At 41.8% G+C, this 64,767-nt stretch overlaps 2 protein-coding genes across 3 annotated transcripts; both read right to left on the bottom strand.

Moving 5' to 3' along the window:
• Positions 1-14,531: 14,531 nt before the first annotated feature.
• Positions 14,532-18,886, bottom strand: Timm8a (translocase of inner mitochondrial membrane 8A). Its single transcript, XM_027432990.2, has 2 exons — positions 18,672-18,886; positions 14,532-15,549 (listed from the first exon to the last, which is right to left on the bottom strand). Exons 1-2 carry the CDS (start codon positions 18,801-18,803, stop codon positions 15,388-15,390), a joined length of 294 nt encoding a protein of 97 aa, XP_027288791.1. The 5' UTR covers positions 18,804-18,886; the 3' UTR covers positions 14,532-15,387.
• Positions 18,887-19,781: 895 nt separating this feature from the next.
• On the bottom strand, positions 19,782-55,927 carry Btk (Bruton tyrosine kinase). Of its 2 annotated transcripts, XM_035450072.1 has the most exons (18): positions 55,766-55,906; positions 54,775-54,873; positions 50,414-50,482; positions 47,373-47,454; positions 38,564-38,692; positions 38,052-38,119; positions 35,953-36,140; positions 35,497-35,559; positions 34,487-34,541; positions 34,160-34,239; positions 33,862-33,989; positions 32,281-32,355; positions 31,362-31,533; positions 30,319-30,535; positions 28,069-28,133; positions 24,540-24,658; positions 23,479-23,636; positions 19,782-20,099 (listed from the first exon to the last, which is right to left on the bottom strand). In XM_035450072.1, the coding sequence occupies exons 1-18, from the start codon at positions 55,904-55,906 to the stop codon at positions 20,028-20,030; spliced, it is 1,980 nt and encodes a 659-aa protein (XP_035305963.1). In that variant the 3' UTR covers positions 19,782-20,027. The 2 variants fall into 2 exon arrangements, with proteins under 2 accessions (XP_035305963.1, XP_035305964.1); XM_035450073.1 differs by lacking the exons at positions 30,319-30,535; positions 31,362-31,533; positions 32,281-32,355 and having other exon boundaries at positions 33,926-33,989; positions 55,766-55,927.
• Between the last annotated feature and the right edge of the window lie 8,840 nt (positions 55,928-64,767).

The following is a 64,767-nucleotide window of genomic DNA, read 5'->3' as shown; positions in this document are numbered from 1 at the left end:
ACTTCATGATGGAAGTACTGTTCAAATCATAAAACTCAGCATGTAAGGTGGGTGGTGGTGGCGCATGCCTTTAATCCCAGAACTTGGGAGGCAGAGGTAGGTGGACTTTCGTGAGTTCAGGGCCAGTATGGTCTACAAAGCTACATAGAGAAAGCCTGTCTCGGGGAAAAAGACAACATGTAGACAGCACCACCTGCCAAAACTAAAACAAAGACCTAAACCATTAAAGTCCATAGTTCTTCGAAAGTCTCTAAATGTACTAACCTTCTTTATTGGCTTCTGTAGTTCTGCTTCTGGCTAAATGTTCTTGTTAACTGAAGTGTTTGTGCTTAAAAGCTCACCAAGAGAAAGGGTGAGGGCTACACTGGGATACTGAACACCCAGTATAATCACCTGCTGGCTAATAAAGAGTTTCTATTGGCTTAAATCCATGTCCAAGCAGTCTTCTCTGGTTCAACAGGCCTTGGTTGATAGCTAGTTCCAGGACAACCGGGCTATTTAGATGTATGAGCCTAGTGGGGTCATTCTCATTCAAACCACCATAACCACGTTTGTGCCCACTGCCTGAGGAAACTAGAAGATGGCATCAGGTACCCTGGAACTGAACAGAATTACAGACAGTTTTGAACCACCATGTGGGTGCTAGGAACTGAATTTGGGCCTTCAGTAAGAGCAGTGAGTGCTCTTAACTACTAAGCTATCTCTCTGGCCCCTCTTAAACTGTCACACTTCTTGACTTATTTTAGTCCAGTTAAAAGTCACTGCCCTAAAGAATTTATTTGACACCCCCATGTTTGTAATCCCAATACTTGAGAGGCTGCAGCAGGGAAAATTTGAGTTCCAGGATAGCATAGATACATAGTGGAATTCTGTCTTAATTAATTAATTTGAGGTTCACATAATATTTTGTGATCAAAGATATTCTTCACTGGGTCATTTGGGTTTTTGTTTGGTTGGTTTGGTTTGTTTTTTTGTTTTATTTCTTTGGTGTGTGTGTGTGTGTGTGTGTGTGTGTGTGTGTGTGTGGTTTTGAGACAGGGTTTCTTCGTGTTGCCCTTGTTGTCCTGGAACTCCCTCTGTAGACCAGGCTTGCCTCGAACTCACAGAGATCTGCCTGCCTCTGCCTCTCAAGTGCTGGGAGTAAAGGCATGCGCCATCACCACCTGGCTGGGTCATTTATAACATGAATAAACATAAAAGATCTGAATTTTCAACAACTGAGAAATATATTGCTTTATGAATTGTGATTATTACTAAAACATTACACTTATATAGACTGATAGCTGGGCATGGTGGCTAGCCTGGTCTACATAGTGAGTTCCAGGACAGCCAGAGCTATATAGAGAGACCCTGTCTGATACATGTGTGTATATTTGTGTGTGTGTGTGTGTGTGTGTGTGTGTGTGTGTGTGTGTGTGTGTGTGTGTGTGTATGAAAGATAGAAAGATGGCTCAGTGCTTAAGAGCTATCCTGGGGTTCAATTACTAGTGCCCACATGGCAGCTCACAGTCATCTGTAACTCCAATCTCAGGAGAACCAATGCCATCTTCTGGCCTTCCGTGGACATCAAGCATGCAATTGATATAGACATACATGCAGACAAAACACTCACACACATAAATAACTTTGATTATATATTATTGTAACATAACAATAATGGCATTAAATTTCAATTAACTAATTTATTTGTTTATGCATTTATTTATTTTTAAACAAGCCCTTACTTTGTAGCGTAGGCCAGTCTATAGAACTTGCTATAAAGCCCAGGCTGGCCTGAAACTTTCTATAAACCCCAGACTGGCCTAGACCTTGAAATCCTCACACTTCTGCCTCCTAAGTGCAGGAGTAACAGGTATGTTCTATTATGCTCAGAAATAACATGGATTTTAGATACAGATCTGAAATCAAGAGCATTGCTGAGGCCTAACAATCTTTCAAAGATCATATTTCTCATCTGTAGAATAAGGGAAAGAACAGTTGGTTTTTAGGGTTCTATGACAATTAAATGAGGTTATATGTGTATTTAGCACAGGGCAAATGAGATAGTTTTGTTAATAGTGACTCACAATCACTCCAGGATGGAACTGTTTACTACCAAGGAAATGGAAGCAGAGCAAGGGTAAGTCACTTGTCCAATTCTAGGAAATGGTGGGCTGGAATTCAAACCAAGCTTAATATGAAATTCCAAACTCCCCGGGTGGTGGTGGGCATGCCTTTAATCCCAGCACTTGGGAGGCAGAGGCAGGCGGAATCTCTGTGAGTTTGAGGTCAGCCTGGGCTACAGAACGTGTTCCAGGACATCCAGTGCTGTTACACAGAGAAACCTTGTCTTGAAAAAAAAAATGTTTGTTTGATTTCCCCCATGGAAGGCCTCACCCTCGCTAGGGATGGGATGGGGAGGTCAGTGGGGGGCATAGGAGAATGGGAGGGAGAGGGAATTGGGATTGGTATGTAAAATACGTTTGCTTAATTTAAATAAACAATTTAAATTTATTTAATTTAAATAAAAATTTATAAAGAAGAAAAAGAAATTCCAAGCCTCATGATCACTAAGCTGTCTGCTGTTATTTACACTTTTACTGCTGCACCTGCACAATATCATGAGGGAAAGGCCTCTAGTTAAATGAGGAGTTAGGATAAAAGGAAGGCACAGGACTGTGTATAATGTTATTCTGCTTTTGCATTGAAATTTTGGTGCTGTACTTAAAATTAATAGATAAATATATTTTTAAAAAAATCATTGTCTTTTTGGCTTGTGACTTGGCTCAGTAGGCGAAAGCACTTGGCACACAAGTCTGCCAACTTGAGTTTGAACCCTGGAACCCAGAGTAGAAGGGAAGATCTGATTCCCAAAAGTTCTTCTCTGACCTCCATATACACCATGGCACATACACTGCGGCACACACACACACAATTTTTGAGTAATGGCACATATAAAATATTAATTATTATCATAACAATAACTTATTTTGATGTTTTGAATACTCATCAAATTGCCCAAATGTGAATTTAGTTATATTTTCCATGCTCAGGATTCATACTTGAATTTGAATATTTGCATTGTGAATTCAATACTTCTGGGACACTCTCAGCTGTCACTTCTTTATATATCACTATTTTCTCTCATGTGTCCTCATTTGTCTCTTTCTTTACCTTTCCTTCATTTTTTTTATTTCCCTGTCTATGCCGAATTCTGCATCTGATTAACCATGCTTGTTATATGATTTAATATATTCATTGAGTTTGTAAAAGATTTTTCTTTGTTGCTATTTTACTTTTTTTGTTAAGTTCTCACAATGTAAACCCAGTTAGTCTGGTACTTATTATATACAACTCAGGGTGGCCCTGGATTTGTAATCCTCCTGCCTCAGCCTCCAGTTCCGTAGGGTTAAGGCACTGGTGCAGAAAAATCAGATTCTGGAGAGGAGATGAGGAGTCGGCAAATGCTAAACACACACACAGGAGGCTTACCTGAGGAGGCAAAGCTTAATCCTTCATTTTATTTTTCTCCTCCTCCTTCTTATTCTTATTTTTCTCTTGTCCCTTTTATACCACCTAAGACAAAAATCTAAAGTAAGATGTAAAATGGAAATCACCTCACAACCGCAAGTTACATATTTTCCAAGAACAAATTAAAATCTTTGCACAGGAAGAAATCACATTATCATCACAAGTAACATGTTTTGCTTAGAAGCCCACAAGCAATTCAATATTTTCCTTTGTATTAATTTTCCCACAACAACATCTTCACTCCAAAGCAATGATTCTCTTATTGTTGATTAATGAAGTTTTAAGCAAGCCAAGTATATTTCAGACAGTTACTTTTGTGCTGGCAGGCAGCTGTTTGCAATCTCACTGTAACAGATTCTTAGCCTATTTCTACCCTACAAAACCTTAAACAAGTGGTCTAGCTAAGCATCTATTTTTCTTTACACACAATAGGGTCATTTAATTTCCTGTCACAGCTTTGTTTCCTCAAGGTGCCTACAGAAACCTTTGATTAATTCTGTAAGCTACATGACCAAGAAACTCAGACTTAACTTTGGGTGTAGGGCCATAATTGCTTTTTTTGATCAGCCTGTTTTTCCACAGAATTCATGGGTGTATAATGCAGGAAACTTCCTTGTTCTTATTTTCCATCCTCACAAGTCTCACATCTAGCAAAATGGGGTGACTTCGAATCTTATTTCTGTATTTGCATCTCTCATTGGAGCAACTGGCAGAGCAACCTAAATCTTTTCCCTAACTATCTTTAACAGCCCTAACCACCTGTATCTTTAAGTCACTGGTCCAACTAAGCGTCATTGCTCTATAAAAATCATCTTGATTATGATCTGCAAGCGAGCTAGCTAGTGAGGAATGGGATTTTTCCCATGAAACAGTCACACCGTACTAGATACTATGGGGGGTTCCTTTCACATAGTAATCACTCCATGCCAAATACAGCAGGAACACAGCAGTAAGCAGGAGAAAGCACAGCAGAAGCAACGGGCATTCTGCAGACAATCTCCCCGGGGGCTTTCTCTCCAGGATGTCCCCATCATAGCTGTTATCTGGTTGGTTGTACTCCATAAGCCCCATTGCTGACTGCAGCTCCTCCGGCATGGCCACTGGCACATTGGCCACTGTACCTCATGAGTTTCTAATTTTAAAACTTTGCTTTCATTTATAGAATTAGGGTTTCTTTTGAGACAGAATTTCATCTAACCCAGGCTGGCCCCAAACTCATTATGTACCCACAGACAGCTTTGATTGTCTGATCCTCCTGCCTCTACATTCTGATAATAAAGTATGACAACTATATGTGTATCATGGATATTAGTATGTACAGAGGATAAGAATCAATCTTCCATGAACACAAAGGGACAACTGTACACCAAATTTTGAGATTGTCTTATTAATTACATAAAAAAACATGTTATATTTTCTTAGTAATAATTTTAATAATAAATGTTCTTTTGTTCTTTTTAGTCCTTTATGAAATTTTACTGTCTTAAATTGATAAGGGAAACTGAACAACGACTGTGATTTATTTCACTTATAAGAAATGAATACATAATGTCATATGGAAAAGAGCAGGCTGTTTTTTTGGCTTGTTTTTTGTTTTGTTTTGTTTTGTTTTGTTTTTTGTTTTTTCGAGACTGGGTTTCTCTGTGCTTTGGAGGCTGTCCTGGAATTAACTCTTGTAGACCAGGCTGGTCTCAAACTCACAGAGATCCACCTGCCTCTGCCTCCCGGAGTGCTGGGATTAAAGGCGTGCGCCACCACCAGGCAAGAGCAGGTTGTGCATGATGAATTTTTAGTGTTGGTCATCCTCATTGCTTCTTCTTACTACTTACATTTAGCCTGGAGAACCTACCCTCTGTATTGAAAATTTTACCTTTACCTTAAAAATCTACCAGGAGACCAGTGAGATGGTTCAGTGGGTAAAATACTTGTCACTGAAGCAGATGGTGACCTGTTTGATCCCTGCAACTCATGTAGACGTGGAAAGAGAGAAGAGAATTCAGCAAGTTGTCCTCTGATCTCCACATGTGTATAGTCGCATGCCCCACACACATACAAAATAAATAAACATTAAAACAAATTTTAATCTACCATATCTTCAAGTTTTGACCTTTCTAAGTACTTGGTAATCAAATAAATATAATCTTCCTAAAATGCACATTTAAAATACTTTGAAGGCTTGCTTTCCTATCATCTTAACAATAAAATCCAGGAAAGAGGGTATAGCTCAATGGTAGAGTACCTACCCAAAAATTTAAAAAACCCAAAATATAAAAAGTGATGTATCTCTATGGCAATTTTTATTTTTTTTTAGATATAAATGACTTTTCTCTTCGTTGTGGGAAAATGAGAATGGGAAACACCACACTCAGAACAGGCACCAGGGACTGAATGAAGAACTGAAGGAGTGTATTCCCTCTGGCAGGGACTCAGGACAGTAACCTCCAAAAACCCGAGCACATGGTCCGGTGTCTTAGACTAGGCTAATCAGCATCATTTCTGACTTCTGTCATTAGTGGGTTCAAATCAGAGCCTGCTTGACTGAGTGAGAACTTAGCCTATGGGACTGAAATGAGGAGTGGGAAATTCCAGAAGCAAGCACATTTCCAACAACGGAAAGAGGACCAGATCTTTTACAAGCAGCTGCAAATTTGAGATAAAGCCCTGTGTTTTTGCTTCCTGACTCCAGTCTTTTTTCAGTGGTCAAGAGCCATTTACATATCTTTGAACTGTTTCATCTGTTATGGATGATTGTATGTTGACTTGAATAGGTTAAGGGGTACCCTGGGAGTTTGCAAACACTATTTCTGGATGTGCCTGTTGAGATTGTTTCCAAAAGAGATAACATTAGAATCAGCAGATGGAGCCAAGAAGACTTAAGTTTATCAGAGTGAGCAGAAATTCTCAGTTTCTGAATTCTGTATTTAGTGGGAAAGTCTAATTAAAACCCACTCAAAGAAAAAGATTTCAGTTCCTATTCTGTTTTGTTTTGATTATTAAATTATTATTATTATTATTATTATTATTATTATTATTATTATTATTGTAAGGTGTGTCATTCCAGAATGTACACTTGGTAGTCAGAGGATACATTTGTGGTGTCGGTTCTCTCTTTTCACCAATGAGTAGGATCCAGGGATTGAATTTCGGTTGTCATGCCTAGAATAGCAAGTGCCATTGTCCACTAAACCTTCCCTGCTTTTCTTTTAGAGATGGGGTCTCGCTCTGTAGCCCAGGTTGACATCAAAGCCAGGCTGGCCTTGAATTCAAGATGCTCTTGCTTCAGCCTCCTGAGTGCTTAGATTTCAGGGATGTATCACCAAGCTTGGCTCCTGAGAAGGATCCATATCAGCAAGGACTTGAACAGGAGTAGGAGTTGTCTATTAGAAATGTGTGTTCAATTTCGGAGATTTCCCATATGAAGGGAAATGGACCTGCAACTAAAATACTGAGAATCACTGACTGGGGATGATAGTCAATGGGAAGAAGAACCCTAAAGTGTTGGCACCTTTGAAGAAAGGCAAATGTCCTTAAGACCTGCCTGAGGGAAGGAAAAATCAGAAAGCGCATGGAAATAGAAATTAGCCCTTAAAGGCATGGTGTGTCCTTCTACACAAAGATGGCAAGGAATAGCTGCTCGGGGAGCTGGAGAGATGGCTCATCAGTTAAGAGCACTGGCTGCTTTTCCAGAGATCCTGAGTTCAATTCCCAGCAACCACATGATGGCTCACAGCCATCTGTAATGAGATCTGGTGCCCTCTTCTGGTATGCAGGGACACATGCAGACAGAACACTGTATACATAATAAATAAATCTTTAAAAAAAAGAATAGCTGCTCAGAAGATAATTAGGCAGTGTTGATAATCTTTGCTTTGTAGCAACAATGTGTGTCTAGAAATGTTAGATTAAACTGGAACAATACTGCACTGGTAAATCAGGCCAGTCACATTATGTAGCAAGTTGTCTAAACCTTATAAAAAACAAGAACTACAAGGCTGAATCATAGCCTAACAGTTAATTGCTGAGGAGGCAAGATGCCTCAAATACAGCCTTCTAAAGACAGCATGATGCAGGTTAAACACACCTAATTCAAAATTTGAGAACCTGAAATACTCTAAAACTTTGTGTGTTGCACTGAGACCCAAACCCAGGATCCCATGCATGCTAAGAACTATTTCTTTATGTTTCTTTTTATTCTTTCTTCCTTTCTTTATCAAAATAAAATGGTAAAAGGCTAATTTTCTGGGTGTGGCAATGCTGACCTGTACTTTGAACACTTGAGCAGCTGAGGCAGGAGGATTGGGAATTCAAGATTTTCCTTGGCCAGCTTGGGTCCTATGAAATCCTGTCTCAAAAGAAAATAAAAATCAAATGACTGGTAGTTCACCTTTTTTGTTCTTGGCGTGCTTATTAATTTTATATTCAAATTTTATAAATCGTTGGAAGTTAAGTTTTAAGTATTTCTGAATTTAGGTGTTTGCATATGTTCCTTAATTTGGAGGAGGCACTAAGTAACTAGAGGGGTTACCCAGTCTGTGGAACTGAGAATAGCCAACTGTGAAACTCCATATAGCGCATTCAACTTGATTAGTTGTGCTATCTTCCTTTCTGGTTATGTTTCTTTCCATCCTCATTGGAGTATTATTCTCCAACTTATCTCTTGCTCCGTGGGTTTATTTTTTTCAGCAGTAGGGATTGAACCCAGGGCTGTCTTCAGGCAAGGCAGATGTTTTTACCTCTGAGCTATGTCCACAGCCCCTTTTAAATTCTTTTTTCTGAAACAGGGTCTTGTTACATTGCTCAGGCTGACCTTGAACATTCAACCTTCCTGCTTCAGCCTCCACTCCTTTTCTATGCTGCCCACCATTCTCCCTCACTCCAAATTTATCTCTCATAGCTTCTTTCTATTCCTGGTATTCCCCAACTTCTACCGTAAGCCTTCCCCGCAGTCTTCCTCCCAACTAGTGAAATAGCCTTATTATTTTCTTTTTCTCCAACCCAATCTATGTACAGCCGCTAAAGTGACCTTTCTAAATGGATATGTAAGGGTAGTTGGGGGCTTTCATGTACTTCAAGTAATTCTATATACTTCTTGAAATTTTTAAAGCATGCATGGATCCAGGCGTGGTGGCACACATCCATGATCCCAGCACTTGAGAGATGGAGGCAAGAGGATCCAGAATTCAAGATCAGTGTAGGGCTTCTGATCAGAGCAAGTTTCTGATCAGTCTGGAACTACATGACACCTTGTGGAAAAAATCTATACATCCAAAACAGCCAAAACAAACAAACAAAAGGAATGAATTACCTCTGTTATTAATGGTTTCTCATGTCCTAGTGGATGGTCTCATATGATCAGCACAAATTGGAATAAAGGGATTAATGATAATAATGAAAAGAGAGGTCATGAAATTGGAAGGGGGGTTGGAGAGATGACTCAGAGGTTAAGAGCTCTTTCAGAGGTCCCGAGTTCAATTCCCAGCAACCATTTATATGGTGGCTCACAACCATCTGAAATGAAATCTGGTGCCCTCTTCTGGCCTGCAGGCAGAACACTATACTAAATAAATGAAATTGGATTTTTTGGTTTTGAGGGTTTTTTTGTAGTTTTGTTTTTCGTTTTGGTTTTTCAAGACAGGGTTTCTCTGTATTGTTTTGGAGGCTGTCCTGGAACTAACTCTGTAGACCAGGCTGGCCTTGAATTCACAGAGATCCACCTGCCCCTGCCTCCCGAGTGCTGAGATTAAAGCATGTGCCATCAACGCCTGGCTATAAATGAAATGGGAAGGGGACTTGAGGGCAGTGGGGAATTGATAAAATAAAAATACATTGTATACATGTATGATATTTTTAATATTAAAATGATTCAAAAAGCAAATATTGTTATTTCACTGTCTAAACTTTTCCAATATATTTCCATTGGTTGTAGGAAAAACTTCTAAATGTATTCATTTATGTGTATGGATACTTTGCCTGCATGTATGTTTGTGCACCACATGTATACCTGGTGACCACCAAGGGTGTCAGATCTTGAACTGGAATTATGGCTGGTTGTGAGCCATCATGTGGGTGCTGGCGATTGAACTCAGGTTCTCTGTAAGATTAACAAGTGGTCTTAAACACTGAGAAAACTCTCCAGCATCTCAAGATAGATTCACTTTTTAAAGGTTTATCTTGGCTCACAGTTCCAGGAGATATACTCCATCACTGCAGAAAACGCAGGAAAGAGCTGGTCACATTGCATCCACAATCAGGAAGCAGAGATCAGTGACTCCAAACTCAAAATTCTTAACATAATACATTTCATTGGCTCTGGTACTTCGTCAATTAATTAGTTATTGAAGTGACTGTTAAAGGGGTAGGGCCTGGAAAGATGTTTCTGTGGATAAAAGGCTTCCTGCTCTTCCAGAGGACCTGAGTTCAGTTCTCAGCATCCACATCAAGGGGACTGTGACTTCAGCTCCAGAGACTTAGATACCCTCCTCTGACCTCTATAGGCACACAGCCACATGTGGCATGCAGATACACAAACACATACACACAAATAAAAATAGAAAATAAAATTGTTCTAAAAAAATAAGACGTGCCCTCGTATAGCCTCACCCTCACTATGTAACAAAGGATGAATTTGTACTTCTCATTCTTCTTCCACTACTGAATGTTGAGACTGGAGACACATGCTGCCACACCAGGCTTTAAAGTGACTTCTTGTTCTTCTCTTTTTCTCTCAGGCAATTACTTTGCCAACATTATCAAGATGCTCAGTTCTGGGAAAATGCTACAATGGACTTTCAATCAAATATGTTCTTGAGCCAGTGAGATAGCTGAGCTTATTGCCAAATTTGATGACCTGAGTTCAATCCCTGGGACCTACATGGTGGAAGAAGAGAAATGAATTTTGTGTCCTCTGATCACACACACACACACACACACACACACACACACACACACACACACACACACACACACACACACACACACCTTGGACTAATGATGTAGCCCAGCTGTTAGAATGCTTGTCTAGCAAACAGAAAGTGCTGGGTTTCATCTCCAGCATCATATGAGTCAGCTTTCAATTGTGAGTTTTAAAAATTATTAATAGTAGTGGGGGTGATAGAAGTAGTAGGTGTGCGTGCGTGCGTGCGTAAAATTCTGAGGACAACTTTTGGGAATCTGTTCTCTCCTTCCACCATGTAGGTCCTGGGGATCAAATTCAGGTTGTTAGGATTGGTGGCAAGCAATTTTACCTGCTGAGACATCTCACCAGACCTTACTTGGGGTTCAGAACCTTGGTTTGCCATATCCTATTGTCCCTTCTATAAATTTCTGTACAGCAAAGACTGCCACGATTATGCTGCATAGGCTTTACATTTGTCATGCAATCTTTGTAACCATTTAAATGAACTGTCCAAACCATGGCTTCGATATGTTCAGTATGTCTTAGTCCTTCCTAACTCAAGCAATAGCAACCTGTGGTCTTAGAAATTTTATTATCCAAGGATTCCTTTACATATTTTTAGCTTCATATCTTCTATGCCTTTGGAGATGTTCCTTTTAGTCCATACCTGTTACATTTTGTTAAAGTTTTAGTCCATACCTGTTGCATTGTGATAATATAGTAATATGGGGTTTGTTTTGGTTTGGTTTTTGAGAGAGGGTTTCTCTGCATAGCCTTGGCTGTCCTGGAACTGGCTTTGTAGACCAGGTTGGTCTCAAACTCACAAAGCTCAGTTTGCATCTGCCTCCCGAGTGCTGGGATTAAAGGGTGATAACATAGCAATTTTTTTTACTCTAATAAAATGACCCTAGCAGGCTAACTCTGTAAAAAATGTGATGAATTTAACGACTTTGAAATCTGAGTGTTCAAACAGAACATTGGCTGTGGCCAGGGCTCCCCTTGAAACTCTTGTCACTTCATGGCAGGTAGCAAAAGTAGCAGCATGGGTGTGAAGAGAATGCAATGCCAAATCAGAACAGCAATCCTAGTAATTCCCTCTCTGAAGAACTCAGTGGCCTGTGAAAGGAGCCTTACCCTACCCAAGGTCGCTTCACTTATGATTCAATGACCTCCCCTCGGGTCCTACCTCTATTTTTTGTGAGTGTTTTGTCTATTATGTATTATGTTTATGCACCACATGAATGCCTGGTGACACAAAGGCCAGAGGAGGAGTTGGATACCCTGGAACTTGAGTTACAACCAGTTGTAAGCCACCATATGGATGCTGAAAACTGAACCCAGGACTCTTCAACAGTAGCAAAAGCTCTTAACCACTAAGCCATCCCTCCAGCTTTAAGTTCCCATCTCTAAATTGCTCTTCCATTGTCACCACACTGGGCTAGGCCAAGTTTTCAGTACAGAAACCCACAGGGAATACATGCATAAATATTTAAACCATATACTTGAGATAAGTGAATCTGAGCAATACCCACATGCTTACATAGATGAAAGATGTAGAATACATCTATTAAGTGCCTGAAGGAAGTTTTAAGAGAGCTGTACCAGTGGACAATCTTTGGAATAGTTGCTCCCTAGTTCAAGATTTTCTCAGTATTCTATCAGCGAAAAGTTTGGTATTGTGAGGTTTTACTGTTTTGTCTAAAGAAAGGGCCATCAATTGTTTGCTTTATTTCTGGTAAACAGTTTACATGGGTTGGTTTGTTACATTTTAGACTTCAAACTCCTTATAAAGATGCTTGTCCTTATTTTGAAGTCCTTGTTCCCCTATGATTGCTAATATTGGTTCATTGACTCAGCAGTGGGGATTTGAGAGGCAGGGTGCTTGGTAAGTCTTTAGGGCCTCTAAGACAATGTCTTAGACTGCAGTCAATACATGGGCAGACAGGGCACCAACAGAGCTTCCAGGGAAGTAGTACCTTCCACATCAGAGCAGCTTGGCCTTTCTTATTACATATTAGGCTTCTAAGACTTCCTTTCAGATTTTCCTGTTACGTTTACTAAGTCAGTCATTTCATTTCACAGTTGAGTCTGGAGTTTTCTAATGTAAACATATTTGAAATCAAGGTTTGGGACTTCAGGACTGACAGTACTCTTTTAATCAAGGGGTGAAAACACATTCCGGAGATTGCCAAAACCCCAGTGGTTGCTCATACTTAATGGAAGTAGGGGCATGTTATACTTTTTCTTCTCAATTGCCTGGTATCTAGTGGTGACAACAATGGAGCCAAAGCATAACATATGAACCTGACACAACCCTCCTCATTATATTAGCTAATTATATGATAACATTGTAAAATAAAAACATTTACCTTCATGCATGCATACAATGAGAATATGTTACTGAATGAGAAATCAGAAGGAATAATTGTAGAGTAATAAATATTTTGAGAATGAAGAGTAATTCCAGACTTAGTGGTACACAGCTTTAATTCCAGCACTTGAGAGGCAGAGGCAGGATGATCTCTTTGAGTTTAAGGTCAGTCTAGTCTATCTAGTGAGCTCCAGGACAGCCAAGACAAACTCTCTCAAAAAACAAATTGGGAAAAAAGGAACACTCTGTGCCACTTGTTTTACATTGATACATATAAAAAATGTGTCAGATACCTACCCTAAGTGCCTTAACTCTGCTTAATGTGAAAAGGGCATTACTGTTATTAGTCCTACTTATTACACTACTATATGACATCACATATCTGCTAAAAAAATTACTCAAATGCCTTTCCATTGTGTCAAGTAAAAGTTGAAAGGTCTTACACTGTCCTACCTTTGTCATCTGTCTCATCCTACAGGACTTTTAATTTTACGTCATGGCATTTAGCTTCTGCCCTAAGACACTTTGGGCTGTTATCTCTCTCTCTGCCAAACAATTCTCCTTGATACTCACTCATTTGGTCACTTGGTTCTTTCAGGTCTCAACTACTTGTTAGGAAATAGCAAAGCAGCCAGACGGTGGTGGCACCTGTCTTTAATCCTAGCACTTGAGAGGCAGAGGCAGGTGGATCTCTGTGAGTTCGAGGCCAGCCTGGTCTACAGAGCTAGTTCCAGGACAGGCTCCAAAGCCACAGAGAAACCAAAAAGAAAAAAAAAAGAAAATAGCAAAACTCCACAAACATTTCCTAATACCATTATTGTGCTGTTTCTTTTTTTCAAATTTTTATGTGCATGAAAACCTACTTGCAGGTATGTTTGTGTACCATGCATGCCTAGTGTCTGTAGAGAGTCAGAAGATGGCCTTGGATCCTCTGGAACTAGAGTCAGGTTGGTTGTGAGCCATCATATGGGTAAGGAGAATTGAGCCCAGTCCTCTGCAAGAGCAACAAGTGCTCTCTAAACCACTGAGCCATCTCTTCAGTTCCTTGCAGCTTCTTAATGGAACTTACTACACTGAAGTCCTTATACCCTTCTTACTAGAACTTTCTTATAAGAACTAATCTCTTCGGCCTTAGGGCTGGTTCTGTTGAATCCCTCTTACCAAACCCTGAGTCTGACTTAGAAAAGGCACTTTATAGTTTGTTGACTTATATCTTCATCACAATTGGCAAAAAATTCCTTATAGTGCCTATGAGGAAATGCTAGAAGTATGCATTTGCCCAGATTCAAGGATTTGTAGTAAGCAGCTTTCCTTTAGGTCTACACTCCAGTCTATGAAGATTTAAAAACAAGAGGGACTTCAATATAAGCTCTTCTATTAGGAACCTACCTGTTAGCACTGATTTCTTTCCCTTCTCAGCTCATCTGAAAAGTCTCACAAAGGGCTGGAGAGAAGGCTTAGAGGTTAAGGGTGCTCTGGCTGCTCTTCCAAAGGTCCTGAGTTCAATTCCCATCAACCACATGGCGGCTCAGAACCATCTGTTATGACATCTGGTGCCCTATTCTGGCATGCAGACATACATGGGGGCAGGATGTTGTATTCATAATAAACACATAAATAAATCTTTAAAATTAATTCTCACAAAAAATTCAGGGACCTCTAGAAGAGACTAACCACATTTGTCTTGGAATGCGCCCACATGAAATCTGAGTTGCAGATAAAAACCCAAAATAGAAAAAGCCTTTCCATCACAAGTTATCTCGCAGAGCTTTTATTTCAGTGACCGAAAGAATGCAGTTAATGGAATTTATGACTAATATCAGGCATGCACCTCTACCTGAAACTGTTGTTCTTGACTGGCCTAAATTGTTATACTTCTTTAGGCACATGTGTGAATGTTTTGTAGCCTGATAGACAGAGTAAGTTAACTTCTTCCCATGGCAGTCTGGTAGTAAGAATTATGCTCATGAGCTAGATTCCTTTATAACTAACTAAAGCCCTCTGGATTCTCAGGCTGCCCATTGTACCTTGAGACCGTGTTTTTAATTCAAGATTTAAGTAAATCACAGTATAGGGAAGACAAACTGGATTGTATAACACCCATAGAATGTTTTTCAGCTCTGATAGTCAAACTTGAAAGATAAGAAAGCTCACGGTTAAACAGTGCCAGGTTAGCCAGGTTATTTCCCTACTGCTACTTTTTCTGACACAAAGATCTCCCTAGAAAACCAGAAACGAATTCCATACAAAGAGATTTACCCTATGTGGTCCCACTATCAAATTATAAAAAGCACTTCCACTATCAAAATTATATAAAGGAGTTAAGGGACCTTGAGAAAACATAGTCCCATATACAGTAATATGCATCTCATAATTTCATTTATCTGTCAATTATTTTCACATGATTAGTTTTAAAAACACAACCAAATACACATGACTCTCAACTCCCATACATAAAAACTGGTCTTTGTTCATTCTCAGATAACAAGATGTCCCAAGATGATAAAGAAAATTGGGAGCCAATCCCCCCCCCCACATAGCCATTTCTTCAACCATCCCATCAACAGCTCTTCATTGCTTGAACTATTTTTCCAAAGAGGTAATGCTGAGATCAGTCAGAAAGACTTTCTGAGAAGACTGGTTTGGACTTCTGGGTCTGTTCCAGTCGATTTAAGATGAATTGGCTTGTATCAATGAAGCGCTCAACACAGTTCACAAAACAGGCCTCAGCCCGACTGTCCAACTTTGGCCCAGGCTTATCCATGCATTTCTCCTGTTCAGAATAAGACACAGAATCACAAAGGGAACTTACAAACAAAAACCTTTAGCTTATAGAAATAATTTCACCTAAATCATCTGATTTGCTAATACATTTGGACCCCCGTATTTTCTCTTACCTGTGACACCTAGATTTAAAATTGTACAGTAGTCGTGTATCTATATATGTGTAATATAACTAGAAAGAAGACTGTGAGGAAAGAGATTGTAAAGGAGGCAAAAACTATTCATTAGAACAAATATGCCAAGAAGCCCATGACTTTATAAGCTAACCTAAAAAAATTAATATAAAAATTTTCACATTTGATATCTTACCAATTGTCAAGCAACTGGACACAGGCTTACATTATATTTTGCAATAGCCAATGGAAAACGCCATTAGAAATCCTCATTTTTACCAGTGGAAACTCTTACAGAGTTTGCTCAAAGTCAAGGTGCCAGACAATGACACACCTTGGATATAACAGAGTGAGAAAGAGGCCAAAGTACAAGTGAAATAACCCTTTTCAGGCAGTGGTGGTGGTGGCACACACCTTATCTCAGTTCCCAGAGGCAGAGGGAACTCTGAGTTTGAGGCCAGCCAGGGCTACACAGAGAAACCCTGAATGGTAAACAAAAACAACAAAAACTAGCTAGGTACCCTAAAACCAATCAACAAAAAAGTCTATGAACCAACATTATTCTTTTGTTGTTGTTTTTGGATTTTTTGAGACAGGGTTTCTCTGTAGACCAGGCTGGTCTTGAACTCACAGAAATCCACCTGCCTCTGCTTCCCAAGTGCTGGGATTAAAGGCGTCCACCACCACCACCACCACCACCCACCACCAACCACCACCACCACCACCACCACCACCACCACCACCACCCTGAACCAACATTCTTTAACCCTGTTTATTTAAGATAGAGTGGTTTGTCTTTTGAGACAGGGTCTCAATAAACCCAGATGGCTAAAACTATGTAGGTCAAGCTGGATGGGAACATGTGATCCTTTTGTCTTTGTTTCCAAATTCCAGGATTGTACCATCCTACGCAACATCCATCAAAATCTTTTTTTGTTGTTGTTTTCTCCGAGACATGGTTTCTCTGGAGCTATGGAAGCTGTTCCTGGAACTCAGAGATCCCGCCTGCCTCTGCCTGGGATTAAATGTGTGCACCACCACTGCCCGGCCTCCATCAAAGGTTCTTGAATTCCCTCAGGAGTAGTGAAAAACTAGTTTTGTAAAGGCCCCATAGTTTACAAATTTAAAAAAAATGGGCAATTTCATACATATATATGAAATACAGGAATAATTTGTTCTTATTCGCCAGTACCCGCTTACCTCCTCTACTTCCCAACTACTCCCAACAACTCCTCTTCCTGTGTGCCCTTTATGATCCACTGAGTTCTGGGTTGCTTGCATGAGTATATAAGGTTCTTCTACTGGAGCATGAGAAACTTCAGTGGCTCACTGAGGAAAAATAAGTCTCCGTCTCCCAGCTCATTATTATTATTATTATTATTATTATTATTATTATTATTTATTTATTTATTTATTTATTTATTTGGTTTTTCAAGACATGGTTTCCCTGTGTAGCTTTGTAGACCAGGCTGGCCTTGAACTCACATGGATCTGCCTGCTTCTGCCTCAGGAGTGCTGGGATCAAAGGCTTGCCCCACCCACTGCCTGGCTACCTCTTTAAGGTAGTCATTAACCACACTATTTCCCACCCAAACATAATGAATCGGAGACTTTTTTAAAATAGGAAAAGAAGCCAGGCACAGTGGTGCACCCCTTTAATCCCAGCACTCTGGTTGACGCAGGTGGATCTGTATGACCTGGAGAGCCTGGTCTATAAAGCAAGTTCCAGGACAGCCAAGGCTGTAACATATATAACCCTTGTCTCAAAAACACACAAAACAAAAAGGGAGGGAGAGGATGGAGGAAGGATGGAGAATCAGTCCTATCTCAGTGGTAAACACATTTAATTCCACCAATCAGGAGGCAGAGACAAGATCCCTATAAATTCCAGGCCACTCAGGAGTGAATAGCAAATCTCAAAAGAAACAATTTTAAAAAAATCAAAAAATGCTGAAGGAGGCATGAAGACCATTTTCAAGGTCATCTTTGGCTATTCTCAGCTATCCATTCAGTATGAAGCTAGCTTGGAATACAGGAAAACTTGTCTCAAAAAAAAAGGTCTACAAAGAATTGAAGCCCTCATACATTCAGTATGAGGCTAGCTTGGAATACAGGAAAACTTGTCTCAAAAAAAAAAAAAAGGTCTACAAAGAATTGAAGCCCTCTGATTCAAGGCAAACCAGAATTCAGCATTTGTAAAGAGCACAGTTCAGCAATACATAAGTTTACAGGAAAAGGACCAAGTAAATCGATGTCTGTATTATAGTTAGTTGCTTTAAGAATAATTTTCATTCATGATTCTCTGCTTAATACACAAGACTTAGAGTCTCTCTAATTCCACCGAATAATGGCCTCTAAATTCTTGAAGTTTTTATGTCACAGGAGGGCAGTGTGCTTGTCCTTGGCAACCAGAACACTTTGATCTCAGCTACAAACAAATGCCTTCTGCCCCTCTGCCAAAGTTCCCTCGTCGAGCCGACTCAATTTCTCAACCTTCAGACCTTATTGTCTTGGTATTACACAACTCACCGTGAAGACAAATAAATGTGTATGTTGGGAGATATTATACCACCTTTATACTTAATGAGCTAGAGCCGCTACTCTTTTCCTCAGGAGGGGGTATAACTGGGTAATCTAGGTAAATCCCCAGGAGTCCAGAAAGAACAATCACGGACTCTCTGGGATTCGGGCTCCCTAAAATTCCAGGACTGGGGCTTCTGATCGGTCTTAGTGCCCAGCACTGCAGTCTCAACCTCAGGTGACTCCCAGTGCTGGGTGGGACAGCCGTGGAAGCCGGTGACTCCCAGCCCTCTGCACCTATGGTATCCCAGAGAAGCAGTCACCCTGGTCCCTTCCGACTCGGCCTAAGGAATCTGAGAACCCATAGTGCAGTCAAAACCACCCACTCTGGAGTTCCCGACATCCTAGCAAGTCCCGCGAGGGTAAGGACACAGGGAGAGTAAGCACAGCGTCCAAATCCAAGCCCAGGGATCCTCACCCAGCAAAGTTCCGTCATCTGGTGCACCAGCTGCTGAAAGCGCTGCTTCTGCGTCTCCACCTCGATGAAATGCTGCAACTGCGGGTCTACAGCGCCCAAACCCGCGCCCGAGGAGGACGAGGAGGAATCCATCCCTGCGCGACCACGCGGGCCGAAGCGAGCGCAGAAACAACTCGCCGACCTTCACGTGTCTGGGTGACGGAACCGGAACCACAACCTCCCCCCCCCGCCCGCCGCGCCGCCCCGCCCCGCCCCGCCCCACCTGGGGGACCGCCCTGTGAGCTCACTGCGTCGGCGCAAAGCCGGCTCCGCTCTGGCTCCCCCAGCTCCCCGCAGGCGACCGTGCTCTGTCGCCTCTGATGGCTGGACCCGTTCTTCTCCGCGCCCCAGCGGTAGCGCCTAGCCGTGGCCTGGAGCGCCGCGGCGCCGTGGGAGCGCTGATCCAAACAGAAAAGAATGGTGTGTAAAGGAAAAAAGGAAGCTACTTCACACCACGTGGTCCAGTGAAGGGCCGGTCTTACAACTCCGCCCTGCCCACTTCCAAATTGGCCCGCGCTTTCTCAGACTTGGCTCCCCCCCCCCCGCCCCAGCCAGAACTCTTCTGCAAATTAACTGGCTACCCTGGGTGGGCGCCTGGGTCCAGTTTTTTGATGGGGTTTTCCTCTTGATGGAGGGAAATGAGGCTCTGGCTAAGTTTGTCCCTAACTTTAAGATTCATTCAAATGATATTGTATGTCTACTGTGTGCCAAGCACCGTGGAAGTCTTGTGGATTCGTCTACAATTAAGAGGCAGGCTTGAACAAGAGAAATGGGTGAAATGTGGATTCTGTCGAATTCCAGATTAGGAATGTGCCAAATAACACACGGTTTTCTGCAGTTCTCAAATGGGTAACTGGAGGGCGGCTGTGTGATGAATTAAAAGAGGAGATATCTTCGTCTTTCCAGTAATTTTATTTTATCAAAACAACCCCTCCCATTTTAATGGCACCATTCCGATCTGTCCTGCCCCCAAACTTACCCAACGTGCTGTTAGACCACTAGTGGAACTATTTACACCTTTCCCCCTCCCCTCCCCCCCCCCCACCCCCACCCCCCGCAAATGTTCCCATCCCAAATTCAGTCTGTTAGGAGTCTTGAAGTAATGGGCAATACCAGGCACAGAAATTCCTTGGCCTTTGCTCAGAAGCCTTATGCTGGGGACTGAAAGAAGAAAGGCATTCCTAGACGTACGGAGGCCTTTATATATCCAGTAGGAGCATGGAAGGCTACAGAGCCCATGAGCCTGGTAGCCTTCAGAAAAAGTGGAATTAGGGCCTGTAGGAGAGGGGCATAGATCCAAGAAGCTTTTCAGCCAGTTCAGGATTCTTCATCCATGACATCCAGAATGTTACTCAAGAGAATTTTGAAACTAGGACGTTCATCTGCTTTCTAAAACCAGAGAAAACAGACAGTGTTACAGTGTAGAATCTAGAATCCACACGGAACTCAGTAGTAAATCAAAACTATTAGGCTTATTAAGTATATACTAAAACATAGCTACATATCTTTTTGATAACACAAAAAGAAGAGTAATGAAAAAGCAGGTCTCCATAAAGTCCTTGTGTGCTTTTCATCTTTAGCAACTCAAGTTAGTTTTTATAATTTATGTGCATTGGTGTTTTGCCTGCATGTGTCTGTGTATGAGGGTGTTGGATTCCTTGGAACTGCAGTTATAGACAGTTGTGAGTTGCTGTGTGGGTACTGAGAATTGAACCCTGGTCCTCTGAAAGAGCAGTCGGTGCTCTTAACCACTGAGGCATCTATCCGGCCCATAATGCTAATAACTTTTGCCTTATCCTTACATCTCTTTCCAGAAATCAGTCAAGGATTTCCTATTTCCACTTCCACCTGGCTGTTATACAAACAATTTTGGATTACTCTTTTTTTTTTGTTTTTGAGACAGGGTCTCTCTGCGTAGCCCTGGCTGTCCTGGAACTCGATCTGTAGACCAGGCTGGCCTCAAACTCATAGAGATCTACCTGCCTCTGCCTCCTGAGTGCCGGGATTAAAGGAGTGAGCCACCTTGCCTGGCACAACTCAAGTTACTTGTGTGGTAAGAATAATTTGCAAATTAATCTGGTAGGCTGATTAAAATTGACACATTCATTGCAAATTTATACACACACAATCTCATTACTTCAGAGCTTGGAATGAAGGTGGCTATCAAGTATACTTCACAGAATTCCTACAAGCAGGAATAACGTTTAGCTAGCTTCCAAATGCACTTTCTGTCATCACAAAGCTAACTAGACAAAGGACTTAACTTTGCAAAGGCCTGGATTGGACCCTGAGCAAGCAGGGGCTTTTGTTAGGTTGACTTTTAAGATTACGGCTCTTTTGGAGATCCATGGTCAGATGAAACACTGGAAAGTAGACCAGGCTAGCCTCAAACTCACAGAGACCCACTTGCTTCTGTCTCCCAAGCGCTGAGATTAAAGGCATGTGCCACTACACGTGGTTAAGATTTGGTCTTTTCTTTTTTCTTTCTTTCTTTCTTTTTTTTTTTTTTGGTTTTTTGAGACAGGGTTTCTCTGTGGCTTTGGAGGGTATCCTGGAACTAGCTCTTATAGACCAGGGTGGTCTCGAACTCATAGAGATCTGCCTGCCTCTAGATTTGGTCTTTTTTGAAAGGAAATTTTTTTTTTAGTTTTTTGTTGTTTGTTTTGTGATAGGATGGCACTCTATATCTCAGCCTACTGTGGAAGGCAACATGTAGCTTGTGCTAGCCTGAAACTCATGGCAAACCCTCCAGCCTTAGATTCCTGAGTGTTGGAACCACATAGGCCTAGTTGTCCTGATGTATTTGATAATTCAGGAAGGATTCATAGCAGAGTGGCCTCAATCCATCAGAACTAAAGGGTCATCAATTTCTTAGTATTCAAATCAGTGGTTTTCAAACTAGATAAGTATCAGACGTTCTAAGAAACATGAAAGGATTTCTGAGTTCCATAGCAGATATACCTATCCAGAATCTCTAGAAAAGAAGCCCTGTAATTTATATTTTTGAAAATGCCTTAGGAGGCTGGACATGGTAGCACATGTCTTTAATCCTGATACTTGAGAAGAGACAGGTGAATCTCTGTAAGTTTGAGGCTGGTCTGGTCTACATAGTGAGCTCCAGGACAGCCGAGAATATGTAAAGAGACTCTATCTCAAAATAATAGTAGTAATAATAAAATCCTTATGAGTAGGGTATAGTAGTGCATGCTTGTGACCTCAGCACTTGGGTGGTAGAAGTAAGAGAACCAGAAGTTGAAAGTCAACCTTGTCTACATAATCAGTCTGAGGCCAGCCAGACAATTCAAGACCCTGTCTCAAACAAATGCCTGCACCACACACCTGGCTTATGAGGTGCTAGGGACCAAACCAAGGCTTCATTCATGGTAGGTAAACACTCTACCAGTTGAGCCACATTCTCCAGCCCCGGAAAAGCATTTTTAGAATAGTGAAACATGATCCTTATTTCTACAATACTAAAAATTCACCCTCTTAAAATCTGTATTATATTTTTTAATGAGCTAGAAAATTACACAGTATTTAAAGCACTGACTGCTCTTCCATTGGACCCAGGTTTGATTCCCAGAATGTACATGGTGGCTCACAACTGTCCATAACTCCAGGTCCAGGGGACCTGATACCCTCTTCTGGCTTCTATGGGTGTATCAGGCACAATCATGGTGCATAGGCATACATATAAGTAGAACACCCATATACGTAAAATAATTTAAAATATTTTAGAATCAAAACCCCAAAACCAAAGCAGACAGACAAAAACTACTTCAGGTCCCTTCTAAGCAACAGAGTTTTTAAAATCTCATTTAGAACCTCAACCAGAAAAGATCAGCAGCTGGGCTGGAGAGATGGCTCAGAGGTTAAGAGCACTCACTGCTCTTCCAGGGGTCCTGAGTTCAATTCCCAGCAACCACATGGTAGCTCACAACCATCTGTAATGAGATCTGGTGCCCTCTTCTGGCCTGCAGGCATACATGCAGACAGAACATTGTATACAAAATAAATAAATAAATCTTAAAAAAAAAAAGAAAAGATTGGCAGCTAGTAAAGTGGAAGAGATTGCATCTTCTAGAGCAGGAAGACTGAGGTGGTTATTTACTATTATTTGTGTAAGTGCTTCCCTAACAAATACCTGTTTATCATTTATCTTGGATCTTTAGGACCCATTTAAACCCCACCTTCAATTGGTGCCCACATGGGTTCAGTCCCATGATTAGCCTGCACGGCCGGTCGACCACGGCTCCCATGACCCCAATGACCAGGAGCCAGGCCCGCCAGCCTCCCTGTGTTGACTCAGTCAGATGAGCCAGCCCCTCCTCTTCCTCATAAGGGATCACATCTCCACCTGGAGCCATACCCCTAGGATGTGGCCACCACTGCAAGTTCACTGGCAAAGCAAGATGTCACTACAAGAAGGATCAAAACTCCTAGGTGAGTCCCAGATAATGATTACAGATATTATAACGCCCATATCTTATCTGAGTGCCTTTGATAGATAGTATGGTCCCACAAACTCCTCACACTTAGAGCTGATATAGGCATTAGGGTCTAGTCTGCTAATGATACTCTATCGAGGATGAGGGTGGCAATGGAAATGCCATCAGAGGATTGGGATGCAGGCCAGAGTGAGAAAGTATGTGCAGCTATAAGTCTGTGCCCAGCTAACAGGTGACCACAGAGAGAGGGGACTGCCTGGCAAATGAGATATTAAGGAAATGCAAAGGAATAATTTCTGAGAGAACACTCCAACACTTACCTCATGCCAGCAGCTGTACATGATGGTATATACCCTCTCTGATGCTAGATGAGGCCTATAGAGACGTAAGCCTTGAGCAATGTGTTCTGCCGTCTCACTGTTAGTAAATCTCTCATATGGCATCTTCCCAAGGGAGTAAATTTCCCACATTAAAACCCCTAGAAGATACAAAAGAGAAGCGTACTCAGTCTTTTTGGACTACTTGGGGCCTAATCCTTCTGGCTGAACCTTAAAGATTAAAATAAGTTTACCCTCCGTGAATTTTGCATTTTGCTCAGACATCTGCCATGGTCCGGGCTACACTAGTGGTGGCCAACAGAGTCACACTAAGCTTGACCATTAGCTAGTCTAGAAGAGAGGCCGTGTCTTGTTTGTCTTGGTAGCTTCAGGGTCTGGCAGAGTGCCTAGTACATAATCAGTATTCAGAAGCCATTGAATAATGAATGGTTTGTTTCCCAGGATATATTGTAAGTTCTAAGAAAACACGGATTATGTCCAGTTTGCTGTGGTTGTCCTCAGAAGCCCCTGTGGTTCCTGACATCCTGACACATAAGAAGCATCCAAGGATCAGATGAACAATAACAGGAATGTAAATGTCAATTGTCCTGTTATGTTCTATGTTCTTCTTTGAGCTGTATAATCTATATTCTCTCCCCCTCACCAGTGCGTGTATCTGTGTGTGTGTGTGTGTGTGTGTGTGTGTGTGTGTGTGTGTGTGTGTGTGTGCATGTGTGCTCATGTACACCACAGCATACAGTGGAGGTCAGATAACAACCTTGAGTGTTGATCCACACCTTCCACTTGTTAGGTGTCTCTTGCTGTTTTTCTGGTAGATTCTACAGGCTATCTGGTCCATGAGTTCCTTGTCATTCTCTGGTGTTTGCCTCCTATCTGCTGGCAGAGGCATAGTGAGATTCCAGATGCCTCTATTCACTACTGTTACCCAGCTTTTATCTGGGTTATGGGGATCTGAACTTAGGTTGTAAGGCTTGCATGAGAAGTGGTTTGGTTTACCCACTGAACATCTCCACATCCTAACCTGTATGTTTGTGTCTACTTACCAAAAGCCCAAATGTCAGATTTGCTGCTGAACTTGCTATACATGAGCACTTCTGGTGGAGACCACCGGACTGGGAATTTGGAGCCTACCGAGCTGGTGTATTCATCATCCAGGACATACCTGCAAAGAATTCAAGACTTGTTGCTATTACACTTTAGACAGCTTGATATGTTCCTGAGTCTTCTCAGCACACCCATGAAGGCTGCACAGATACACATTTACATTCTTTCCCAAAAGTTTCTGCAGGTCAGCCAGTGCATTCTACAAATGTAATTTTTAACAAAACCTTGGTTACAATTTCTTTTTCTTTTTTTAAAAAAAGTATTTATTTGCCTTCTATGTGTTTGAATATAGCATTGTATATGGCAGGCTAGTACCCTACTAGTGATATTCACTTCTGGTCCTTTTTGCACTTTAAAAAAAAAATGAGACAGTGTCTCACTAAATTACCCAAGATGGCCTTGAACTTTTCTGAGACAGGTTTCTCTGTGTACCCTGGCTGTCCTGGAACTCACTCTGTAGACCAGGCTGGCCCTGAACTCACAGAGATCCGCCTACCTCTGCCTCCCAAGTGCTGAGAATAAACGTGTGTGCCACTACCACCCAGCAAATTGTGAGCTACAGGTGGAAGCTGGGTTTGAACCCAGGTCCCCTGGAAGAGCAGCCAGTGATCTTAACCACTGAACCATCTCTCCAGCCCCTTGAACTTTCAATCATGACACTGCTTGAGCTTCCAGAGTCACTGGGATTACAGGCCTGTACCTTCAGGCTCAGGTTCCATATTGATTTCTGATTTAGCTTTCCTGATACACAATATGGTTACAATAAGAATAAACAGAGGAATAAAACTAACAAGGACTTCTTTCTTCTTCTCTACTCCACCTTTTTTCTCTGCATTTCTTCTTCCCCATTTCTTTCATTCTGCAGTAGCCAATAAGGGTTAGACCAAGAAAGGAAGAATGGAAGAAAGTCAGCAGGTTTCATATCAAGATAAGATATTGAGGAAATAGGAGAAGGATGAAGAGGGGGAGGAAGGGTGCAGAGGAAAAAGAGGAAAGGAGAAGAGGGTTACAACAATGAAGGAATGGATGAACCTGGCATGGTGGCTCATGCCTGGAATCCCAGGATTCCAGAGGTTGAGTCTGTTGTGGGCACAAAGGTCCTTGTACCCATAGATCACTAGGGAAAACAGGGATGTCAAACACACAGAAGCCTCTTCTCCAATGGAGGAGATAAAATACTTGCTTCCTGCCTGGAAAGCTGGGAATGGATTTTGTTAATCTGGTGACCTTTTTGCTATCTGTGGAGGCAGACCTCACCCACCTTTTGCTATAGAAGAAGACCTCATCCAAATCCCCCAGAAGGATTATCCCAGACTCTTCCCTCTTTAGATCATTACCCATCCTTAGTGGGGTTGTCACATGTACTTTATGACCTGCTGACCTCTATGATATCTCAGTCAGAGACCACACTAGATTCTAGGCCTTTTAGCTATAGAACCTACCCTCACGGTCACATGTACTGTGTCTCTATGTAGTCACAGCTTAAGCTTTATTGTGCACCTGGAATTGGGCTGATTAGACTTCTTGTTGCCTGGAAACCTTTTCCCAAGTTGTACCGTGTTTTAAATATGTTAACAATGAACTGCCTAGCATTAGACTCCCTGAAGTCTGACCCAGGCTGAGGAAGTCAATCTAAGAAAGTCAAACATAGATTGCATAATGCTTTATTAACGCTAAACTTTCTTAATGCCAATGACAGTGGACAAACAGCTTCGGAAAGACACTGGACTACGAAAAAACTGCTGAACTGAAACAACCAGTGTATTTCAAAGATGTACTGACCTCGGTATGGAAACCCGGACATGTGTTACGTTGGGGTAGGGGTTTTGCATTTGTTTCCACAGGAGAAGAAAATCTTTGGATACCATCAAAATTGATCAAGATTCGAGTTGAAGAAGACAACCCTCTCAACAAGGATGATTGACAGGTATTTACTGAGGTATATCTCATGAACTAAATAAAAGCCTCCCAAAGGATGGGAAGTGCTTTGTTTTCATCCTCACAGGAAAACCCACCTCCGGAAGTCAAAGGACACTACATGTGTAGATACTTAAGGAAAGAACATAGCCATAACCATCGAACAAAAGGAACGTGCCATACGGTAAAATTTACAGCTGTCTCTCAAATAACTATTTCTCTTCATTTCCTAGTGCCTATTCAATTAAATCGATGCTGGATTTAGAGTTGGATTTGGCTTTCCTACCCTAAAATCCAATGTTATTTAACAAAATTTTAAAGTTTCTGTGTTATATCAAGAAGCCAATTGCTGTAATACAGAATAAATGAAGAATAAGAGGACTATCTTTGTCTTTTCTTGGTTCTTTCTTTCAAGGCCTACACCCTCTCATAATTGTTGTTTTTCAAGGATTGCCTTTCCCAGTACACATACATGTACAAGCGAACATTTCTCTGATGACACTTATGTTTGAGTCCCATACAGCCAATGAGAACCAGCCTGACAACAATCCCTGCATGCTCCGGAAAAAGAATTGGACCACACCTCCCCGACTGCACTGGATTCAACTCACTCCGTTTCGACTGACACTCCAACCAGAACCTCGAGTAATGACTTCAAATCAAGTTGAGGATTTCAACGTAGATCTTCAATCAAGCAAATCTCATCTAACATGGACTAGACATAACTCATTAGAGACTTTCCCTGTACTAGCATTTTTTTCCCACAGGACCCCACATGGCTACCATCATCCCATTTCAATAGGAAGTAGCCTAGAAGATGCTACGCCCCGTTCCTCATTATTGTTTATTAGGAAAGTGTAAGCTTAGTTAAGAATGACCTTCTTAATGTTTAGAGTTGGGATTGGAAGGAGGTGTTCAACTTAGACACCCTTTCCACATGACTTTAAGACTTAGCTGGAATAGACATAGGATGCACAATAGCAGATTATTGTATCTTCTTATATTTCACCTTTATGATTGCTAATTTTAGACGTTTTACACTAGTAAGTTTTAATCCTCTTTTAGACTAGAAGGGGAATTGTAGGGAAACACCCTAGCCCTGCCCAATGGCAACCGGGACAGGTGCCAGATGGATCCGGGACTTGCCCATGAGGGCGGGGTAAAGGGAAATCGGGGTGAATGTTCTTAAGGGCTGCACGTGGAGACCCTGGTCCTTCTCTCTGGCCGAGCTAGCTTGCTTCCTGTGAGCTTGCTCTGGCTTGCGTTTTGCTCTGGTGTTTACCTGAATAAAGAAGTCTTACCATCACTGACTATAGTTCATCTCTGAGTGCACACGGTAACCCTTTAAGAACGTAACCCTGTTTGTTCTGTGCTATTTTCACATTTAAAGTGGATGATAAAGTCAGATGTGCTAGCAATACTGTAATCCCAGCAGTGGAGAAGCCGAGGCAAGATAGAATACTCACGAGTTTGAGGCCACCATTGACTACATAGCACAACCATTTTTCCAAAATAAATAGTAAACAGGAAGATAAAAAAAGGCACACTCACCTAGACAGGCCAAAGTCGGATACTTTCACAACTCCTTGATCGTTTACCAAACAGTTTCGAGCTGCCTACAGTAAAACAGATACCAGTGAGACTGTATCTTTGGCCACCAGGTTAAAGACATGAAGCTTCTGCCTACCATCAAAATGAAACTGGGAAGACTTGTGGCCTTCTGCTAAAGGGATCCTCCACCTAACAGGACGTATTTGATGCTACTGAGGAAGGGGTGTGTGTGTGGGGGGGGCGGTAGTTGTTCCTGATCGTGTATGTATGTGCATGTGGAGGTCAGAGGTTGATGTCAGGTGTCTTCCTTGATCTCTCTATTTCTTGAGGCAGGGTCACTGAACCTAGAGCTCACTGATTGGGTTAGGCTGGCCAATGAGCCCTGTCTCTGCCAAAAGCCCTAGTGCAAGGATTACAGATTGTGTGCTGCCACACCTGGCTTTTATATGGGCACTAGGGATCTGAACTTGGGTCTTTTTTCTTACTCTGGAGGCATTTTACCAGAAAAACTATCTCCTTTGCCCTTAATTTTGTCTTTTTTTGTTTGCTTGTTTGTTTTTTAGAGAGAAAGGGTCTTCTCCTGTACTTCAGACTGGCCTAGAACTCATATAGCTCAGGCTGGCCTAGATTCACTATGTAGCAAAAGCTGACTTAGAACTCACTATGTAGCTCAGGCTGGCGTAGATTCACTATGTAGCAAAGACTGATCTAGAACTCACTACGTAGTTCAGGCTGGCCTCAAACTCACAGGAATCTTCCTGTTTCCATCTTAAAAGTGCTGATATTATGAGCATGAGACAGCATACTTGACTGATCCTGAGAAATTTTGCTGCATTTCCATCGCATGGAGAGCAACCTGCTATGCACTCCTAAATAAAGCGTGCAGAACAATTTCATTCATGCGGACAGTTTCACAGCCCTGAATGGCTAAGAGAATTCAGAAGAAACGCTGAGCAAGTTTGTTTTGTTTTCTGCCCTTCTGGCAGCTAGACTAGGGCAATTTGAGTCTCCATGTGGCTTAAAAAAAGAGGTACAAACTGATGCCTCCAGGGGCTAAGCAGACAAACAGAGTGGAGTGGAGTGGGTGGAGACTACAGCAAGTACAGCACACAGGCCTGGTGTGAAGGGGAGAACTGCACCCCAGCTCCAGATGACTACTAGTGTGGACAGTGAGATTGTGCTTCCTGTCTTCTCAGATTGTCTAGATTTTCAAGAGAACCTGGAAAGTACATCTGGTTTTTTGGTTTTTTTTTTTTTTTTGGTTTTTCAAGACAGGGTTTCTCTGTGTAGCTTTGGAGCCTGTCCTGGCACTGCTCTGGAGACCAGGCTGGCCTCGAACTCACAGAGATCTGCCTGCCTCTGCCTCCCGAGTGCTGGGATTAAAGGCGTGCGCCACCAATGCCCGGCCAGCTGTTTTTTTTTTTTTTTTAATGTAGAATGCTCCTCTTTAAGTATTATAGTATGTCAACTATAATAAAACTTTTTAAAAAAACCACAAAAGAGGGCTGGAGAGATGGCTCAGAGGTTAAGAGCACCGCCAGCTCTTCCAGAGATCTTGAGGTCAATTCCCAGCAACCACATGGTAGCTGACAACCATCCATCTGTAATGAGATCTGGTGACCTCTTCTGACCTGCAAGCATACATTCAGGTAGAACACTGTATACATAATAAATAAATGAATCTTTAAAAAAAAAAACACGAGACAGCTAGGGCTGTGGTTAATTGGCAGAATGCCCAACTAGCAAGCACAAAGCCCTAGGTTCAACTCCCAGTATTGCATAACCCAGGTGTGGTGATGCACACTTATAATCCTAGCACTCGGGAGTAGAGAAAGACCAGAAGTCCAAAGCCAGCCTGGGCTACATGTAATCCTGTCTCAAAAATAAAATAGAAAAAAAAGTGGATCAAAATTTATCCATGGGTCCTATTTGTAATTCTGATGCAACTAAACGTTGGCCTTGTACCAGGAGTAGTCCCACTGAGAAACACAGGATTGCTCTTCTGCTCAAGGTCTAGAATGGGTGGTGCTTCCTCACAGGTGACAGGGTAAGTGGCAGGGCTGTTGGAAATGAGGCTGGAGACAAGTGATGTGCTCAACACTGGCACAGATACACGCTTAATCTGTAATCTATGTTTTCTAGAGAAAATCTAAATGCTGGCACTTGCGACCCTCCTCAACAGTGTATGCTATATCTTCTAATGTTCATTCCACCCCCTTGATCCCCACTCTGGTCCTTCTGAGGTCCCACCAAGTCTCGGTGAAGGAACTGCTTCGACTCCAAGTACTCCATTGCTTCACAGACATCTTTGCACATCTCCAGCAGCTGCTGAGTCTGGAAGCGGTGGCGCATCTCCCTCAGGTAGTTCAAAAGACAGCCATTAGCCATGTACTCAGTGATGATGAAGATGGGGCGCTGCTTGGTGCAGACTCCATATAACTGCACCAGCTTCTCATGGGAAAGATTCCTACAGGAGAGGCAAGGAGCTAGTCCTCCAGTTTTACCCCTGCCGACCAGTCATAAAGGGGCAGGGGATTGGCCTAGCATAGAACATTCAGTAAGGTGCCATAATAGCAGGGCTATTTCTTTCTTCCCATCACAAAACCCAAAGGTGCTTCAGATGTGAGGGTGAACAGGGATTTGGAGCCTACCAAATGAACAAGAAACAAGCCCAAGCTTAAAATAACAATATGTAAAACTAGAATCAACCTTTCCTTTGGAAGTCTAATATTGTACATCTACCCCAAAATGCTGAGAGGGGCAATATAAATGCCCAATACTATTCTCAGCCAGTGTCTAAGTCAAAGAAATAATTACCTTAGCAGTTCTTTTTTTAATTTTGGAGACAGGGTTTCTCTGTGTGGCTTTGGAACCTATCCAGTAGACCAGACTGGCATCGAACTCACAGAGATCTTCCTGCCTCTGCCTCCTGATAGCTAGGATTAAAGGTGTGTGCCACCACTGCCCAGCACCTTAGCAGGTTTTGGTTTTCCGAGACAGGGTTTCTCTGTATAGCTTTAGAGCCTGTCCTGGCACTCACTCTGTAGACCAGGCTGGCCTCGAAGTCACAGAGATTCGCCAGCCTCTGCCGCCCAAGTGCTGGGATTAAAGGCGTGTGCCACCAACACCCGGCCAACCTTAGCAGTTTTTTAAGATAACCCACCAAAACCTAACCTCAGGGCCCTGATTCCCAAGTTCCTCTCACTATAAGTGATCTTAGACCACAGTGTGCTGTCCTTACAGTTCCTAGACTTCTACAACTGGACTGAGAATTGAATTTAGATGTAACTCACATCATGACTTTGGCTTCTTCAATGAATTCATCCTCAGACATGGAGCCTTCTCTGATCATCTTGATGGCCACGTCATACTGGCCCCTCCATTTTCCATACTTCACTACACCAAATTGTCCAGTTCCAAGCTCCTTCAAGAAGGTCAGGTCCTTTGGATCGATTTCCCATGATCCTATCAACAAAGTCTTATTGTGACTCTTTGAGGAGATATACATGGATATGTGTGTGTGTGTGTGTGTGTGTGTGTGTGTGTGTGTGTGTGTGTGTATACATATATACATACACATACATATTTCCTATAATATGTAAGATTCCATATTAGGGAATAAATCGGAAAAACAGTAAAGGATAAATTCCCAGGAATACTAATCTACCTTTCTTTACTCAGGTAAATCTCAAGGGGAGGGGATTACTGGTTGGAGGAATCTGGGGGTTTTAGGTACAAATTGGCCAAAAGGCAAGAAGATAAACCAAACAACCTTCCAAAATCCAGCTGTGATTAGGCTAATAATGACAGTTAATAAACTCATGAATGATGTTGACATTTTTTTACATGATAAAATAGAGCTGGTGAGATAGCTCTGTAGGTAAAGGTGCTTGCCACCAAACTTGAAGACCTGAGTTTGATCCCCTGAACCCAGGTGTTGCAAGGAGAGAAACAACTCCAGGTTATTTTCTGACCTACACACAAATAACTGTAAAAAATTAAAGCATTAAGAAATTCTCTTCTGAATCCTTTTGCAGTTCCAGAAGGAACCACTAGAGGGAGAAAATTGTAAAACATCTTGGTTCTGTCTGGCCTTTCCTAGAGACAACTGGCACAGAAAAGTACATCTTAAGAACATTCCAAAGGACAAGGTCCACTGAGATAATTCTTGTAACTGCCACTCCACCCAACTCTATAGAAAGAAGCCATTACCATAGCCCAGGCCTGCAGTAGAAGGTGCATTTTTGTTTTGCTTAGACACGGGATATTTCAGCCTGGATATGAGTCCTGAAACAGAGAGGTTACAATGTCAGCATAGGGGATGAGAATTCCTTACATATCTTAAATTCTCACAATTCTAGTATGACTCTTTCTAAGTAATTCTGAATCCCACATCTCCACGAATTCACATTGTTTTCTGATGGTTTCTCTCACAAAAGTTTTTGAGGACAAAAAAGGAAAATAATAATTGAAATATATTCCTTATTGCTGCATATGGTGATTCACACCAGTAATCCCATAAGTCTGGAGACTGAGGTAGAAGAATTACTGTGAGTTCGAGGCCATCATGGACTACTTGACAAGATAGCAAGACCATATCTCAAAAGAAAATAAAAATTAGAAACAACAATGTGAAAGAAAGAAATACCCTTCTTACTGAATGACTTAATATATCCCCATATCCCAGCCTGCGCTTAGCTCACTCACATCCTACTTTCTCAATGAAGCATTCCCAAGTGTTCATGCCTCACCAGTCCTCCCAGCTTTCATTGTGTTAGTCTGTGGGTACTCAGAAAGTGTGTTCTGCTGTTGTCTAGCCTGTTATGTTCTTTCAGGCCACAGATCTCAACTCAGAATTTTACTCACTTCTAGAATGAATTACAAGAATACATGGTAGGAACATGAATAATTGCTGTGAATACTTTCTGATTCATTAGTCACTAGTCTCTTCATTACATGTCCTTAGCACCAAATAAGAACTTAGTCCTGGGCTGGAGAAGTGGCACAGTAGTTAAGAGCACATGCTACTCTTGTAGAGGAACTGAATTCAGTTCTCAGCACACACATAACTATAGTTCTAGGGGATCCAATGTCTGTGGCCTCCACAGGCACCTGCTCTCATTTGCACGAGCACACACACACACACACACACACACACACACACACACACACACACACACACACACACATTTTAACTCATAAAATATGTTAAGAAGGAGGAAGAGAAATAGTCTTGCCAGTCCTGGTATACAGGACTGTAATACCAACCAAGGAAGCGGAGGCAGGAGAATCATGAATTCAAGGATAGCCTGAGCTACAGATCAGGTCCAGGCCAGCCTGAATAACATAGTGAGAGCCTGTGTAAAAAATGTAAATGTAAAGCTTCATGTGTTGGTGTACGCCTTTAATCCCAGCACTGGGAGGCAGAGACAGGCAGATCAAGGCGAGCCTAGTCTACAAAGCAAATTCCAGAAGAGCCAGGGCTACATACAGAAACACTGTCTTGAAAACCAAAAGAAAAAAAGTGAAAATAAACAGGCCTGGGAAAATTGCTCAGTGATAGAACACTTGCCTAGAATGTTGGGTTCCATTTCCTGGCACTATATCAAAAAAATAAAAAGTCAATCCCTATTGGATGCCAGGTGTGATTACAGCTTGATGAGAACCCCATCCAGCATCACAGGGATTAACTTTCATCACGAATTCAGACTGCCCTGTGTGATCACACTTCCTCTCACCCCTTTGTCTTGAATTGCTTCTCTGGGGATTTGGAGGCTGCCTCGGAGTACTCACCTGCAGAGTTATGTTGGTGGTAGTTAATGAGTTCTGGGATGGTGCTGAAAAGGTGTTTCTCAGCCAGGTAATACTGGCTCTGCGGTGTGGAACACACAACATAATGGCGTATCACACCTTGAGGGTCCCTGAATGAATGATACTTAGTCAGTAACTTGGGAACCAGATATGGGAGGCCCCAGTGAAGCGAGATGAGTTTTGAGTTTAAGGCTGAGGACTAAGAGAGACAAACTATTGGTAAGTGTTGGGATGCCACCCATGTCCTTTCTCCCCATGACTTTGGAACAGAAACACTTACCCTGTAGATTTAGCAAATACAGATACAGTGTATTTTCCAGCTTTGCTGGAGTCTCTGACAATGAAACCTCCTTCTTTCCCCTGAAACAACAAAAAGGAAGTTCACCATAAGAGAAAAGGGTGTTTATGCCTACATCCTGCCTGCCTAAACACGGGGGGGGGGGGGGATAGAATGACCATGATTTTCCCCTCAAGGTCCATTGGAGATGCAACCTCCTTGCTTTTAATGAATTAAACAGTTACACTAGGATCCCAGTAGAAGGGGGACCCAACTCTTGACTTGTATTCGCTGTACATAGAATGCCTTTTGCATGTGGCCTGTACTCACCTCTTGCTTGAGCAGTTGCTCAGCTTGACTCCGAGTCATGTGCTTAGAATACCACCTGTGAAGAGAGAGTGCTTGATTGGCCTCTAGACCATGTCCAAGTGTCCTGGAAGTCAGACCATCCTCAGGTCTCACTGGTACTATGATTCCATCATTTCATTCCAACACTATCAAGGATCTATCAATAATCCACACAGCATACTCTAGCCCTTCTAGAGCACAAGTTGACACTGAATACTCATGGATACAAACTATACAGCGCAAGCAGGGAGCAGGATTTATAAGGAAAGTATTAGGGATGGCTCACTCAAGGACAATCCACTTCAATGATGAAGGAAAAAAGGACACCAGTTCAATTTTGGTGTTTGCATGCTTGCAAATGTTTCCTGTGAGGGTTTCAGTTTTTTGAGGGAGAGTCTTCTGTGTTTGGGAGTCTGAAAAACTCTCCATCACTCATGTATTTGGGGGTGAGCATCCTAACAAGATACAGACACTAACTTGGCACGGTGGCATCATTTGACTGAGTTGGTACTAATTTTGATGTCAATCTTTAAGTAAATAAAGCTCATTAAAAGTATATATAAAATACTTTAATCCCAGCACTTGGGAAACAGGCAATCAGATCTCTGTAATTTCGAGGCCAGCCTGGTCTACAGAGCAAGTTCCAGGACAGCCAGGGCTACACAGAAAAAAAAACCCTGTCTTGAAAAACAAAAACAAAAAAGTATATACTGTGTGTTGGGGGGGGGACTAGAGAGATGGCTCAGCAGTTAAGAGCGATGACTTATCTTTCAGAGGACATGAGCTCAATTCCCAGTACCCACATGGCAGCTCACAACTGTCTGTAACTCCTATTCCAGAGGATCCCTAGGGGATCCAGCACCCTCACATATACATGCAGGCAAAACACCAGTGCACATAAAATAAAAATAGATAAAATCACTTTTTAGATGTATCTGCTGTACTTTTGTTTGTCCTGCAAGTTTGTGCCCAGAGAACGTAAGTATACTCACTCATACATCTCTATGGAGTCTTCTGCTTCAGTGACATAGTTACTAGGGATGTAACCCTCCTGCCTGTGGAGAAGACAATATGGTCATGCAGTGCGTCTTCAGCCTCGGATAGACAGATTCCTGTACCCACTTCCTTGAGCTCAAACTAAGTCTCGATGAGAGATGTAAGTATATCCCTTAAAGAAGACTGTGTCTCTGATGCATAATTAAGCCAGTGAAGGGTGGAGCTTCTGAACTTTGACACTGCATTATGTGCATCAGCACAGACATTCTTAGAGGTGACAGATGCTGGACGTCGAGCTGTACAATGAGAAATACTGGAAGGGAGAGTACATCCATTGTGTTGTCAGAAGAATAAGCTCTGGTCCAGACACTGAACAAGAGAATCCTGTTGCAGAGTTTTGTGTGCAAGTGGAGTGGGCCAGCAGAGGCTCAGAAGGGCCTACACACACTCACCCATTTTTATCTCGTGCTCGCCACCATGGCAGGTTGCTTTCCTCCAGGATAAAGTACTCCTCTCCTTTTCTCAATTGTAAGTCATTTGCATTCATTGGCATATAATCATAAAGGGCCACAACCTTTTTCAGCTCACTTGTGGAGACTGGTGCTGCTGTTGGCTCAGGGGGGAGTGGTTTTTTCAAGATCTGTGTGGTTAGGAGGAAAAGTAAATAGGCCAGAAGGTTGGCTAGTCATCAGGCACCCTCCTCTCCTCCTTCCTTCTAATTCTCTGTTTTACAGGAGAAAGAAACCATTCTAATCCACAACAGGCATAATAAACATTTTGGTCAAGTTTCACTCCACAACCATTTATGCCCCATGCAGGTGCTCCCAACTTGGGTACATATGAAGATCACCTAAGGAGTGTTTCAACACTCATCTCCAGAAAGTTTCCAACAGACCAACTACATCAAATTTTCTGTTAGCAGGACCAGAACATAGCATTCTCTATCTTCGACCAGAAAACCTGTTTGGTATATAAGTAGCACATGGATCTATAGTAACAGATTTGGAACCTCAGATTCCTTCTGGGCAAAATAAAGTAAAAACGGAGCCCCAAATCAAGTTTTTTAAATTATATTTCTCTCTGTCTCTGTGTGTGTGCACCAGCATGCACACATGTGCGTGTATACGTATGTATTCATGCAAGTGTGCCACAATGTACACATGGAAGTCAGTGTACTTTTTTTTTAACCATGCGTATCCCAAGGATCAAACACAGGTTGTGAGACTTGTTGGCAATCATCTTCACCTGACAAGCCATCTCAACAGCCCCCCAAAAATCAAATTTTGGAGTAAAATGTTAGCCAGGGATGGTGAAGCATGGACATAATTCCAGCACTCTGGAGATAGAGGCAGATGGATTAAGAGTTTGAGGTCAGCCAAACATGATACCACATATGCCAGCACTTGAGAGGGGTATGAAGGAAGATTAGCAGTTCAAGACCAAACTACATATTTAGTTCAATACCAGTCTTGGCTATCTATGACCATGCCCTCCCCCTACAGCACGCCCAAGAAAGCAAAAAGAGAGAGTTAAGGCTATCTTGGATTGCATAATGAGACCCTATATCAAAATGCAAAGGAGAAAGCATGAAATAAATAAATGGGAAATGCAAGTGGTAGAATCTAAAGAGTTCAGTGCTAAATTCTTTTAACTTTATTATATGTTTGAAAACACTTTTAACTAAAAAAAAAATGAGCTGGACATGGTGGCGAATGTCTTTAATCCCACTGCTCTGGAGGCAGAGGCAGTCAGATCTTTGTAAATTTGAGGACAGCCTGTCTACAAGGTGAGTTCCAGGACACCCATAGCTACACAGAAAAACCTTAGTTAGGGTTTCTATTCCTGTGAAGAGACACCATGACCACAGCAACTCTTATAAAGGAAAACATTTAACTGGGACTGTCTTACAGTTTCATAGGCTTAGTCCATTATCGTCATGGCGGGAAGCATGATGCTGGAGAAGGAGCTGAGAGTTCTACATCAAGATGCAAAGGCAGTAGGGGAAACTGAGCCACTAGGCCTGGTTTGGGCTTCTTCGACCTCAAAGCCCACCCCCTAGTGACATAGTTCCTCCAACAAAGCCACATCTACTATAGAAAGGACACACCACCTAGTAGTGCCACTCCCTGTGAGCCTATGGGGGCCATTTTGTTTTAAATTACCACGTCTCAAACAATTGAGATTAAATAGATTAAATAGCTGCCAATAGCTACCTGAATGCCCTCTTCTCAAGGAAGAGGAAGTCTAAATAGATGGGCAAACCCTTTTGCTCAGTGTAAAGATCAACGAGTACTACCAAGTTCCAGGCAACTCAAAGATGCTGATGTGCAGTCAGTGACTGACAATGTTTTTTCGTTTTTGTTTTGTTTTCTGAGACAGGATTTCCCTGTGTAGCCCTGGCTGCTCTGGAACTCGCTCTGTAGAGCAGGCTGGCCTCAACTCAGAAATTTACCTGTCTCTGCCATCAAGTGCTGGGATTAAAGGTGTGAGCCACCATGCCCAGTGACAAGTTTTTATTTAGCCCACAGCTGTATGTAATTCCCCTTTATACCTGATCTTCCTCTGGGGTAGGGGGAAGAGGCTTTTTCGTTTTTCGATGAGAACTCCCAGGTTTTAAGCCTGTAAAACAAGAAGCCAGTGATACTATAACATGCATTCCAGGGGAGGACCCAGAGACAGGTTTTGTCCTGGGCTTTGCTGTTGTATACACTGCATTCTGCAAGTCAAAAGAGATTCTGGGTGCCTATTCACTCATCTTAGCACAATACCAGCTGGATGTTAGCCCCCACTAACTAATGCCTCCCCCCAGCAGTCAAAATGTGCAAATTTATGCTGAATCCTTGAATTTGACAGAGCTATGAGACTGTGAAGAAAGCAATGTTAAAGGAAGGAGAAATCAGGGTGGGGATGAAGCTGTATAAAGCCTGGAGTTCCATCTCCAGCAACAACACACACACACACACACACACACACACACACACACACACACACACACACACACACACACACACACACACACGGGAGAGGGGGGAGAGCCCGGGGTGTACTGATCAGATATCTTACTTCCATTCCTGTTCTCCAAAATTTGGCAGCCCATAGCATTTTTGGCTGTCTGAGAGCAGCAGAGATACTGTCCATCGATCCAGAAGCAAGGGTGGTATTTCTGTACCAGGTCACTATTGTACCGGATTACTGTTGCCAGAGAGAAAAGAGATCACATAGAACATGTCAGAGAACATACCATCTGCCTGCTTTCCTCTTTGCCAAAGGTGAGTGTCGAGCATCAAACTACTTCTGTCTCTCTCCTTAACCATCCTGAAGGACACAGATAGCAAGTAGCCTGGGTACCTCACAGGAGTAGCCAGGCCTGCCTGTTTGCACTTACTGGAATTATTTCCTGCACAATTATCTTTGGTGATATGTCATAATGAGTATTCTCCAGTCAACACGATAAGACTAGTTGATGGCTCCAGAACCCAATGACAAAGATATTATCTGTTTTCTCAGTAGTCATTATAATTATCCTGCAACACAGTTGTTAATTATGGTTCTTGTTTTTCAGAAGAGGGAAATAAATCTGCCCAGTTCTAACTCATTCCATAGTTAGTATATCAATTTTCTGGTTTCTACTTCCTGAGTCATCTTTTTTATTATTGGTTTGTTGAGACAACATCTCACTTTGTAGCCTACGCTGACCTGGAATTCACTATGTAGCCTGGGGTAGCCTTAGACTCAAAATTAATGACGACTGCCTCAGTCTCTCATGTCTTGAGGATTCAGGTGTAAGGTACTCTGCCTGGACCCTGAGCCGTATTTTAGTGACACCTGAATTAGGGAGAACTTGCAGCATTAGGCTTTCTGTGTATATAGAATAGTCAGCAGAGCTGAGCTTGTCGGAAATTGTGAGTCTGCCTTTAGGAAAAACCAAACACACATACAAACAAAAAAAACACCAAGATCCCAATCTTCCTTGGCCACTGACATGGGTAGAAACATACATGCATGCATGCATACATACATATATACATACATACATACATCTTATTGCCAAAATACACATGTAAGTTCCATTTCCCTCACAGGACTGGTAGACAGGCTCAAAAAAAAATCTTCTAGAAATCAAAGTAATTGACAAAGAGTGGTTTACAGATAGGTGTAATCACTATTCATAATTCATTAATTCGGTGGCATCTCAAGAACTTTACAATGAAGTAAACTTTAAAAGCATTTTTTTGTCTTATTGGTTTCTTTGTTGTTGTTTTGAATCTTTCTTTCTTTCTTTCTTTCTTTCTTTCTTTCTTTCTTTCTTTCCTTTCCTTTCCTTTCCTTTCTTTCTTTTGCTTTTCAAGACAGGGTTTCTCTGTATAGCCCTGGCTATCCTGGAACTCACTCTGCAGACCAGGCTGGCTTTGCACTCACAGAGATCCATCTGCCTCTGCCTCCCCAGTGATGGGACTAAAGGTGTGCGCCACCACCGCCAGGAAGTTTTCATTTATTTTTAGAGAGCAAACAGAGTTGGGAGGATAGGGAGGTGGGAAGGATTATTCTAGACTCTAGGAGGAGTCGGAGGAGGGGGAAAACATGATCAAAATATATTGTATGAAAGTTTAGTTTTAAAAAAGTATCCAGGCCAGGGCTGATAGACAAATGGTGAAAGTAGTCATCCCTGAAGCCTGGCAACCTGAATTGGATTCCCAGACCACACTTAAAAAGTTAACTGTGCTCCACAAATATGTAACTCCAGAATTCCTACTGAGACGGATGTTAAAGATGGGAGGTGGAGGCAGGGGAGTCCCCTGGGAGCTTGAAAATGTAATACAATGGCAGAAAGGAGACACATGCCTCAAAACATACGATGTAAGGTGAGAAACAACTTCACAAAAGTTCTCTTCTGAACTCACACTGAGCCATGACATGCACACACCCACAGACACACACAGGCAAACAAAATAAATTGATACTTCAAAAGGCATCTAGGAATGATAGTGTCAGATAACAAAGAGAAGTAAAGACAGTGGAAACAATTGACAATAGTAAGCACTGTGACAAAGACCCTGGCTGTTCCAAACTCGTGCACATTACTGCTAAGAAGAATCTTTTAGAAAATAAGAAGACAACCAAAATATTCCAGTGTAGAAAATAACGTAAGTTCTTAAGAGCTTACTAGTCATACATTACTCTCTTAATGCGGTGGGAAGAGGCCTAGAAGTTTCAAGGGCCATGTGTGTTTTATAGGCAAACAAGCTAAAAGTAACATTTTTTAAAAAGTGTATGACTAGAATCCCAGCACTTGGAAGGCTAAGACAGGAGGATCAAAAGTTGAAGGTTTAGGGGGCTGGAAAGATGGCTCAGCGGTTAAAAGCCCTGGCTGCTCTTCCAGAGGTCCTGAGCTCAACTCCAGGCATACAAGGAGGCAGAACACTGAACACATGATAAATAAATAAATCTTGAAAAATTATAATAAAAAGTTCAAGGTTTGACTGGGCTACATACAGTACAAAACCCTGAAACTGAAGATGTACCTCACTTGACAGACTACTAGCTTAGCATGCCCAAGATCCTGGGTTCAATCCCTGGCACCTCACAAAATGGGTATAGCAAGCCGGGTGGCACTAGTGTGACTCCTTAATCCCATCACTCAGGAGGCAGAGGTAGAAAGATCTCTGTAAGATCGAGGCCAGCCTGGTCTACTGGATGACTTTCAGGACAGCCAGACTGATTCACAGAAAAACCCTGTGGAAAACAAAACAGAAACAGGTGTAGTGGCATACACTGGTAATCCCAAGATGCAGGAAATAGAGGTAGAAGTTCAAGGCCATCCATCCTTAACTACATAGCAAGTTTGAGGCCAGTCTGGGCTACATGAAACCCTCTCTCAAAAAGCAAATGAGTAAAACAACAAAAAGGTGGCTTTTTGATGCTTTGCACAAGATGCTTTTGACGTGGATGCATATGGTGCTAGGGATTGAGCATGCTAGACAAGTGCTGACCACTGAGCCACATTCCCAGTTCCTCATCATGACCTTTGAGACTCTCAGCCTCTTTCCCCTGCCAACTTCTCAGTGTTCCTCTTCACCATTACCAAGCACAGGGTGGTGACAGTTGCATCACCTACAGAAACTTTAAAAATAATAATGTAATACAAGTGACCAAAAGTTTATCTACCTTTAATTATTAGCAGGCACTTGTATTTCTAAATAACGCCACTGAAACTCCACCCTGCCTGGGCGAATTGTTCTGACCACTACCTCTCTCTGCTTCTCCCCAGTGTGCTTCTACCTTCACCAGGGGGTTTCAAGACCTCCACTTCCTCTGGACCTTCTGGGGGACAGGCACCAATAGACACTGTTAGAATACTTAACATCTAGCCACTCTGACAAACTAGCCTATGCTTATCTATTACTGGGTGGGAAATAAAGCTTCCTGCTTTCTCCAATTTCAGTGTACTCATTAAAGAATCCTTTCCCTGGGTGTAGTGGACCACGCCTTTACTCCCAGCACTCAGAAGGCTGAGGCAGGCGGATCTCTGAGTTCCAGGCTGGCACTGTCTGCATATGAAGTTCCAGGTCTTCCAAAGCTACATCTAAAAAAAGAAAAGCAAAGAAAACTAGAATTATAGGTCCACATCTGTAATCCCAGCACTTGGGAGTTTCCGGCAGGTGAATCAGTAGTTCATGGGCAACCAGAGTTACAAAACAAGTTCCAGGCCAGGCTGGGCTATGTGGTGAGACTTTAGCTCCAAAATAACAACAAAAAGGAACTATTTACATCCCTAAATAGTGTCTATTTCCTAAGAAGTCTCTCTGGGAGAGAAGGCTGGACAATTGGCTCAGCTGTTAAGAGCACTTGTTGCTCTCTCAGAGGACTTGGTTTTGATTTCCAGCCCCCACACTGTAACTTACATCCATATGTAACTCCAGGTCCAGGAGATCCGATGCTGTTTTCTGACCTCTGCTGGCACCAATCATGTACAAGATGCACATACATACATGCAGGAAAAACACTAACATACATACAAACAGAAAAGAAAGGAAAAGAAAGGAAAAGAAAATAAAAGAAAAGAAGTCTTTTTGAACTGGTAGCTCAATGGTAGAATGGTTGCCTAGTCTGTGGCCAGGCCTACTGCATTATGCCTTGTTAGCTCAGCACTTGGAAGTCTAAAGTAAGCGGTGCCATGAGTTTGAGGCCAGCCTTAGATACACAATGAGTTTTAAGATAGCCTGGTCAGCATCGTGAGACCCTGTCTCAAAACAAACAAGACAAATCAAAACAGCACAATAACAAAATTTTGAAGACAGCAACCCTACTTGCGTTGGATATCTAGAGTCTGTATTTCCAGCAACCTAGAAGAGAATTATAAAAGCAGGGTGTCCCATCAAAAGAACCTAGGGTAGACTGATTGTTTCATCCATGCACAGGTAGTCTGTAAGGTAAATACAATGGTTGGTGCTTATTCTCTGAGTACTTGAAAGACTGGTCTATGGCATTCATACTACCAGACGACTGTCTAAAATTCTGTTTCAACCATGCAGAATTCACTGCCTGTACTGGTTGTTGAAGCTTTGCCTGTGTCATTGTTCCATGAATTTTGGTGAGGTCAGGACGGTTGTTGTATTTGAAGGTCAATAAGGATAGGCTTTGGGGACTGGAGAGATGGCTCAGAGATTAAGATCAGTGGCTGCTCTTCCAGAGGTTCTGAGTTCAATTCCCAGCAACCACATGGTGCCTCACAACCATCTATAATGAGATCTGGTGCCCTCTTCGGTCATTCAGGCAGAATACTGTATATATAATAAATAAATAAATAAATATTTAAAAAGGATAGGCTTTGTTGAGCTTGACCAAACAAACTCAAGAATAAATATGAGACAGAGGTATATAGGTCAGCAACATAACACGTTCTTAGAAAGAACAAGGCTCTGGTTTCATGTACTAGCACTAAAGAGGAAGAGGAGGAGTGATATGAAAGAAATATTTGTTGTTCTAATGTAGAAGTATCCATTGTTGGGTTCAAGGAAATGAAATGAAAGAGCCCATGGCCGAGTCCTAGTGATATGGCTATTTTATAGATAGTCCCAGGTGTGGTGAGTCACACCTATCCTAGCACTGTGATACTAGCATTGGTGGGGCTGAATCAGAAGGATGGACATAAATTCAATACAGGCCTGGGCTACAGTATGAGATATTGTCACAAACAACATAAAACAAAAGTAGAAAGGGAGGCAGTGAGATGGCTGCAGATAAAGGCACCCATCTCCAAATCTGATAACCTGACTTCAATCCCCAGGATCCACATGATAAGAAGAGAGAGCTAAAGCCCACACGGCAAGTTGTCCTGTAACCTCCAGACTTGTAGCATGGAGCACATGCGTGTACACACATGCACTCAAACGTAATAAAAAAGGTGGAGGAAGAAGAGGCAGAAGAGGAGGTGACGGAGAAGGAGGTGGAGGAGGAAGAGGAGGAAGGGAAAGGGGAAGTATATGAAAAGGAAAAGGAGGAGGAGGAGGAGGAGAAATGGGAAACAGAAAGATACAGCAGCTGGATGTTAGGTCTTGGTTTTAAAATTAAGGTACAACTTATTTAGGATAAATTATACAGACCTATGGTGCATAGCAAGCCACTTTTGTCATTCATGGCTTAGCCTTGTTTAGATCCAATACTTTGGAAGGCTCCTTCATGCCTCCCTGTGGTTAAACCCCTCCAGCAGTAATCAATACACAAAGAAATCTTCTCTGCATGATGGTGATTTCCACTCGATGCTTCTTAACCCAAGGCAAGTACAGTATTGCTACAATGAGATGTGAAGGTTCCTAATAAAGTTTTTTCAAGTCTTGTTTTTGAGACAGGGTCTCAAAATTTGTAGTCCTGGCTAGCCTAGAACTCTCTATGTGGACCAGGCTAGCCTGGAACTCACAGAGGTCTTCCTGCCTCTGCCTGCCCGGGTGGTGGAATTAAAAGATGTGCACCACCACAACAAGCAGCACAGCTCACCTTTTTTTCATTATCATTACCAAAAACTATCCTGACATTACGACTCTCACCTGAATTTCTCAGCAATAATAGAAATTGTTAGATGATGCTCCTGCTTCTTCTCCTCAGAGTGACTCACACAACTGAAAGCCTAGTTGATTCTAAAAAGATGCCATTGTTAAGTGAGCTCTGGCCGCCGTTTCCATGCAGGCTAGTGATACACCATGCTTGTCCTTTTGGGGGCCCTTAGCCCAACTTTAGCACATGGAACTACTTCTACACTGAAGTTTTGCCTTTTTATTTTAATACGCTGGGTATCAAGGCACATGGCCTTGCACATGCTAGGCAAGCCCTTTGCCACTGAGATACATCTTCAGTCCTGTAGAGTATTTTGGGGGTGGGGCAGGGAGAAAGAAAGAAGAAAGAGAGGCCACAATTTGAAAATAGCAAGAGATGAAACATGGTTTCTCATATAGCACTTCTCTAACATTTTTGTGTGTAAAATGTGTCCTGGGGATATCTAAAAATTATTGAGAACATTAATAAACCCAATAAACTTGTAGCAGCAGCAGCACCAGAAGGAAGAGAAGAAGGAGAAAAAGAAGTAGTAGAAGCAGCAGCTCCTGCTGTCTCCTGTGGGAAGCCCAAACAGGTTTGACAAGTTATACCGGTGGTATCTTCAGCAAAACAGAAAACAGAAGAGGATGCAAAACTGTTCCTAGCCACACTGGCTACAAACCATCAGCAAGCTAGCTGAAGTGATAGTGTTTTTGTTGTGTTAGCTTTATGTTTAGACTATTATTATTTTGGTTAATGAACTTGGTTTAGAAATTAGTGTTTGAAGGGTAAGAGAAATGCTAACTCACACATTTCTCCCTCGCTTTCTCCTCAGATAGTCTGCCTGTGGTTTCTTGCTTCCTAACTTGCTGCCAGCCATTATTGCAGAGCCTAAATTGGTGGTAGACACTAACTCCCATAGAAAAATCAATTTGTGCATCTTTTTACCAATTGCTCTCTGTGTGCAAGACATTAAATACATCACTGTCGAGGCAGCCAAAGAGGTACAAATATAGATGTACTCCAGAGGTTTTCTTTCAGTCTCCAGGAATAGTTCTCTGGCTTGGAAACAGTATATTTGTTTTGAGAATGGAGTCTCAAGCCTGTATACAGGCTTCACCACTGATTAGCTATGTGCTCATGAGTGATTTTGTCACTTCCTTGACCCTCAATTCTTTCACCTGGAAACAGGATAGTAAATCATAAAACTATTGTGAGGATTAAATGAGCCAATACATTTGAAGCCATTATCACAGACCCTGGTGCATAGTAATTTCCTGTAAGGTACAAGTTATTGTTACTATTAGTTCAAGATTGCTGTGAGAATGAAACTCAGTGTCTAGTACACAGTAAGAACTCAATAACTAAATGGTCCTTTCCTTCCTTTTCTCCTTCAGTTTGAAAGAACTGGTGATTGTAATTTGTACTAATTTTACTTTCAAGGGGATGAACAAGGCAAACCACTGAGTATTGGAATCTAAGTGTTTGTGAAGACAAAGGGCTGTCATGCAATAACCCAACTGTGCCGTTATCGGGTTGCCCTCCTTCCTGTTTCTCTAGGCAGCCTTTCCTGATGTCAACTCAACCAGTTAATCTCTCAGTCACTTGACATGTAGCTATATATACACACGAGAATATGTGCATGCATCCTGTGCTGCAAGCATTTACAGTGAAACTTATCTTTATCACTGTGTGGTGAAACACTGAGGAAATGTTCAAGTTTAGGTCTTCACAAAGCAATGACTACAAAGTAGCTCCTTAGGAGATACTTACCCACAATGAGGAGATGGTTGCCCCATCTTACATAGTGACTTATGGTTTTTCTCATACTTTCACACGTTATTATTTGTTTGATTCTTAGGCAACTCTGGAGGTGGCTATGGCAGGTATTATCATAATTGCTATTTGGGAGATAAAACTGAACCACCAGGAAGCCCGTGGCCTACTTGACAAAAGTCAGTAATAGAAAGTGTCTTGAAACCAAACTTTTAGTCTCTGACTTCAAGCACTTTCACACCACATTTAATTAATTTTTAGAGCTAGGTATTTCATACCCAGGACTTTAAATATTGTATAATCATTGAGCAACATACCGCCTTTGTGAATGGTACAGCATTTACATGATATTGTTATATAAAGTTTTATGTAACTAAGAAAATGAAGCTACAGCCAGGCAGTGGTGGCACACACCTTTAATCCCAGCACTCGGGAGACAAAGAAAGGTGGATCTCTGTGAGTTCAAGGCCAGCCTGGTCTACAGAGCGAGTTCCAGGACAGCCAGGACTGTTACAGAGAAACCCTGTCTCTAAAAAAAAAATGAAGGTGTCCACAATTACAAAAATGCATTAAGAAAGAACTGAAGAGATGGCTTCCTGGGTAAAGGGGCTTTTCATGCAAGTCTGACAGCCCAAGTTCCATTCCTAGAACCCACAATGGAAGAAGAAAATCGACTACTGAAAGTGTCTCCACACATGCTGTGGTGTGCAGACACACACACACACACACACACTCAAACACAATAATAATAATAATAATAATAATAATAATAATAATAATAATAAACATTTTAAAAGCACACATTTGTGCTGAAAATATGATGGAACTGGGTTACAACTCAGTCTAATATGTTACCTTTTATTCATATGATGGAATAGTAATCTGTTGAGACAAAACACTCTCACTATCCTTCTCTCCTTGCTTTATGAGTCCTTTCTCCTTCATTAATTCATTCTTCTTTCCTCTATACCTCATTTCTCTTTTCTTCCCTCCTGCCTCTCCTCTCTTTCTTACGATTTCTTTCTCTTCCTTTTTAAAACTAGTTTACTTTCAAAGTAATCCTCACCATTTTTGAGCTGGTGAATCCACCGCTTTCTCAGCTCTTCAGTTGGGGAGAAAACATAGAGAGGTCCTTCATCATATACAACCTGGAGTGATGAACACACCAAATTTCAAGGTTAGGGTTCAGAGAACAGAAGAAAGTCTTAGAGTAATGAGTGAATCTTGAGGCACAACATTGTATATCTATTGTATAAAAGAAAGAAAACAACCAGGGCCTTCAGTTAGCAGTGGTTCTGGGGTCAGATAAGCCAGTTGATGAATTCCTAAACTATTCATGTCCAGGGACATAAGACTTGAAAACTCTTAGCTTTTGAATACTTTTAAGTCCTCTTGATGTATGGATTTTTTGTTTAGTTGGTTTTGGTTTTTTGAGACATGGCTTCTTTGTGTAGCTTTGGAACTTATCCTGGAACTCACTCTGTACAACAGGTTGGCTTCAAACTCCCAGAGATCCGCTTCTCTCTGCCTGTCTAGTGCTGGGATTAAAGGTGTGAGCCACCAACTCCCAGGCCTTGATGTATGTTTTAATTTATGTGCCTATTTAGTCCACAATGTCTCCTTTAGCATTTGGTAGAGGATTTTTCCCCTTTAACAAGAGATATTTTATTATCTCAGTATTAAATTTTGCTTTAATGAAAGAAAATTGAAAGGATAATCTATATGATTTAAGCTTTGAATAGTATTTATGGGGTTTAGGGCTTGGAAAAGAGGGAGTAAAATTTTAATTCCTGAGTATTAAAAATCCTTTCCAGTGGCTTTCTCTCATTAACATTTGGCCAAAGAAATTTGGAACTACAAACTTATTTCAAATTGAATAAGTATATATCAGGGACCATCATCAAATTAGTATTTTTTAACACTTAGCATGTTCATTTTGTTGGGTATAACACAGATGCATAAAATATAAAAGATTTGGTTCTGAAGCCAAGCATGGTGACTTAACACCTGCAATCTCATCACTCAGGATGTTGAGACAGGAGGATGGTAAATTCTATGCTAGTGTCTCCAAAAGACTAGTGGATCTAACCGTCAGATATCGCACAATGAATTCTTAAGTCAAATACAAGTTGGTTTTGAATTATGAACTATTTTTATTTATATCGTGCTGTTCTTCATCATCTGCTCATGCAGCCAAACAAGATCATGTTCAAAGACAGTGGTAATAAAAGCTATGTCACAAACACGCTTCCTTCACAAGTTTTCTAACAGTCAGCCAGGAAAGAAGTCATTTTACATTTTTCTTTTTTCTTGTTGGTCTTGCTGTGCTCATACATCCATGACAGAAAGCCCCCTCCCCTGAGACTTTCCACTTCCTTTTCTGGCTTTCACTGTTGCTGAGGCTGCCACATTCACTGCGTGTGCTCTACACAGTTCTCAGGATACAGCAAGCGGATTTGAAGCTCAAATCGTACTCTTTTCTATGGTTTACACTGCGTCTATCAAAAAGATGTTCTTCACCTGTTTCAGACTAGTCAGGAAAGTAGGTTTATGTCTAATAAGCCTTCCCCACACTGAACTTCCTGGTACTACCCCTTCCCTCCCCTTTTCTGTCTTCTCAACCCACATGACCGCCATTAAATAGCCATGCAGAGCCAGAAGGAAGTGAAATGATCAGTCAACAAGCAGAATGTCTTTCTCAATTCAGCCATCATAAACAAGACATAGTATAAGAGGACGATGTTGATTTATAATCTTTTTGAGGTGTAGATATAGAAACTGTGTTAGATGAGGAAAATACAAAAGCAAATATGCTTGTCAATCTCATATGTTGTATGCAAATTTTTTAAATATAAACAAATAAAAACAAGCCTTTGCTGGATGGCTAAGAGGCTTCTGTTGCATATTTACCAAATGAAGAGCTTCCGATAGTAAATGTATCTCATTTGCCACTTAGAAGCATCTTGTAAGGACCTGAGAGCCATTCTCATGAAAGTTAGCATTCAAAGAATAACACTTCTGTCTCTAAGACTCCATGGAAGGCCAGAATCCTAACTTTCATGTGAATAGCCAACAAACACAGCTGGCCTAATCTCATTTACACCAACCTACCCTTTGTTTGCTTTATTTGGCTTCAAAAGACATCATTAATCTTACAAGTAACACAGCTGAGGTATGTATTAGCCAGCCTCAGCTTTGCTGTAGATAAGACCTCTGACATAGGGTTAATTATAATAGTGGTTATCTAGGTTACCTTTTAGAGACCTCCAAGATCTCTTACCAACCAGTGTCACCAGTTCTGACTGGGTGTGGTAGCACTAGTTAGTAAGCCTTTAATCCCAGCGAATGGGAGGCTATGGTAGGAGGGTTGTAAGTTTGAGACCTGCCTTGCAACTCATAGACACCTCATCTTTTTTAAAATCTGGAGGAGAGAAGAAGAGGAAGATTAAGATGGAGAGTTTAGAATATAGAGGCAGAGGACCAAGAGGGAGATGGGGGTTAGGAAAGAGATGAAGAAGCTTACGACAAAGGGGGAGAAAGTTAGGAGTAAGGGCTGGGGGACAGAGAGTGGGTGAGAGAGATAGAGACAGAGAGAGAGAATTGGGAGGAGGTAGGATGGAGAGAGAGGGAATTTAGAGAAACCATTGACTCTTCACTTGGGCCTGTGCATATTCTCAAATGATGGTCTACTGGAGCTGAAAACTCCACCCTCACACTATGTCATTTTCTGAACACATGTCCCAAGAAGAGCCATGACAATTGACTGTGCGTTTTGCCGACGGCTTATTATCTTTAACCACCTGTCTCCATACCTTAAATTACCCCCTTATTTTTCCAATAAATGTCGTTCAACCCTTGCAGGGAAGGCAATTTGACACTTTCATCTCCTGCTTCCACAACTGTCTGACTTGTAAATGAACTCTTTCTTACTTGGAAAGCCATCTCAGTGACTGGCATACTATGCAGTGGGCGAAACAGGCCTGGTTTCGTAACGTGACTTCCTCTACTACTACAGTTTCTGCTCACTGGGACCTAGTATCCTTTACCTGATCCCTAATGACTTCAATACAGAGGCTTTGCCAGAGTGGGTCAGATAAAATAACTCACCTGGAATGGGTACGGGAACCTTTCAATGATTGAAATCTGTTCCATTTCACTAGACTCTTCACCCCTCCTCTGTAATGAAAGAAGGAAGGAAGTATGGTTACCTATGGATGTTGTGGTGGCTTGAATAAGAATGTCCCCCACTGTTTTACATATATTTGAATACTTGGTCCCTGATTAGTGGAACTTTTGGGGGAAGGATTAGGAGATGTGGTCATGTTGGAGGAGGTATCACTGGGGCCAGCTTTGGGGTTCCAAGAAACTCATTCCCAGCCTCCCAGCTTCCAAGTTGTGGATCAGGCTGTAAGCTCTCAGCTGTTCCTGTGGACATGCCTTTGCTCTACCTACCACCATGGACTCTAATACACTGAAACCATAATCACCAAATTAAACACTTTCTTTTACAAGTTGTTTTGGACATGGTGTTCTATCAAAGTAATAGAAAAATAAGATGGAAACACTGCTCTTTTCTGAATTTCTTATTTTTTAGAAAATATTTATTTTGTGTTTGTTTATATATATGTCAAATGCCCTCAGATGCCAGAAAAGGGTACCGTATGTTCAGGAGCTGGAGTTATGGCAATTGTGAGCCATCCATTGTGGGTGCTGGGAACTGTACTTATGCCCTCTGCAAGAGCAATTGCTCTTAACTACTGAGACAACTCTCCAGGCCCCAAAGTAAGTTCTTAATGATTACTTCTCATAGACTAATAGACATTTCAAATAATTAGCAAAAATGTAGCTTCTCAATAATTGGTGCTAGGAATTGGATAGCTATTTCACATCACACCCCGATGTAAAGTTCAGATGGACTGAAGAGCCTAAAATGAAAGTAGAACTGTGATGGGATGGGGCTGGAGCTCAGTGCTAGAGTGAGATCAAGCCAACCTGGGCTACCTGGGCTACAGAGTGAAACTGTCAAAAACGCAAACAGAAAAAGAAAGACAGAAACAAAAAGAAGAAAGAGCTGTGTGTGGTGGCATATTCATTTTATCTTACTACCTGGGAGGCAGAGATCAATCTCTGTAAGTTCAAGGCCAGCCTGGTCAGTTGGTAATATATAGTGAGACCATTTCTCAAGAGACAGAGAGACAGAGACAAAGAAGATGAAGGGAAAGGATGAAGGAAGGAAAGAAACTTCTGTGTAGGCAGAATAAAATAAACCAAAACCAAATTTAAACATTAAAAAACTAGAAAAGCAGTGTAACTAGTGGTGTATGCCTTTAATCCCAGAACTTGGGAGAAAGTGGCTGGTGGATCTATGTGTGTTCGAAGCCAGCTTGGTCTACAGAACTAGTTCCAGGACAGCCAGAGCTGTTACACAGAGAAACCCTGTCTCGGAAAAAAAAAAAAAACTGGAAGAATATTTTCAACACACTAATATTAACAAAGGACTGATATTCTTATATCAAGATGTCTTTGAATGTGTTAGAAACACAGTGACTATCTCAATAAAAGTGGCCAAAAGATAAACCTGCAACTCACAAATGAAAAATACAAGTGAGCAATAGACATATTATTGTTCAGTCTTAAAAGTAAAAATAAGTCAGCAATGAAATAGTACGTTTCTTCTCTGAAAGATTAGCTAGTATTTAAAACATCTCATGTTTTAAAGATGGATAAAATACCATGCTACAGAGTTTATAGGACTATAAGATACCACAGCTCCACTTCTGGAAAATGAAATGGAATAGAAACAAAAATAACAGAAGCATTGGGTCTGAAGAGATGGCTGATAGGCTAAGATCTGGCTAATCTGGCAAAGGAGGGGGTTTAACTATCAGGATGCACACCTCAGCTCTCAAACACCTGTAACTTCAGGTCCAGTGAATCCAACACCCTCTTCTGGCCTCCACTCATAACAGGCATGCACAAATTGCATTTATATCCATGCAGGCAAAACACTCAAGTACCTTAAAAATGTTTGGGGCTGAAGATGGCTCAGCAGTCAAAAGCTCTTGTTAACCTTCAAAAGACTCAGATTTGGTTCCCAGTACCTACATGGAGGTTCACAATTGCCTGTAACTTCAGTTCCATAGGATCCTACACTAGATCTGATGCAGTGTTCTGGCCTCCACAGGCACCAGATACCAGGCATGTATGTGGTGCCATGCATGCAAACATTCACAAAATAATAACCTTAAAAAAATAAGGGTGGGGTGCTGAAGATATGACTCAGCAGTTAAGAACACTGGCTGCTTTTGCAGAGGACCCAGGTTTGATGCCTAACACCAACACGGCAACTTACAAGTCTGTAACTCCAGTTCCAGGGAATCTGCCTTCCCCCTTCTGGTCTCCTCAGGTACTGCACACACACATGGTACACAGACAAACATACAGCCAAAACACCCAAACACATAAAATAATAAAGTAGTTAAAAAAATAAGGTGGAGCTGGGCATTGATGGCACACACCTTTAATCCCAGCACTCAGGATGCAGAGGCAGGCAGATCTCTGTGAGTTCAAGACCAGCCTGGTCTACAAGAGCTAGTTCCAGGACAGCTTCCAAAGCCACAGAGAAACCCTGCCTAAAAAACAAACAAACAAAAAAAACAAAACAGAACAAAAAATAAGGTATAAAGGGCCAAATAACTGGCTCAGAGTGTAAAGGCACTTGTCACCAAGCCTGAATACCTGAGTTCACTCTCCAGGAACTCCGTAGTGGAAATTGATAGACAGATTACATATAGACAGACAGATAGATACATCAAAAGTTTAGCCAAGCATGCTGATGCACGCCTTTAATCCTAGCACTCAGGGGGCTCCATAGTCTCAAATAGACAGATAGATAATTAATTAAAACATTTTAAAGGGAAAAGAAGAAGGAGAGGGACAGAGAAAGACACTTACCTGACTTGGACCTCTGGCTTCCACATGCACACAAACAGGTTTACATACATTTACACACACTTATACATACATATACACACCCAGAAAATAAATAAATAAATCTAAAATGCCAACTCCCTCCCCCCAAAAATACAGGTAGCTTGCAAAGCAAGATATATAGTAGCATTGTATTCTAGTTATATAATATATAGGTGCATGTGTATCGCTAGTGGAGAAAACATATTTAAACCTGTATATACCAGAATGATAATTATTATTTAAATGAATAATGGGTTTATATATCTTTTTATCTTAGTTTTGTGATTTCTATATTTTTCCATTTTCTATCCTAGATATGCATAATCTTATAAACAGGAAAAATAAAATGACAAAAAAATCAATTCAGTAATCATCCGGTGCTATTCCTTGGAAACAGCCTGGGAATTCAGGAAGAATAAAGCTGACTTGTTATCACCAATTCATGGAAGACTGAAGACTTTTCGGGCTGGAAAGATGGCTCACTGGTTAAGAGTACATAACTATTCTCCCAGAGGATCCAAGCTTGGTCCCAAGAAGACACGTCCACTCACAACCACCTGAAATTCTAACTCAGGGATCTGACGCTGGCCTTTGTATACACACAATGCACACACTCAACACACACACACACACACACACACACACACACACACACACACACACACACACTGGCCTCTGTATACACACAATGCACACACTCAACTCACACACACAATTAAAAATAAAATATATTTTCAAAAAAAGCAAGCAAATTCTCTTTTGGCAAATTCTTTTTTAATCTCTCTCTCTCTCTCTTTCTGTCTGTCTGTCTGTCTGTCTGTCTGTCTGTTTGTCTGTCTGTACGTACTTATTTTCCAGAGCATGCCTGTGGGGGTCAGAGGATAGCTTCCAGTGTCAGTCCTCATCTTCCACCTTCTTTGAGACATGGTCACTTTTTCAGTCGTTGCATATGCCAGACTAATTGGACCTTGAGTTTCTAGAATTCTCCTGTCTCCACCTCCCATGTTGCCACAGGAGGGCTGAGATTTCAGGTGCGAATACACTCCTGGGTCTGGCTTTAGGTGGGTTCTGGGGATTCTTGCCTGGCAAGCACTTTACCACTGAACCATTGCCTAAATGACAAGCTTTTCTTTCTTTCTTTCTTTCTTTCTTCCTTCCTTTCTTTCTCTTTCTTACATTTTTGCTTTCTATGTGTTTCGTGTGTGTGTGTGTGTCCACACTCGTACCACAGTTCTCATGTGGAGGTAAGCAGACAATTTTCAGGAGTTGGTTCTCTCCTTCCACTGTGTGAGGTTCAAGGGATAGAACTCAAGTCATCAGACTTGCCAGCAATTTCCCTTACCCACTTGGCAATCTCACTGGCTCCTGATGAAGAGTTTCTAAAGAAACAAAACTGTTCTACAATGCACTACAACACCACCATTCTATTTGGAGTATTTGCAAGTTCCAAGCGCCTTACAAACTGCAGCTCCCCCTCTTTGACACTAGCTTCTTACCGGAATCTGTCTTTCTGGTGGAGGATTTTTTTCAGGAACTACTGTCTCAACGCAGGTGATCTTCTCAACATCTATTGAACCTTTCTTACTGCCTCTTCTCTGAAGGAAGGAGGAAGAAAACGCAGGAAGATTAAGAATGATCAAGCGTTCAGACGTTTACACACATTGTTATCTTATCATCCTCTGTGGTAGGTAGCTCACATATTCTAACAGATCCTGGTTTCTCTTTGTTTGGGGTCTCACTATGTAGCCCTGGCTGGCCTGGAACTCACTATGTAGACCCGAGTGCTGGCATTAGTGTGTGCCATTGTACCTGGCAAAACCTGTCATTTTTAAAGTAAAAAATAATCCAACATTTATCTAGTCTTTAAATACCAAATAGGAGGAAGATGACAAGGAAGAATAAATGATTATAGTCAATTTCGTCACAAGAAACAAAAAAGGCAGGCTGGGTGGTGGTGCCACACACCTTTAATCCCAGCACTGAAGGGCAGGGGTTCTCAGTAAGTTCGAGGGCAGCCTGGTCTACAAAGCAAGTTCCAGGACAGCCAGGACTGTTACACAGAGAAACCCTGTCTCAAAAAACAAAAACAAAAACAAAAACAAAAAACAAAACAACAACAAAAAAACCCACCACCACCACCAAAAAACCAAACCAAACAAAATGACAACAGGGAATAGAAATAAAAAAGGCAACTTTGAATCCTTGGATTGTATTCTCAAGAGGCATGTAAAGAGCTTTTACCAACCGCAAGATTCCATGGAAGACACTCTGAACAGCTTCTAACACTCTTGAATTTTTCCCTGGCTTGACTGCACCTACTCCCAGTCTAAGAAATATTTTTTAAGAGTTTGAAGTACTTAAGTCTATTTTATTTCTACCCCCACATACACCTCCCCTTCTACCATGGATGACCTATCTCATGTCTCACATATCTAAGATCCAATCCTTGAAATGGAGAAATCCAGACTTCACGTTTGGGAAACTTACCCCACGTTCAAAGTCATACTCATAGTAGGAAAGTTTTTGCACAGTCAAGAGAAATAGGCGCTTCTTAAAGTTTAAAGGTGAGGTTTTCTTTTTCTGTTGGGAGCGCTTCAGAAAGATGCTCTCCAGGATCACTGCAGCCATGGCTTCCTCTCTCCAGATCTCACCTGGGTGCTGTGGATAATGCAAGGTTTTGAGGATCTAGCATAGTCATCTCTAATCCCTCCTGGTTCTACCTCTGCCCTGCTACCTGTTTTAAATGAAACCCTCACGTGCAACACTAGCAAGGAAACATTTTTCCTGACCTCCTTCTTCCAAAGTCCCCAACTCTGTCAAATTTCAGAATCAGTGAATGCACACTGAACAAAGCCTGGCTTCTTACATAAGGGAACCAATGTTCTAGATAATCCACGACATATACTAGGTTGTTTAGCAATGTCTAGACACCACTCTAAACTACTTAACCTTTTTATGACACACGGCCAGAATCTGTAAATGGCAAAAATGTCTGTGAAACTCTTGACCCTGATATTCTCAGAAGGAATCATTCAGGTACCAGAATTTCACTAAGGCAGATACTGGACTTTCAGTTCCCAGTTTCCTGAACAATAAATGTAATTTTTTTCAAAAGCTGACCAATTCAGGTCTGTAGACAAAAGAACATTGGTGGGTTCACCTGTACTCATGAACACACAATAGCTGCCATTCGACTGATTTAGTTCATGCCTTACTGTCTGGGTTATAAAGGAGTGAAGCTTTGTTTCCAAGTTGAAAACCGTTTTACTACAGTATATTAGTGCTTCGGCTCTCGCTCCCATTACGGTTTCCACAGATGATTCCCTTTAGATGGCACCAGGTAAAAGTGATGTAACCTGCAGCCTTCCGTTTCCAGCACCCATACCATGGCTTGCACCCACCCGTAACTCCAGTTCTAGGATATTCGGCGCCTTCTTCTGACCTCCATGGACACCAGACATGCAAGTGGTACATGTTGCGATAAAGCTTGAAGGGAACCTTGCATGGGGGACCTTGGTGGATTCCATGGCAGGCAAGGGTGACCAGGCGGGAAGCAGGGGGAGGGTGGCAGGGGGACAGGGACGGACATGCTAGGCAGACAGAGCTTAAGTGAGAAGTTTTATTGGAAAGGGGAGGGAGGAGGAAGGAAAAAGAAAAGAGGTAAAGAGGCAGAGACACACAGAGAGGACAGAAACGAAGAGGGAGACAGGAAACGTCCTGCCTGCCCCAGGGGAACCGCGGGGAAGACAGCTGGAAAGAGAGAGCAGGGAGAGAAGAGCAGGGAGAGCTGGAAAAAGAGAACCGGAAAAGAGAGCATAAGTGGGCGGGGTCTTTCTTTTTAAAGGGGTCCTTTGCACCTGCATGCAGACTACGCAATCATGGAACCCTGGGCTGACCAGGGTACTGCCTGAGTGCATTCTGCCAGGTGACAGGCGCAGGACAGCATAATGCCTGAATCCTTACGCTGCACATATGTACACACAGGCAAACACTCATGATCATACAATAAAATTTTACAAATAAATTGTCTTTTTCTAAGAGAAAAGCATTGTAACTATGTTGCTTTTAAGGATGCTAGGTGTAAGCCGGGCATTGGTGGCGCACGCCTTTAATCCAGCACTCAGGAGGCAGAGGAGGGCAGATCTCTGTGAGTTCAAGATCAACCTGGTCTACAAGAGCTAGTTCCAGGACAACCTCCAAAAGCACAGAGAAACTCTATCTTGAAAAAACAAAAAAAGAAAGAAAAAAGAAAAGAAAGATGTGTATTCATATAGGAAGAACAATATGCTTAAATACTCTAGAAAATTTCATAAAACCATCAGAGTCTTTGGAACACAGAGGCTTGCATGATGGAGACTCAACCACTGAGGCACATTACTAGCCTCTTTTAAATTTTTATTATATTTTGGAGACAGTATCTCCCTGTGTATCTCATGCTGGCTTTCAACTCATGTGGTGGCCCAGACAGGCCTGTCCTGCTGCCTTAGCATCTAGAGCGCTATCTAGATTATAGGCATGCAGCACCAGGCATGGCTCACTAATGACTTCTTCAGATAGACAGACACACAGACAGACAGACACACACACACACCACATCAATCTACTTAAAGTTTGTGCACAATTTTACCAATTCTAAACTTTCATTAGAAACACAAGTGAAGGCTGGAGAGATGGCTCAGAGGTTAAGATCACTGACTGCTCTTCCAGAGGACTCGAGTTCAATTCCCAGCACCCACATGGCAGCTCACAACTGTCCAGTTCCAGGGGATCTGATACCTTCACATAAATGCACATAAAATAAAGTTAAATAAATTATTTTTTTAAAAAAAGAAACACAAGTGAAAGAGGACAGAGAGTAAAATGATTCATCAGATCTCCTCAGGGCTTTGTTGGAAGCAGGGGCTCTTTCCTTTTTCCTTGCAAGGAGTGTGGAGATGTATTTTCACTAAATCTTTTTGCTTTTGGTGGCACTGTGAAAACCAGATAAGTAAAATCAGCAGTTTACTTTTTCTCTGAAAAGCTGATTTTTTTTTCAGTAGGGAGAGAAAGGATGTTTTTTGTTTTGTTTTGCTTTTTGTTTTCTTTTGTTTTTTTTTTTTTTTATCCTGGTGCTTTCCCCAGTTATTCTTCTCTTTCTTGTGGCATAGACAGTTCTATTATCGTGAAGAGAAGACAAGAATGGATTCAAAGAATGTCAGAATGCTCAGGATGATCGCTGCCTTCTGTGTACTGCACAGCTGCTGTTGTCTCTGGCAGTAGACTGGGTTAATGTCTTGTTGGTGATCTTTAGGAGAAAAATGATTCAGAAATGCAAACCTTTCCCTGCAACTTGCCACATGAGTCTCCTTTCTTGCTCTCTGCCTAAAATGGACTCCCACCAGAGTGACAAGCTGACAAGATTATGAGCAATCAATCCTACCTTCAGTTTCAGCCCAAATGCCAAAGAAGTTCCTCTTAATAGCACGGTCCTCGATTGACTCACAAGTAGTGGTAACAGAGCCATCATACTCTAGTCTTACTAACTTCTAAGCCATGGAGACCTTTGTAATGATATCACTCTTGCTTCATGGTGAATTATAGCCAAGTAGCTCTTCAGATCCAAATTACAGAAGACAAGATAAAACCCTAAGGAAACTGAGTAGCAGAAGCATTAAAGAGGATCAAAAGCATTCCAACAAACCATGTCCAATTGTGGGTGTATGCTAGAGAGTAAAGTTTGTGAGGCCTTTTACCTTCAATTATGTTATAGGATCTTAGCAGACACACTCCTTGCCTAGACACAGAATCAGTTTCAATCCAGATAATGTCCTGTAAGATATGTGCTTGTGTAAAAAAAAAAAGATATGTGCTGAATGTTGCCTCTGCCTTCCTTCCTTCCTTCCTTCCTTCCTTCCTTCCTTCCTTCTTTCCTTTCTTTCTTTCCTTCCTTCCTTCCTTCCTTCCTTCTTCTCCATCCCTCTCTCCCTCCCTTTTTCTCCCTCTTGCTCCCTCCCTCTCTCCCTGGTCTCCTTCCCTCCATCCTTCCCTCCCTCCCTTCTTTCCTTTAACAAATCCAATTCATACAAGAGGAAGCCTTCTGTCTCACAAATGCCTGTATTGAGGTAAGGTTTAGTGCTGGTCTAAGTATGAGGAAGTAAGTAACCATCACCCTTCTGAGCAAGGAGTGAAATGGCCTCTACCTCTAGACCGTTGAGCTGCATAGTTATTATAATTTCCATAGTTTACTATCCCCTTGACTTTCTCTCTCATTCCTTACAAGGCAATCCAGACTTACATAACCTCAAAATGTGGTAGTTCTTCTTTAGACTCCTCTGGTCCATTAGCCAATAATAGAAAAGGAGAAATATCTATCTCTGCATCTTCAAGAAGATGGGCACAGTGCAGAGGACTGCTCTGTGTTAGCAGGTAGAGCCTTGGAGCTACTTATTGTGGGAAGCTCTCATTTTCCCTCTAACAATTCCATTGGCTAATAGAGGCAATTCCACCACAAAGCATGCTGCCCCTGTGTGTGTGTTAATCAAAGGGTGGGAGCCAGGGTAGAAACAGAAGTGACAGAAATGTCTCACATGCTGAGAGAAGTTCAAGCAGATGATGAAAACGAAGAGGGAGAAAAATAATAGAAAATCTGAGTTGTTTGTGCAACATATAGTTTCAGTGTTATAACATGAAGTCCGAGTACAAGGAATACACACAGCGACCTTTTGCAGCCTCTCAGCTCTATACACAGCAGTGGGAATCCAGAAAGAGGAAGCCTGTTAGTAAGAGCTCAGTCATCATACAAACTGCACTATGCCAGGGAATTAATACAAATAGCACTTGAAGAGTCAATTAATGAAAGCATCACTGGCCATTATCTTTGCCTGTGATAAGATAAAACACTGCTAGGGACAACACTAGAGCAATATTCAGTCAGCTACACAACTTGCCTATGCATGAAGAGAATTGATGAGATAGATATGAGTCAATAGTATTTCAAACAACTACTTAATCGAATATTCAAAGAGGTATCCTTTTCTCATTATTTCTCCTTTAAAGTTATGGGTAACTGATCAAGCACCTGGCCATTTCCATTCTCTCTGTAGGAATATAGAAGAGAACTCCTGTTCTGGTGTCATTTGCCTGTCAGGCACTTTGTATTAATTTATTATTTATATTTGTGGTGCTGGGAATGAAGCTCAGGACCTTGTGCATGCTTGTCTAGAGCTCTACCACTGAACACATGGCCCAGCTTCTGGCCAAAATCTTCTATGTGTCATTCCATGTATTCTTTACAACAAATACTTGTAGACTGTATGACTTGTCCATTGTCATCCATCTATAGCTCCTGCTATATAGTTCTTGCAGGTTCTGTAGCATGCCATTACTTCCAGATTGATTTAGGTTGTGTTCCTTTAAGTTGGCCACAAGGTACCATGTAATCCAGGTTATCACCAAAAATTCTATGTAGTCAAGGATGAACTTGGCCTTCTGATCCTCTCCAGCTTCTATCCCCTGAGTGTTGGGATTATAGGCCTACATCACCACATCTAGTTTATGTGGTAATATCAAACCCAGTGGCTTTCCTTTTTCTTTGAGACAGGGTCTCACTATGTACCCCTGGCTGTCCTGGAAGTCACTATGTAGACCAGACTGGCTTTAAACTCACAAAGATCCTCCTGACTCTGCCTCCCAAGTTCTGGGATTAAAGGTGTGCACCACCACACCCAGGCAGAAGAAAGGTCTTTAAAATGTCATCTCCTTAGTAACAAAGCAACCCAGTTATTAGTGGTAAATTCTCAAAAAACACAGTTTAGACTCTATTGAAACCTACTTATTTTGTCAACATTATAGGTGACCAAATTCATGGGAAAGACTAACACTGTATCTGCTTTATTTTTCAATTGAGTTTTTTTGTTTCCTTTTGGTTAGACATTTATTATATCAAAATAACACAAATTCATTGTAGAAAATCTTTAAAAATCTGGGATATTAAAAATAAAAAGTCAATTATAAACCTTGTATATAAGCCGGGCGTTGGTGGCTCACGCCTTTAATCCCAGCACTCAGGAGGCAGAGGCAGGTGGATCTGTGTGAGTTCAAGACCAGCCTGGTCTACAAGAGCTAGTTCCAGGACAGTCTCCAAAGCCACAGAGAAACCCTGTCTCAAAAAACCAAAAAGAAAAAAACAAAACAAAACAACAACAACAACAACAAAAAACCTCGTATATAGATATATAGTATTTTGGGATCTTTTTCATTTTTTCTGTGCACATTTCTTGTTGTATTTGAAATCAGATTGCACTTATCATGTATAGTTTGCTTATGTTTAAAATTGTTTTATCCATGCAATAATACTTTTTCCAAAATAAAAAGTTTCTAAGATTTTTGTTGAACATTATTCCTGTGAAGAAGGCATGTCATCTCAGCACTCAGGAAGCTGAGAACAGAGGATCACATAGTTTAAGGCCAGCCTGGGCTGCACAGTGAAACCCTGTCTCGAAATCTACATATCAAGAACAATATCACCATCAACCATAATTAATAATAATGATGAAGACAAATTGGAGAGATGGCTCAGCAGTTAAGAAGAGTGCTTGCTGCTCTTCCAGCAGACCCAAGTTCAGTTCCCAGCATCCATCCCAACCACTCACAACTGCCTACAACTCCAGCACAAGGGAATCTGACACTCTCTGAAGGCATCAACACACACGCACACACACACACACAACACCATATACACATTGACACACATACACACAGATACAAACAGACCCACCCCACAGACAAAGGCATCATCCCTATAGACGCTCAACATACCATACACAATGCATAAAGAAATGTGAAAACTGTGTGTGCATTTTGCACTTTGATACCTATTGTCAAAATACCTTCTAGAAACAGTATGCCAGTTTCTGCTCCAAAGAGCAGGTTTTGAGAGCCTGAGTCCCTTGCCTCTATATCTTTACTTCATTTTCACTTCACTTTCAGTCATTTTTCACTCAGGTTTTATTGCACACTAACTGACTTCACTCCGTCAGTGATCTCAAATTCCAGCTTGTTTTAATCTCCCACTTGTCTACAATTCAACTCGTAACTCTCTAAACTTTCTTTCTAGGAGTGAGACTTTATTTTCCCTTTGGTAAGAGTCATCAGTGAGAAAAGCTGAGGCTCAAATAGCCAGTGTTACCCGAAGTTTTTGCATTTTGTGACTTATTTGGAGAGGGCTTTCAGAGAGTGGGAAGTGGGGAGGAGTCCCCGTGATTAAACAGTCTAGGTTATAAAGTTCTCAGATCATACTCAATTACTGTATATGAACCTTCTGTAACAAACTGAAAGTTACACGTGGCTCAGTTGTTTCAGGCTCCTCAGAGGCGTGTTCCCCTCCCCCTCTTCTGACGGCTTCATGCATAACCAAGCACGTTTGGAGTAAAATAAGTCAGTCTCCTCCATAACAACAGCTACTTCTTCCTCCTCCTCCCGTCTCCACCCTCCTCCTCCTTCTCCTCCTTCATGAAACAAGGTCTTGCTCTGCAGTTAAGGTTGATCTAGAACTCCAGGCAATCCTCCTGCCTCAGCCTCCCGAGTGCTGGGATTACAAGTGTGTGCCACCACACCCAGCTCTTCTTTAACTGTTTCTTCAGCTCTGTTACACTCAAAATTCTAGCCGTCCTTTATCTTCAAGAATTAGCAATCAGGTCTCAGCATTGCTGAGGGAAAGAAAGGTGGACATACAGACACAGGTGACTCTTTGGAGAATGCCCAGACTTTGGTTTTCAGCAACTGTATCTTCCCCCTTATAACTAAGTGACTTCCTGCTATGGCTCTAGACCACTGACAAGACACTCTATAGGAAATTTGCTCAAATGGAAATAACAAATCATAATGACTATTTAAATTGCACCAAGACCCTACAAGTAGATGGAAAGTTACACGAGTTCTCCCCCAAGAGGCATTTGCAAAAAGTCTGAACAAAACATAACAGCCATAAGCAACAGGAATCTGGATGTTTGCACAAGCAAATAGATTAAACAGTCTGAATAAAGAAAAGTCCAACAAGGTGTGGCAATGTCCATAAGCAATCCCAGCACATAGGAGAATAAGGCAGAAGGAACACAAGTTTGAGACTAGTCTGGGATACATATCCTTGGCTAGGTAGGTAAGACCTTATTTCCAAACAAAATAAACAAAGTCAGAATAGAGTGGATAAGGCAAGCCTTAAGGGGTACTGCATGGGTGTAATACTTTAAGTTTCTATGAGAATCTTCATTGTGTAGCTTATTTCAAATAATTGAGAAGGGCAATAGTACACTTGCTTCAGAAGTATGGCATACAAAACGAGGGAAGGAGCAGAACTAAAAGGTTACACCTAACAGCAAAGAGGTCAGCCTCTGAGCTGTGCTGAGTGTTCTCCCACCCCCAGCCTCTAGACTGCCACTATTGTGCCTCTGGAAATGCAAGCCCCCCCCCCCATTGCTGCTCTGGAAATGCACAGCAAGGGATAAATAAACCTTTCAGCCTAGAGAGATGGCTAGTAGTGAGGAAGATATGATTCCTTTTGGAGGTCTGGCCACTCACTCCAGAATGTCTCCATCAGCTTGATCTGACCAACGTAGTCTAAAATTTCACACCATTTGCCCCTAGGCCAACCCTATGGAACACCAGCAGGGCTCAGGAGGAACAAAACTGGTAATGAGTTTGAGATACAGCACTTACTCTTGCCAGGGGCCTGTTCAGGACTGTACATTTATTTACACATTAAGTCCTGGCAAGACTGTTCCAAGCAAACTAACAGGCCGGTGGGAAGTGGGAAGAGAAAGGAAAAATAGCTCAAGGAGGAAGTGGCAAGATAAATTGGATGCAATTTCAAGGCTATTAAGTGCTGATTCTGGATCAGGGGACAGTGGCCAGGAAAAGAAGAGGAAGGGAAAAGGAAATGAGAGGAGAAAGAATGAAGCCAGGAGAAAAGGTAGCCATGCACATGGTAGGCAATGATGAGAGAAAAACCTTCCCGGAGACCTTAGGGGTTGGCCACACTGTCTTGGCTGGGGCGGAGGCTGCTTTCCGCTGGTTCTGTCTCTACCCACTATTACCATGAGGTTGCTACAGCCTCCACACAATCCTTCCTATGAGCTAGCTCTCATCCTTGTAATATTTGGCCTGTTGAAGGTCAAGACAAATGGCGTCCGCCCCATGTATCACAGACCTTTCCCCAGTTAGCATTGCTCTTTGAGACACATGAGCTATTTTAGAGTTTTTGCAGATTAAGAATTCCTTCTCCCAAGGATCTCCTTGGCATGAGGACACATTTTGGGTCTTCAAACAGTATTTGGTGGAAATGGCTTGCTGCTACCCTACTGCTGCCGGCAGTATTTCTTTCCCACCAAGAGCTACAGAGCTCCATTTTCAAAATTGACTACCTCCTCAGATGGTCACCTCGGGTCACTCTTTCCTCTTCCTATAACCACCCCACTACACTGGCCGTCTTCAGAAGACCTTTACATTCCCTCCAT

Source organism: Cricetulus griseus, chromosome X, assembly GCF_003668045.3.
Source record: "Cricetulus griseus strain 17A/GY chromosome X, alternate assembly CriGri-PICRH-1.0, whole genome shotgun sequence".
Lineage (NCBI taxonomy): Eukaryota > Metazoa > Chordata > Mammalia > Rodentia > Cricetidae > Cricetulus > Cricetulus griseus.
The sequence above is the reverse complement of the archived record's forward strand: the minus strand, read 5'-3'. Positions and strand labels throughout refer to the sequence as shown.

Bases quoted from the DNA above. Each gene is read 5' to 3' on its own strand.
- Timm8a (XM_027432990.2), bottom strand. From the start codon at position 18,803: ATGGATTCCTCCTCGTCCTCCTCGGGCGCGGGTTTGGGCGCTGTAGAC. The intron at 15,550-18,671 runs GTGAGGATCCCT...TATTCTGAACAG, and splicing joins AGATGACGGAACTTTGCTGG to GAGAAATGCATGGATAAGCC.
- Btk (XM_035450072.1), bottom strand. From the start codon at position 55,906: ATGGCTGCAGTGATCCTGGAGAGCATCTTTCTGAAGCGCTCCCAACAG. The intron at 34,542-35,496 runs GTGAGTATACTT...CTCTCTTCACAG, and splicing joins GACTCCATAGAGATGTATGA to GTGGTATTCTAAGCACATGA. The intron at 28,134-30,318 runs GTGGGACCTCAG...GTTTTACTGTAG, and splicing joins AGTTCCTTCACCGAGACTTG to GCAGCTCGAAACTGTTTGGT.